Source organism: Anomaloglossus baeobatrachus, chromosome 9 (assembly GCF_048569485.1).
Source record: "Anomaloglossus baeobatrachus isolate aAnoBae1 chromosome 9, aAnoBae1.hap1, whole genome shotgun sequence".
Taxonomy (NCBI): domain Eukaryota; kingdom Metazoa; phylum Chordata; class Amphibia; order Anura; family Aromobatidae; genus Anomaloglossus; species Anomaloglossus baeobatrachus.
The window spans coordinates 168,960,628-169,032,716 of record NC_134361.1 but is presented as its reverse complement, the minus strand read 5'-3'; the positions used below and the strand labels follow the sequence as shown (position 1 = coordinate 169,032,716).

Below are 72,089 nucleotides of genomic sequence, written 5' to 3'. Positions count from 1 at the left end.
CATGGACTATGGGGGTGCATTATAAAACATTGAGGAGTATGTGGTACAGTATAATATATGGAGTACTATAGGGTGCATTATAATATATGGAGAACTATGGGGTGAATTATAATACATGGAGAACTATGGGAAATTCATTATAATAATTGGAGGGCTATAAGGGCTACTTTATATATGGAGAACTATGGGGGTGCATTATAATACATGTAGAGCTATGGGAAATGCATTATAATACATGGAGGATTATGGAGCTGCATTCTAATATATGAAGGGTTATGTGAGACCATTTATACTATATGGAACGCTATGTGGGGGCCATTATAGTATTTGGAGAACTATATACGAGGGGGGATATACGAGGGGGGACAAAGATGGGACTGGAACGTTTTGTGCTGAGGGAAAAAGGCTCTTTCCCTCAGCACCCAGCTTTCCCATGGTCTGCTATACATCTTATCTCAGCACCCAGCTTTCCCATGCTCTGATATGGGAAAGCTGGGTGCTGAGGGAAAGAGGTATAGAAGAGCATGGGGAGAGTGGGTGCCGAGGACAAGATGGATGTCAGAACATAGGAAAGCTGGGTGCTGATAGAGGGATTTCTGCTCATGGGAAACCTGGGTGCTGAGAGTAAGAGCCAAGTGTCAGCATCATTATCCCGTAACCCGAGTGTTAGGCTGGACTCACAAGAGCGTATGGCATCCGATGCGAGAGCATCGGATGCGATATGCTAATGTCCCCTGGCTCAGGCTCTGCTGCGAGCGTGAGCCGGGTGTCATGCGACTGTAACCCGATCTTGCGATCGGGTCACAGCTGTGAAGCTGAGTGCAGGCGCTGCGGAGGAGAGGGAGGGGTTAATCCTCCCATCTCCTCCACTGTCAGCCTGTGCGTAGATCGCACTGCACTGGGATAACATCCGAGTGCAGTCCGATGTATCTCTCGCATCCATTCACTTGAATGGGTGCGAGAGATACGGCTCTCGCAGACAATCGCAGCATGCTGCCGCTTTTCTCGCATCCAGAATCTGGATGCGAGAAAAGCTGACCAACAGCTCAACCTCATTGCCTAACATTGGTCAGAGTGCAATGCGAGAATTTCTCGCATTGCACTCGTCCGATTTTCACGCTCGTGTGAGCGTACCCTTAGTGTCATTATCTCGTACCCCAAGTGTCAGTGTACGTGGAGGGGGAGGCCCAGGTCCAAACTTTGCAGCGGGGCCCATCAAACTCTAGTTACGCCACTGCTCATCACTACTTATCTCTTAATTATTGATCTGTTTATTTTACCTTTAAAGACAAAGACATTTAGTAGTCAGAGCTGCTAAAGGAAGTTGAAAATATAGAAATTTGAGCTGTGCTTTTATGCACAAAGCTTCTAATATACTGCTGCGCACACAACTAAAAGATACCATTTAGCACTGCTGCATGCATCTCGAACATTGTGTGCAATGAGCTCCCACTAGTGGTCATTGTGAGCAAATGCTTTCACAGTATGAATAGAAAAGGAAGCAGTTCAAGTCTAGACATGTTTCACTGAAGACCTCATGGCAATTTCATGCTCAGTCTCAATGCTGGGTCTGCCACAGATAGTATTCAAAATAAACCTAAACATTATTTATGTTCATACTTGCACTATTTTTTTTAATTATAGATATCTGCTTCCATTCCACACTTTATTTTTGCAAATTGTCTGTTCAGAATGCTGCCTATTGTAAGTAGCAATACTAAAAGTCAACATTGGCCTCTTACTGAGCCTTGCCATATGACTTAGGAGAAAAGCCAAAACAGAATCTCAGTTTGCAGACACATGTTTTGGTATGTTGCCCCTTTTCAGTGCAAATCATGAGGTCTGATTTTGATGTATGAGAGGCTAATGACTGAGGTCTAAGGGGTAACAAATCTCCATATGGAGAGTAACATGCCTGATATGTCAGTGTAAGGAGGCTTATAAGCACTTTCACTCTCCACAAAGTACAGCATGTTGCATTTGTGATCCAGTTAATGTCTTTGCAGCAATTGTTGTAGCCACAGCCTTAAGCGGGCTTTACACGCTACGATTTCGCTACAGCGATCTCGTTGGGGTCACGGATTTTGTGACGCACATCCAGCCGTTGTAGAATCTCGTTGTGTGTGACTCCTAGGAGCAATTTTGGATCGTTGCAAAATCGTCCAAAATCGCTCCTCGTTGACATGGGGGTCCTCTCCCAATTATCGCTGCTGTCGCTTGGGCGAAGTTGATCCTCGTCCCTGCGGCAGCACACATCGCTACGTGTGATGCCGCAGGAACGAGGAACCTCTCCTTACCTGCCACATGCCAGCAATGAGGAAGGAAGAAGGTGGATGGGATGTTCGTCCCGCTCATCTCCGCCCCTCCACTTTGATTGGGCGGCCGCTTAGTGACGTCACTGTGACGCCGAGTGAACCGCCCCCTTAGAAAGGAGGCGGTTCGCCGGTCACAGCGACGTCACCAAGCAGGTAAGTATGTGTGACACTGCCGTAGCGATAATGTTCGCTACGGCAGCGATCTCCACATATCGGCATAACGATAGGGGCGGGTGCTATCACACTCACCATCGCTAGCATCGGCTAGCGATCTCGTACCGTGTAAAGCCACCCTTAGGCCGGAGTCACACTTGCAAGAGACTCACGTGAGTCTTGCATCGCATCACCCGGCACGGCTGCTCACTCTCCTGAAAGGAGCGGGTCATTGGCATGTATTTCTATGCAGTTGAGACGCTCCAGTCAGGAGAGTGTGTGGCCATGCCGGGTGATGTGATGCAAGACTCGCGCTAGTCTCTTGCAAGTGTGACTCTGGCCTTAATTCGATAGCATCCCAATGTTAAGCAAAATCAATCTTTATTGTACATCTACATTACATGTTGCCATTTATATTAAAGGAGCCAGAAAAATTGGCTGAAAAATGAAATATATGTAACTATAGACACTGCATTAAAGGCTATGTACAGATTTGCACTCACTTTTTTAATTGTCCATTTGTGACTAATTGAAAATAGTCTTCATTTATTATTTTCTATCATTCTACATTTGCAGAATGAAAGTAAGTATTTTATCTAAATCGTTTTTTGTTTTTTTTCCAAAAACTGATAATCTCTAGTAGCAAGGTAGAGTTGGGAAGTTGTACATACTGTAGATCTCCACATGGGAGAAAGCATGTACAGTCTCAGGCAGTGTAGGACAAGAGTGTCTAGGATCCACAGAAGGTAATGATTCCACAGGGCCCACCCTACTGCTACTGTACATAGACATTTTCCCTGTTCATACTCCAGTCTCATGCACATGTACAGTACATGAGGCACAATACTGTGTGACATTTCCTCTGAAGAAGAAACACGCCAGGTTTTGAAACGTAAGGATTAGTACAAGCCCTCTTGGCTTCTGTACTCTGCTTGTGTGCGTTGTAAAGCAGAAATACCATAGTTTTGGGAAATCTCCTTCTTCTTAACAGTGAATGTCTGCTGTAATCTCTGAGTAATAGTCACTGAGAGCCAGCAAAGGAATTCAGACCACACAGATAATATCTGGTATAAACCCCTCTCAGTAAGAGCAGGTGCACAAGTGACGGGCTTTATCTTTACAAGCCATTTTTATAGAACAGTAATGGGTTAATCTTTTAGTAAAATTCCAAAGTATGCCATTGGCTATATTAAAAGCATATGCAAAAAGCCTGTGACTTTTATCCATTTTTTGGGACTTCCCCTCCAGCCCCTCCTGTGTTCCAATTTAATATCTTGCAAAGACTTTGTCACATACCAGATACAGCCGGCCATTGTTATCAATATTTTCATTCTGTTTCCGTGTTCCATGATATCAGCTGCTGACCTTGGTGTAGACATGCTTACCGTCTCTTGTTACTCATATAGAATAATAAGCTTAGTTATAGAAAAAGCACATAGAAAAAATATATTGTATTCTCATAACGTCACACACCGTACTGACCACAGCGCCACTCTGCTTTACTGCTGGGATAGCCATCGGCCGGAGCATCCACAGCTGCAGCATTGCAATCCCACAGCATGAGTTAACAGGTCTGACAGCTCTTATCCTCACAGCACTCTCCAGCTACCTGGATCTTTTGGAATAAATAATCTACAGGAGTGATGTAGTATTTATCTGCACCCACCTTTTATTTTTGGACTCTATTTGGAGATTTTATTTACATGGACATTCACTCCAGCTACAGTCATTTGCAAAAGTTTGGGCACCCCTATTAATGTTAACCTTTTTTCTTTAGAACAATTTGAGTTTTTGCAACAGCTATTTCAGTTTCATATATCTAATAACTGATTGACTGAGTAATATTTCTGGATTTAAATGAGGTTTATTGCACTAACAGAAAATGTGCAATCCGCATTTAAACAAAATTTGACCGGTGCAAAAGTATGGGCACCCTTATCAATTTCTTGATTTGAACACTCCTAACTACTTTTTACTGACTTACTAAAGCACTAAATTGGTTTTGTAACCTCATTGAGCTTTGAACTTCATAGGCAGGTGTATCCAATCATGAGAAAAGGTATTTAAGGTGGCCAATTGCAAGTTGTTCTCCTATTTGAATCTACTATGAAGAGTGGCATTATGGGCTCCTCAAAAAACTCTCAAATGATCTGAAACAAAGATTATTCAACATAGTTTTTCAGGGGAAGGATACAAAAAGTTGTCTCAGAGATTTAAACTGTCAGTTTCCACTGTGAGGAACATAGTAAGGAAATGGAAGAACACAGGTACAGTTCTTGTTAAGCCCTGAAGTGGCAGAACAATAAAAATATCAGAAAGGCAGAGAAGAAGAATGGTGAGAACAGTCAAGGACAATCCACAGACCACCTCCAAAGACCTGCAGCATCATCTTGCTGCAGATGGTGTCAATGTGCATCGGTCAACAATACAGCACACGTTGCACAAGGAGAAGCTGTATGGGAGAGTGATGCGAAAGAAGCCGTTTCTGCAAGCACGCCACAAACAGAGTCGCCTGAGGTATGCAAAAGCACATTTGGACAAGCCAGTTAAATTTTGGAAGAAGGTCCTGTGGACTGTAGAAAAAAAGATTGAGTTGTTTGGTCATACAAAAAGGCGTTATGCATGGAGGCAAAAAAACACGGCATTCCAAGAAAAGCACTTGCTACCCACAATAAAATTTGGTGGCGGTTCCATCATGCTTTGGTGCTGTGTGGCCAATGCCGGCACCGGGAATCTTGTTAAAGTTGAGGGTCGCATGGATTCAACTCAGTATCAGCAGATTCTTGACAATAATGTGCAAGAATCAGTGATAAAGTTGAAGTTACGCAGGGGATGGATATATCAGCAAGACAATGATCCAAAACACCGCTCCAAATCTACTCAGGCATTCATGCAGAGGAACAATTACAATGTTCCGTAATGGCCAATGCCAGTCCCCAGACCTGAATATCATTGAACATCTGTGGGATGATTTGAAGCGTGCTGTCCATGCTCGGCGACCATCAAACTTAACTGAACTGGAATTGTTTTGTAAACAGGAATGGTCAAATATACCTTCATCCAGGATCCAGGAACTCATTAAAAGCTACAGGAAGCGACTAGAGGCTGTTATTTTTGCAAAAGGAGGATCTAAAAAATATTAATGTCACTTTTATGTTGAGGTGCCCATACTTTTGCACCGGTCAAATTTTGTTTAAATGCGGATTGCACATTTTCTGTTAGTACAATAAACCTCATTTCAATCTAGAAATATTACTTAGTTCATCAGTTATTAGATATATGAAACTGAAATAGCTGTTGCAAAAACCCAAAATGTTATAAAGAAAAAAGGTTAACATTAATAGGGGTGCCCAAACTTTTTCATATGACTGTAATTGCTTGGGAGGATCTCAGACATTCACTCCAGCTAATTGTGAGGATCTCTGTATAGACTTTTACTACAGCTAATCATTTGGGAGGGTGAGTGTTATGCTTTATTTTTAATACATACTGCATGGGTCCTTTTTATGTAACTTTTTGCAACTTTTTATACATATTTGTAACAATTTATAACACTCCTTTTTTGTAATATCATTTTGGGACCTCTGTTTGCAGACTTCTGTATAGAACTATTCATACTGCTTATATGTTTGAGGGCTAATTATCACAATGAGCTATCAATAATATTATTCTTTATAGTGTCTAGCACAGGGGGTTCTTTCTTCTATTATCTATCAATACTGTGTGTAAAATGTGTGCGTCTTAATGAATTTGGTGTATTTTTCAGCTTACGTGCGCCACCACAAGAAATGTACTACAATCAGGGATTGGCTGTAAATGCGTCCCCTTTCAAAAGCTTTGGTTTCTTTTAAAAAAGCCCCCCTCCCTCACATATAACCTATTTAACCTTGTCCCCACCTCCCCGCATATAGTATATATAGCCTATTCCCCCTCCACCACATAATACTTATATAACCTAGTCCCTCTCCTCCACATATAACATAAAAAGCCAAGTCCACACTCACCCACAAATAGCCCAATCCACCTACCCTACATATAGCCTATTTAACCTAGTCGCCCATCACCACATATAGCATACATAGCCTAGTCCACCTCCACCACATATAGCATATATAGCCAGTTCCTCTTCCCTAAATATGTGGGGGGGGGTCCAGGGCTAAGCCCACCCCTGCAGAAGTAGCCGGCACACGGCTGGTAAAGGTTAAATGCTAAACAGATATGTGTATTGTGTAAGTCGCCACTAGGTGGCAGTCTGGCTCAATTATAGCAGTCCTGGCACCTGGGTTGGTAGTGTAAGGGTTAAAAGAGGAGGAGGACGACAGGACTCTATAAATAGGACAGTGTGAGGAGAGTGGAGGACGAGAGTCCCCAGGAGAAGAAGCAGATAGAGATTGCCCCAAATACATAGACTGAATTATGGATTTTAAGGGTCACCTCTGGATCACCGACACGCGGGGTCCTGCACGTAGAGTACTGCGGAACTGCATCCCAGAAGCGGGTTTATTCAGTCGGTCAGGGAGGTGTCCGTTTCCTGGAAACAAAATACCTAAAGAATTCCTCTGCGAGACCAAAGGTCAGTTGCGCCCTCAGGTGTAGGGTATGTCTTGGTCCTGGCCTAAGCACCAAGGAGTGTTGTCATGCATGGCTTATCCGGTGCATTAGCAGTCCCTGTGGGTGGGATGGAGCAGCCTAAGAGACTTTTTGATTCTGCCCATGCGAGCGTGACGTCAGACAGAGGAAAGAGGGGCCTAGAGGTGTTCTATGGAGCCCAGGTGCCCAGGTGCCAGGAAAGCTGTCGGCAGCGAAACTGCATACTGAGAAGGAGGGTGTAAGGAACCCGTAAGGAACCCCAGTGGGACCATTGATGGTGCCCATGTAGAGAAAGTAAATACATTGGTTGTAAAAGAAGAAAATGAAGTTGTGGAAACAGATGTTGTAAATGAAAAGAAGTAAACTGATGTTGTTTAAAAAGAATGTCCTGAAGTGTGCTTTATTGTCTCCGGGTGAACGTGAAGTAAATGAACTGGCTGGAAGCCATCCTTTAAGTGGTGTGGTGACGGGGAGGCAAGGGTTTAATGAGTGGTCGTGCTGCGGCCTGATAACCCCTGACTATACGGCTACCATTGCTTGCCCCTTGCCTCCCACAACTATACCATATGAAGCCCATAAAGCCTAGTCCCCCCTTCCCCACATATAGCATACATAATCTAGTCCTCCCTCTCTCATATATAGCATATATAGCCTAATCCCCTTTCCCTACATATAGTATTTATAACCTAGTCCCCATATATAACTAACCTTGCCCCCCTTCCCTCACATACAACATACATAGCCAAATCCCCACTCTCCCGCCTACAGCCTATATAGTCTAGTACCCCCTTTCTCACATACAGCATGTATAGTCTAGTTTCTCCTCCCCCACATATATCATCTATAAATAACCTAGTCCTCACTCTCCAAACATTGATGCATATAGATCCAGTTTGCTATTACAGTAATCAGTTTCACATAAGATGGTATTTAAAATGAAAACTGATTCTCCTACCAGCAGGGCCATCACCAGGAATTTCAGGGCCCCATACTGGCAAAATTTTCAGGCCTCTTGAGACTCCGCCCAGGCTCAACACAGCCCCACCTCTGCCCAGCTCTGCCTCCACACAGCCCTGTCTCCACCCAGCTCCACCTCCTCTCCTCAAACCTTCCACAGTCCCACTGTCCACTCTGGAAAAACTCCACTACCTCACTCAAAGAGGTCTGAGTAGTTATCATATGCGATTTTCATACTTCGTCATCTGATGACGAGATGCTCTTCCTAATTCTCTCAATGTTCAATGCTAAAGAGAGAAGCAAGAAAAAAAGCTAATGTCTGCAGTCACAGAGTGACACAGAGTGACTGCAGACTCATTACAAACTTGGGATAGCCCCTTTAATGCTCCTAATATTAAAAAAAACATAGTAACCCTTCAATTTGTCAGATGGCACAATACTTTAGTAACATAGCCCACAGGAATACATCAACCAAGAGCCACCAGAGGTACAGAAATACATCATTAGAGCATCAGTACAGAAACACAGTATTAAAAACCTTATCAGTACAGAAATACATCACCAGAACCACCAAAGATACAGAAACAAAGCATCAAAATGCTCATCAGCACAGAAATACATCACCAGAACCACCAAAGGTACAGAAACAAAGCATCAAAATGCTCATCAGTACAGAAATACATAATAAGAACCATCAGCAGTACAGAAATACATCCATATAACCCTTATCAGTACAGACGCAGCATCAAAACCCTCATCAGTGCAGGAATACATCACAACAATTGGTACACGGCTCATCAATTGTAATGTCAGGTTGTAAAATAGTGAGTTTATGGAGATTGATTCATAGACTGGAGTACATGCATTCATATAATGTATGTATATTTCGCCCATCCCTTTAAGGAGAGTCTGTAAGTTGGAAAATGCTAACCAAGAGTTTGAGATGGTAAAACCAAGGCCATCTGCTAGTTGTTCATCAAAGTTGTCAGCATATTGCTATATTCTGTTTGGAATGTTGGGCTAAGAGCTGAAATAGCTATGAGAACTTCTTACTGTTACTTTAAGGTCAAAGTTCAGCGAGCCTCAAAGGGTTTATATATAAGTTGAAGTAGGTTTTGTTACAAGTCTCTAGTGCGCAAGTACACTTATTTCGCGGGTAAAACGTACCACGTGACATGATGTAATGCTCAACTAAATTAGGATAGTTACTTTTTGTGTTACCATGTAAAGAGATAAGGGCAATCAGGAGGAGGGGTTTGGGTTATAAAAGAAGCCCACACTTCAAAGGTTGAGGAGAAGGAGGGAGAAGGGAGGAGAAAGACGGACTCACCCGACCAGACCATCTACAGATCATCCCGAGACGGCTTACACACTACAGCGATGTAAGATAAATGAACTGTTATTTTCTACTATCTGTCTCCATCTATTAACTCAAGCCAAGACAGTTATTTTTCTCTAATGACTGTAACCCTCACCTCCCTAATCTGAATAAATCCATAATATGTTTTGAACCTATTCTCGCTCCAGTCATTATATACTGGCTCTGCATTTGTCGCCTAAACCCACTTTTTAACATTGGCGAGCATCAGCCTGAATGATTGATAGGCACAGCTGTTTTCTGTGCGAGGTGATTTTTTTCACGCTGCCTATTCACAGCGATTAGGACTCTTTTTTTTTTCTTTCACGTCATTCCCTGCCCTTTGTCCGAGAGGGGGGGTCAGTGAGTAAAAATCTCTGTCCAAGCTGCAGGCGAACGACGATACACTGTGTCCACATCAGAACCTAAGAGAGGTTTAACGTGACAAAGCTGCACGGAGGTCGTATGTGTCAAAGCCATTCCAGGACCATCCATCCATAAGACGGTTGGAGCCATCCGAGGACAAGCATCACATATTGGTGAGAAATGGATTTTATTCATCATTATTCTAGTAACAGTCATGTAGAGTATTTATTTGATCATACACATAGTGACGCACAGTTATGGTCAAATCTGTACCGGCAATGTGAACTTGAGAATACTAAGATAAGAAGTTTTTTACTGTGAATCGGTTACAGAAAAAGATACAGAATGTATTGGGTATGGTATACACTTACAACTCCATGGTGGGTGGGGCACAGCCATATGCACACACTATCTGCATGGTGACTGACACACCCATTACAACAGACACATCCAATACAACAGACACACACGCAGAAACAACAGATTGTCCAAATTGTTCGATATTAGCAGAACATATCGAACATCTGGAGGATCAGTTGGAAACAAGAGCAGATTTAATATCAAAACTACGGAAAGATATTAAATATGTATCTGTTAATACGAGACAGAACAAGACAGATGCTTCCCAATCACCTGGTTCAGGTTCAGACATCCCGGACAGGCTGGATACGGCCGAGGACGAGAGTCTGAATGAGGAGGAACTTCGGAAAAAGAAGTTACATGATAAGGCCGCCCGTCTTAACATTAAAATCCATGACCAATTAATGAAAATCATTAAAGACATACCCAAATATGATGATAAAATGGACGCCTTCCATAATGCGGACATTTTTGAGTCACATTCCGATAAATATAATCTGACGAATGATCAGAGAAACAAGATTTATAGGGTATGGCTTCCCTCCCACATGGCAAAAAGGTTACAAGCAACACCTAGGACTGACGAACACAATGACCTGATCCATGACACAAAGGAAGATAGGCTGAGACAGTTAATTCTCTTTACCACAGGAGAGTCTACCCCAACAGTCGAATTGTTAGAAAACCTTAAGACACACATACAGGAGGATCCATTTGTCTTCTTAGTCAAATTCGAACAGGCCTACAAAATGGTACTGGAAATCGGATCTGATCAAGAACCGCCTTCCATGATCAAGGCCTTTGTTAAAAAGTTTAAATATTTGGACCCTGCTTCATTCGAAATAGCTTCTAGAATGGAAAGTCTACAAGAGGCCACGTCATTTATTGATAGAATACGTAGCCGAATGAAGCAAAATCAGGTAAAATCAAAAATAGCCATGATAGAAGGGAACACTGACACATTAGTATCCCAGGAAAAACAGATCAAAAACAACAAAAGACCGGTGTTGAATTCTAAAAACAAGAATTCAGGGGGGGGGTAACAGGAAAAGCACAATTCACTGCTTTTTCTGCGGCCTACCCGGACACCTGAAGTGGGAATGCAAGAAATTCCTGAGGGCGGGAGCTGAGGAAAGGCTGGGTAAGGAAAATGGACTGATGCCAAACACATCCAGTGCACCTCCCCCATTTTCAGCACCTCCACCTTCATATGCACCCACTCATACTGACAACAGAAATAACCAATCACCATATACGCCCACTCATACTGACAACAGAAATAACCAATCACCATATGCACCTCTGACCAGACAGATAAGGGAAATGACCATACAGGGATTGGATGGAAGAGGCAAGACACCTGCTGCTCTTCTCCCTTCTCCATCCTCCTGACTAGCAAAGCCGGTCCCCAGGCTCCATCCACTGGAATTTGTCACTCGAGTTTCAATGGATAGCTGTGGTCGACCATTTTTAAAGGTAAATCTTGAAGGTCAGGAAGTAACATTTCTCCTTGACACAGGTGCGCAATTGAGTGTCACAAATGTTGATTTACATTTAAAGCCAGATTCCCCTGTATGCACAATTGTTGGTTTCAGTGGTAAAAATGGAACAAAGGTGACATTAGCGCAGGATGTTTCTTTGGAAATACCTGGTTTTTTGAAAACGAAAGTGGATATTTGGTGTTGTCAGGATACTGAGAATATAATTGGCACTGATTTTATGGAAAAGCATGGCTGGATTATTGATTTGGGTAACAAAACAGTTTGGAAAGACTCTAACGGTTGTAAGGCGGTAGTTATTGATCCAAATGAGTATAGTCATGTCGGGACCATTTGTTTGACCGATGTAGTGTCAGCAGATCATTTGTGGCCTGAAACTGGTGGTGATGAAGTATTGACTGAGTTAGTACAGCGGTTTCCTTCTTTATGGGCTCAGTACAGGAATGAGGTTGGAACAATGAAGGATGTTGTTGTCAAAATTGAAGGCCGAGATCCGCCTCCACATCGTCAGTATAAGTTGCCTCCGGAGTCAGTTGCTCCGATGTCTAAGATTATTCAGGAATTGTTGGCTCAAGGTGTGATACGTAAGGCAAATTCTGTTTGTAACAATCCATTGTGGTGTGTTCTGAAAAGTGATGGTAGCTATCGGATGTTGTTGGACTTAAGGATGTTCAATAAGTATACTCCCAATGTTGCACCGATTGTAGCTGATACACATGACATGATGTCAAGATTGGATGCTAAGGCAAGGTATTTCTCAGTATTGGATATCAGTAATGGTTTTTTCAGTATACCGATTGAGCAAAGTTGCCAATATAAGCTTGCATTCAACCACCTGGATCAAAAATATGTATGCTGTAGGCTTCCTCAGGGGGCAAGTATGTCGCCAAGCATTTTTCATCAGGCGCTAGCAAACGTTTTGTCGAAATTTTCTCGTCCGGAATGTTTATTGCAATATGTGGACGATATCTTGTTGAGTACGGAGGACAAGGAGATGCACGTGATCTTGCTTGCAGAATTGTTTGAGCTGCTGCATGATGCAGGTTTAAAACTGAATACCAAAAAGGTCAAGCTGATGCAGACTGAGGTCAGGTTTTTAGGAGTTCTGTTAAGTCCAGGTACACGGCGACCCCTACAGGACAGAATTGAGGCAATTGCATCTCTTCCAATTCCAACATCACACAAGGCACTAAGACATTTTTTAGGACTTGTAAATTACTCAAGGGATTTCATTGAAAATTTTGCTGACAAAGCCAGACCTTTGTATGATCTTTTAAAAGGTGACAATGATGATTATTTTGGTCCCTGGAGTGTTGAACAGGAAAAAGCCTTCACACAATTGAAACATGATCTACAACACGCACCTGCGTTAAGTATGGTGGAAAGGAACGCACCTTTTGCGCTTCAAGCACACACTTCAGAGACAAGTATCTCTGTGGTTTTGCTGCAGCTGCAAGGGGGGGAATGGAGAATCTTGGGGTACTTCTCTAAGCTTCTCTCACCTGTTGAGAGGGGGTTTGAGGTGTGCGCAAGACACCTGGTGGGAGTGTATTTTGCGATAAAAATCACTCAACACATCATCGGGTTCCAAAAGGTTATTCTCCAAACGCCACATTCCACACTGAAACTTCTCTTTGAGAAAAACATCCCAGGTGTGTCAAATCAGAGATTTGCCCATTGGTTGCTCTCATTGTCTCCAAATCAAATTGAGGTAGATTATAAGGCTAAGTATGTTCTTCCTCAATTGATGCAGTATGAAGGACAAACCCATGATTGCATAGAAACGTTCCATGAACCAAGTCCATCTCTCTTCAGACGACAGTCGGAAGATGCAGATGAACCTGTGTTTGTAGACGGTTCTAGATTTTTTCTGGAAGGACACTATCACACAGGATATGGAATTTTCTATTCCAAGCGAGGACAAGTGGTAAAACACAAGTTACCAAGTCATTTCTCAGCTCAAAGGGCAGAGATAGAAGCGGTAAGAATGGTCCTACAGCTGAATGAAGCTGATGATCAAACTCCAATGGTAATCTACAGTGATAGCTCCTATGTTGTCAGATCCCTAACCGATTACCTGCCTGTTTGGGAAAGGAGAGGCTATGTGGACTCGTCCAACAAAGCCTTGTTGCACCGCGAAACGCTAGAATCAATTTTTGAGATGGCATCTAGGGCCCCAAATAGATTTGCTATAGTGAAAGTCGCTGCACATCAAAGATCTGATGATGAGTTATCTGTAGGAAATGCAACCGCAGATGCTCTAGCCAAAGAAGCTGCCCTGACAGGAGAGGAAGTGTTTGACTCTGAACCTTCTGAGATTTCAGCGGTTCAAAGAACAGACACGTACATACCTTCATTTGCAGAAGAACAGAGAAAAGATCCTTCTCTTGTTATTTTTCTGGATGATCCAAAACCTCCTTTTATCTGTGAAAATGGGGTTTTGTGTCACAGTTCAAATGAAGAATTGCGTCCAGTTGTACCAAAACATCTACAGGTAGAATTCACTCGATACAACCATGAGAGTTTAGGTCACTTGGGACAACAGAAATTGTTAGTCATTCTCAAGGAGAAATTTTATTGGGAAAAAATGGACGAAACAGTTCAAAGTGTTGTACTATCATGTCTCATTTGTGCCCAAATAAATCCAAGACCTAAAGGACAGAAGCCACCACTTCTACGGATCGCACCTGCAGATGGTCCATGGTCTACACTGCAGATAGACTATATTGGTCCTTTACCCTCAGGTAAACATGGTCTCAGGTATGCATTGATTGTGGTAGATGTGTTCTCAAAATGGGTAGAAATATTACCTGTTAGGAAAGATGATGCTTTGTCCACAGCAAGGGAATTGGTACAACATGTCTTTTGTACTTGGGGGATCCCAAGGATGATTACCTCCGATCGAGGTAGCCACTTCACAGGTAAAATCATGCAAACTGCTTGTGCTATTCTAGGGGCGCGACAGCAATTTCATGTCCCCTATCATCCACAATCTGCGGGAATTGTGGAAAGAATGAATAGGACAATCAAGTCCAGAATTGCAAAGATGCTTTTGGACAAAGGTAACACTTGGTTTGACAAAGTTCCTTTCATACTGATGAGTATAAGAGGTTCAATCTCTTCTACAACTCAATTCACTCCGTTTGAGTTGATGACGGGAAGAAAAATGCCATTGTGGTTTCCACATGAGCCATTTTTATCCACTCCACAAAAAGATGCTATCTCAAGGTCCCAATGGTTGAGATCGCTACAGGAGAACCTGAAAGCGATTCTGCCATATGCGGCATCAAGAATGCAGAAAATGGAGCCACCCTATGAGTCCAAATTCAAGAAAGGTGCTCTTGTGATGATCAAAACCTTTCGCAAGAGTGGTCCATGGGAGTGTAATTGGGAAGGTCCTTTTGAAGTCCTTGAGACTATGGGACAAGTCATGATTCTTGTGCACCGAGTGTCAAATGTGGTAAAAAAGACCCGGAAAACACAAAAAGTGTGGGTTCACGTTGACCAGTGCAAAATATTTGTGACAAAATAATGATACTGCATTTCTTTCCAGGAAGAAATGGATTCCTATACGAACTGGAATAAAGAACCTAAAAACTTTGAAGGAAAGATGACATCAAGCCTTCTGGAGAAAGAACATCTTCCCAAGCTCAAGACAAGCTTCTACGTGATGGGATCTACGTTCCTGCTTCTTTGCTTTATTTTCGTCATTGTTTACATGTTACATCAAGGAACAATCGCCAATGATGTGAATGAACAGACTAGAGAGATTCAACATTCTCGAAGACCAAGAGGATCAGATACACGGAACTTACTGACAGAGAACATCACGGATGATTCTGTGGAGATAACAGGAAATATCTGCATGGGATATGGAACAAAATGTTGCATTGAATTACATTTCATACACGACACAGACATAATATTACATGCGATTGCAGGACCTAAAACTAGATTCACACAATTACAAGGAGAATATGTACACAATAATAAAACGGGTACATGGGAATGTTCTCCTACAGATGTACTATACTGGAACATAGAGATCAGAGGTGATGAACCTGCTGTATGGTCCGGTGATATTACAAATGACATGATTGCAAGGGGAAAGTTTGGAAGATCCAAAACAGAAATTTTGTTAAAAACTCAGGTTTTTGGGAAAATTCTGGATCCTTCTTTACTCTCCATTACAGAAGGAGATAAAGATTGGGTCAAAACATGGAATTTCCAGATAACACGGGAACCTGTGCAAGTTCAGGTATCTGTAGTGTTTACCGTTACTAACACTATAGTTCCGGAAATAAGGGTTTCACCACAGACAGTACATAACAAAGTAAATACATTACCCATAATGTTAAAATGCAATACAAGGTTGAAATTGCCTTCTGAGTCTTTGTTGACATGGACCAAAAATTCATCATTTTTGGGAAGTTTTTTAAACAGTCCAACTAATGTCATTCACAGAGGTCAGATTGGTAATATCAGGTGGATGGATGATACTTTCATTTTTTCCATAGAGAATCCATCTTCCAGGGACTCTGGAATTTACCAGTGTTGCGTTGAAACAAAGACACATTACAGACATTGTAAAGACGTTAGTGTGAATATTTGGTCAGCAGCAGATAGTGCATGCACAGACACAAGATTCATGCCATCTACTCCTTTCCAAATTAATCAATTTCAGTCCAAGTCCTTATTAAGGGATGGAGAATTTATGACAATGGTGTGGACTTTCAATATGTCTCATTGGAAGATCTCTACCAGGTTTCCTCAGTGTCAATCACATCTCATAAACATGGAGATGGGGATAGAACAATGGTTTGGGAAAAGAACAGCTCAGACTAGGAGTAAGAGAGGAGTGTTAGAAGGAATTCTGGGAGGAATTGGGACAGTGGGAAGTCTGACTAATGCCATGAATATACAGACACTTAAGTCAGATTTGGATAATATTGGTTTTATTGGAGGAAAAGGTGTAAAGGTTCAGAAGAGTCTGAATCAACTTCTTGAAAAGATGGTAATGAATACAGCTGCTGTACTAGGGTCTTCCGTGTCACATCTACAGGATGCTACATTAGCTCTCGTGGAAAGCACACACGAAACACAAGTAGCTAAAGCGTGCCTGGAGATACAGGTAGAGTATTCTTCTAATCTGAAGTTGATTGCACAAGCTTTACAGAGTGGAATTACTCCACTGGGAATACTGCGAAATTTACCTGTAGAGTATGATTTTGCATTGAATCATACGGATTTGTGGGTAAATAAGTGGTTAGGATGTGAACGAAACATTTGTGTTGGCACATCGCTAATCCCGGTGATTGGAAGAGAGGGAACTATTGTTCCTGTTACAGTTTTGGGTATACCTGTGAGTAACACACAACAAGTGTTCTATCAATTGCAGTACACAGATTTTGCATTTGATGGAGTGAACACTGAACAAGTAGACATTTCTTCATGTTTGCATTTTGTTTCTAAGGTGATGTGTTTACCTGGACAGGATAAGGTGATTTATCATTCATGTTTTCACAATCATTCTTCTTGTCATGCGAGAATAGAGACTGTACAGACACTACATGATCTGGTGACTCCAGTAAGTCCAAATAAGATTTGTTTTCAGGTCATGTCTGAGACAGAGAAGGTTTCTGTTTTCTATTCTACTTGTGTACATAAGGAAAACCTACCTATGGGTTTGTATTGTATAGAGGAAATGTGAGATCTCTTTCAAAGAAGGAAGGAAGTTTTAATATCACTTCTATAGGAAAGAGAAACTTAACGGCATTTCCCATACAATTCAATTTATCACAGATAAATGATTTTCCTTGGGATATGTGGACAAGTGAAATAAAGAAAGATAAGGGTTTGTTAGATTTATTAACGAAACAGTTAAAGGAAGCAGAAATTATATTCAGGCATGAACAAGGTGAATTAAGTGATATTGAACACGAATGGAATGGAATGTCAGGTAGAACTTGGTGGAAGAGTTTTAGTAAATCTGTACATTCCTGGTCTCAGTCATCTTTTCAGTCAGCGGTTGGTAATGTTTTATTTAATCCCATCATAATAATATTTTTATTAGTTTTGATGTGTATTATATATCAAGTTTTTGTGATGTGTAGAATTCAGAAGATATATAGGAACATAAAAATAGAAATGAAAAAGGAAGATAACATTCTTAGAGGAATGTTAAATCGCAAGATGACTTTTTGACAGAAAGTTGCAGATTGGTTTATCAAGTCAAATATTGGTCTAGCATTTCCAACAAGAATGTATGTGATACGAATGATGACACGATTGAGTTAGGGTTTCCCGGGGTTCATCAAACTTCCATATAAGGGGGGACTGTAAAATAGTGAGTTTATGGAGATTGATTCATAGACTGGATTACATGCATTCATATAATGTATGTATATTTCGCCCATCCCTTTAAGGAGAGTCTGTAAGTTGGAAAATGCTAACCAAGAGTTTGAGATGGTAAAACCAAGGCCATCTGCTAGTTGTTCATCAAAGTTGTCAGCATATTGCTATATTCTGTTTGGAATGTTGGGCTAAGAGCTGAAATAGCTATGAGAACTTCTTACTGTTACTTTAAGGTCAAAGTTCAGCGAGCCTCAAAGGGTTTATATATAAGTTGAAGTAGGTTTTGTTACAAGTCTCTAGTGCGCAAGTACACTTATTTCGCGGGTAAAACGTACCACGTAACATGATGTAATGCTCAACTAAATTAGGATAGTTACTTTTTGTGTTACCATGTAAAGATATAAGGGCAATCAGGAGGAGGGGTTTGGGTTATAAAAGAAGCCCACACTTCAAAGGTTGAGGAGAAGGAGGGAGAAGGGAGGAGAAAGACGGACTCACCCGACCAGACCATCTACAGATCATCCCGAGACGGCTTACACACTACAGCGATGTAAGCTAAATGAACTGTTATTTTTTCTATCTGTCTATCCATCTATTAACTCAAGCCAAGACAGTTATTTTTCTCTAATGACTGTAACCCTCACCTCCCTAATCTGAATAAATCCATAATATGTTTTGAACCTATTCTCGCTCCAGTCATTATATACTGGCTCTGCATTTGTCGCCTAAACCCATTATTTAACACAGGTCAGCCTTGTATATACTGTATATTTATTGCCTGAACCTAGAACTTCCAGTATGTCCTTAACAATGGTAAGAAGATACTAGGAATTTTCAGTCATTATCAGACGATGCTGGAACCACAGCACTGATGAGAATTAGTCAGTATCAGAAAGAAACCTTATAGATGATGTCGTTTATGATCTTAGTTTTTCTTTTTCTTTTCTTTATTTTGTCCAGATGCCATGATGACTTTTCTTGGCCACAGCTCATGTCTGCAGACTTCCATGCTGTACGCTTTCCTGCAGCATATCCCGACACAATGCCTGAAAAATAAGAGTGTCATTTTAATGTCACTGACTAAAAATATCTGCCCTACACTGTGTTGCTGAATAAATAATTGTCCCTCACAAAATATGATGCACACACAGTCTATCTTATGGTACATGCCCTTCACACGGCCCTCACCTTTCCATACTGGGCTGTCTCTTCATATGGTCATCTACACTGTGTCATCCTATACTGCCCAGTCTCTACGCTGCTCCCGCTCATCATACTCCCCCCTTCTCCCCCTACTGTCCCCTCCTTGCTGTGGCCTCACACTATCCCCCAATGAAGTCCTTTCTACATACCACCCACACTACTCATACTGTATATCCCGCCCCATCCCTGCCATTTTTCTCATCCCAAATGGTCTCATAACAACCTATGTAGACATCACCTCCTTGCTTCCTATACTGTGTCCACACCCATCCCCCTCCTTATACAGTGGTTGCACCCATAACCCTTCTCATACTGTGTCCATACCCGTCCCCCTCTCACTCCTCATACTGTCTCTGCACCCATCCCCCTCTCACTCCTCATACTGTATCCAAACCCATCCTCCCTTTCATACTGTGTCCGTACCCATCCCACCTCTCCTCATACTGTGTATGCACCCATCCCTCCCTCACTCCTCCTACTGTGTCCGCACCCATCTCCCCCTCACTCCTCATACTGTGTTCGCACACATCCCCCTCACTTCCAATACTGTGTCCGCACCCATCCCCCTCACTCCTCAGTGTGTCCGCATCCATCCCCCTCTCTCCCCTCATACTGTGTCTGCACCCATCCCCCTCACTCCTCATTGTGCCTGCACCCATCCCCCTCACTCCCCATAGTGTCTGCACCTATCCCCCCCACTCCTCAGTGTGTCTGCACCCATCCCCCCTCTTTTCCCATACAATGTCTGCACCCATACCCCTCTCCTCATACTGTGTCCACACCCATCCCTCCCTAATTGATCATACTGTGTCCGCACCCATCCCCCCACTCTTCATGCTGTGTCTGCACCCATCCTCCCTTCACCTCTCATACTGTGTCCGCAGCCATCCCCACTCACTTTTCATACTATGTCTGCACCCATCCTACCTAACTTTTCATACTGTGTCCACACCCATTCCTCTTCTCTTCCTTCCCATACTATGTCCACACCCATCCCCCTCACTTTGCATACCGTGTCCACACCCATCCCCCCTCACTTTTCATACTGTGTCCGCACCCATCACCCCTCACTTCCTTCTCATACTATGTCCGCATCCATCCCCCTCACTCCCCATATGGTGTCGACACCCATCTCCCCTCACTTTTCATACTGTGTTCACAAACATCCCCCTCACTAATCATACTGTGTGCGCACCCATCCCACCTCACTTTTCTTTCTGTGTTTGCACTTATCCCCCTTCACTTTTCATACTGTGTCCGAACCCACCCCCCTCACTTCCTTCTCAGACTATGACCGCATCAATCTGGTAGCAAAACACCTGGAACCCGCAGAGACTGTGTCCGCCTGTCATTCCAGCTCGACCTGTGGGGAGCAGAAACCTCTTGGCTGCTACTACAATCACCTCGGAGGACAGCGACAGCAGCGGCGGCTAATTCCCTGGCCATGTACTGCAGGTGGCATCACGAAATCAACCTCCCCCATCATCCATCACCACCCCCTCCTCTATTGTACACCTCGGGGCCACGAAGCCGGGCGAAAGGGCTACCATGTGATATCCCCAGACCCGACATAACCAGGCCCGGTGGTGAGTAATTGAACCCTTTGCCCCGTAGTTGCTACACATACAGCTGAAGCAAGGCAGGGGCAGGGGTTGGTTATCCCACCCTGCCACCCCTGGCTCTGCCCCACTGACTCTGCCTCCAGTCCAGCACATGGCTAATTTAAATGATCTTCCCCTTCGCATGAAAATTAGCTATATATAGTAGCTGAAGCGAAACTGCCGGGCCCTTCTGCTGCAGCTGTGACAGGTACACGGTGAAGAGGGGGCCCAGCCGGTCCAGGGCTTAATAAAGCTAAATAATTACCCTGGACCTGTCCGGGCACCCGTCTTCACCGGGCCTCATATACCAGTTATGGTTGTAATGCCCTGACGGCGGTCCTGCTTACCAGTATTCTGAGCTCCATTGCTGCTGGACTGACCTAGCGCCAATCGCATCACAGCCTCAGCAAGCTCCTACTCTGAGGCTCAGAGAGGAGTGTGAGTGTGCAGAGTGTGGAGTGAGTGTCTCCAGAACCTGCAGTTTCATCACGAAGGAAGAAGAGCATTGGGGACAATGCAGCTGGCTAAAGAAAGGGGAAAAGCGCATGATGAGAAATTTAGTACAAAATAGAATCTGAGCTGGCATACAAAGTCTAATGAAGACAGCAGAACCCTGGATACTGAAAGACCTCACATCCAGCTTATATTAATGAAAAAGGCACTGGAAACTTGAATAAGGCTGCAAACTTCATATAAGGGGGTCTGGAAATGAATGAGGGAAAGAAGAAATCGGGCTGAAGTGCAACTACAGTATATTAACAAATGGTAACCACAAATAAGTATTGAACACACCACCAAATTTCTAAGTAAATATATTTCTAAAAGTGCTATTGACATGAATTTCTCACCAGATGTGGGTAATAACCCATCCAATCCACACTGGCGAAGAAATCAAACCATAGATGTCAATAAATTAAATGATGTGTAATAATAAGAAAGGACACAGGGAAAAAGTATTGAACACGCTTACTGAAATTAATTTAATACTTTGTTCAAAAGCCTTTGTTGGTGATGACAACTTCAAATTGCCTTCTGTATGGAGAAACTAGTAGCATGCATTACTCAGGTGTGATTTTGGTCCATTCTTAGATACAAAACACTCTTCAAATCCTGAGTCTCCTGTGATATCCTTCTATGAATTTTGAGCTTAGTTCCCTCCAGAAATATTTGAGGGGATTCAGCTCCGGTGATTGGCTCGGCCATTCTAGCAGCTTTATTTTCTTTCCCTGAAACCAATTGAGCGTTTCCTTGGCTGTGTGTTTGGGATCTTCCTGAAATGTCCACCCTCTTTTTATCTTCATCATCCTCGTAGATCGCAGCAGATTTTTATCAAGAATGTCTCTCTACATTTGTCCATTTGTCTTCCTCCATTGATATAAACATAACTCCCAACTCTTGAAGAGAGGAAAGAGGGACAAACTCTTTGGCGTGCACAGGGTGCTGCGGCAAATTTTGACCAGGCCCTTAGCCACACCCATTTGTCAGTAAGGGTCATTGAGGAGATGCTCCGGATTGTTCATTCATACTCATAGCAGCCATAATTTCCTTATATTTATATGTGTCACTATATGACATTTTACTTATTTGTGCCAATAAAGCCGTGTTTGCATGTTGCATAAATTCTGTCTTTTTGTTTCTGCTGCTGTCTGCACCAAACTACACAATAACAATCTTCTCTGTTTTTTCCATTTTTGCTGCGTTTTTTCTGCCTCTTCTGCCTCTATTTAATGCGTTTTTGGTTCAGATGTGAATCTGCGTTTTTAAGTGTTTTTATTGGACAGAGAAGCTTTTTCCTGCGTTTTTTTAAGCTCCACATAGAAACCTGTAGAGAAAAAAAAAGCACCAAAACCGCAGAGTTCATCAGCGTATTCTCAAGGAATCACATTCACTTTGCTTGGACAACTAATCACAGCAGAATATACTGTATGTGCAAAAAAAACTGCAGAAAAAAAATGCAGCATTTACACTACATGTGAACGTGGACTAAATGTCCATGCAAAGTAGATGAGACGTCATGAAATCTCCGCCCCTTTTGCGTCTAAAGATGCCGCTGAACTCTGTACTTTTGGTGTTTTTTTTCTTTATAAGTTTCAGGATTCACATCTGCAACAAACATGTATCAAATAAGGGAGACAATGCATAAAAAATACCGCAAACATGCAATAATCAGAGAAGAATGTTATTGCGCTCGTGGTGTGGACACCTGCAGAAAAAAACGCAGCATTTACGCTATATGTTAACACGGCCTCAGTGATACATTTTTATTACATTTTTTATGGGTTTTAATAAAGAAAAATAGTAAATTGCGCCATTTTTTTACACCATTTAACGATGCCCATAAATAATGTGATCGCTGTGTTGCTCAGGTCATTAGAATCACAGGGACACCAAATATGTCCATGTTATTAGCTGATTTGTGATGTTTATTATTTTATACAAAAAAGTAAATAAATAAAAAAGTGTAATAAAATTACATTATTCTATTTTTTTATTTTTAGTAGTTTTATTAGAACAAAAAAACCTCTTTTCCTCTCCCTGTAGAACACAGAACATAGAGATGCTGCTCTGTGCAATGGAGTGCTATGTCCTGTGTAATCTGCTTAATCTGCTGTGTAATCAGAGGCTACATTGTAGGTTCATCTATATAAAATCCTCCCTCTGACATTATCATTACTAGTGGCTCAACACCTAGAAAAGCTAGGAGGGCTACTGGACACATCATCTACTGTATCTATTTATCTATCTATCTATCTATCTATCTATCTATCTATAATCTATCATGTATCTATCTGTTATCTATCATGTATCCATCTATCTATTATCTGTCACATATCTATCTATTATCTATCTACTGTATTTATCTTATTATCTATTATTTATCTCTATATCTATCTTTCTATCTATCTATCTATCTATCATGTATCTATCTATATAAAAATAAATAAAGCTTATTTGATTTTATTTATCTACCTCTCTATCTATCTATCTATCTATCTATCTATCTATCATGTATCTATCTATTATCTATCATGTATCTATTATCTATCTATTATCTATAATCTGAAATGAAAAAAAGAGAGAGAGGGTGCTCCTGTGTGGGATCTTAATGTACCGAGGTATGTACAATGTGAGGTGCACACTCACCTGATAGTGTTGTACGCCAGGTACAACACTGATAGTGGTATTGAAGGGGGATCGCAAGTTCACCGCTCCTTGTCAGCAGGGATCCAGTCCTCCTGACTCCGCAGGACTCTGCTCACACGATCGGGGTTTCCACGTGCAGTGTGCAGCCGCCGGGCTGGGATCATTCAGACAATTAGTTGATTAGGAAGGCTCTCCCCTAGATTAGATAGGTATCTTCTAGGGGAGAGCCTTCCTAATCAACTAATTGTCTGAATGATCCCACCACGATGGGGATTCAATCTGATTAAGGGAATAAGGATTCTCTTTTTTTTTTTTTTTTTCTCTTCATCCAGTTTGTGTATTTAAGATTTGATTTTCCTGCATTTTACTGCTACCTGAGGAAGGGGGAGGTTGTACCCCCGAAACGCGTAGTGGCATGTAAATAATTAATAAATCTACATCCCAAATAACCTTATCACTACCTTTCTGAGCAGCGCAGCGAAACCGTGCATTTTTTTTTTTCCTTGTATTATCTATAATCTATCATGTAACTATATATCTCTTTATCCATCATGTATCTATCTATCCCTCTATCTATCATGTATCTATCTATTTATCTATCTATCTATATTTACATGTATCTATCTATGCATCTATTTATCATGTAGCTACACTTAGGTCCAGAAATATTTGGACAGTGACACAAGTTTTGTTATTTTAGCTGTTTACAAAAACATGTTCAGAAATACAATTATATATATAATATGGGCTGAAAGTGCACACTCCCAGCTGCAATATGAGAGTTTTCACATCCAAATCGGAGAAAGGGTTTAGGAATCATAGCTTTGTAATGCATAGCCTCCTCTTTTTCAAGGGACCAAAAGTAATTGGACAAGGGACTCTAAGGGCTGCAATTAACTCTGAAGGCGTCTCCCTCGTTAACCTGTAATCAATGAAGTAGTTAAAAGGTCTGGGGTTGATTACAGGTGTGTGGTTTTGCATTTGGAAGCTGTTGCTGTGACCAGACAACATGCGGTCTAAGGAACTCTCAATTGAGGTGAAGCAGAACATCCTGAGGCTGAAAAAAAAGAAAAAATCCATCAGAGAGATAGCAGACATGCTTGGAGTAGCAAAATCAACAGTCGGGTACATTCAGGGCGGCACGGTGGCTCAGTGGATAGCACTGCAGCCTTGCAGCGCTGGGGTCCTGGGTTCAAATCCCACCAAGGACACCATCTGCAAGGAGTTTGTATGTTCTCCCCGTGTTTGCGTGGGTTTCCTCCGGGTACTCCGGTTTCCTCCCACACTCCAAAAGACATACAGATAGGGACTCTAGATTGTGAGCCCCAATGGGGACAGTGTTGCAAATGTATGTAAAGCGCTGTGGAATTAATAGCGCTATATAAATGAATAAAATTATTATTATTATTATTCTGAGAAAAAAGGAATTGACTGGTGAGCTTGGGAACTCAAAAAGGCCTGGGCGTCCACGGATGACAACAGTGGTGGATGATCGCCGCATACTTTCTTTGGTGAAGAAGAACCCGTTCACAACATCAACTGAAGTCCAGAACACTCTCAGTGAAGTAGGTGTATCTGTCTCTAAGTCAACAGTAAAGAGAAGACTCCATGAAAGTAAATACAAAGGGTTCACATCTAGATGCAAACCATTCATCAATTCCAAAAATAGACAGGCCAGAGTTAAATTTGCTGAAAAACACCTCATGAAGCCAGCTCAGTTCTGGAAAAGTATTCTATGGACAGATGAGACAAAGATCAACCTGTACCAGAATGATGGGAAGAAAAAAGTTTGGAGAAGAAAGGGAACGGCACATGATCCAAGGCACACCACATCCTCTGTAAAACATGGTGGAGGCAACGTGATGGCATGGGCATGCATGGCTTTCAATGGCACTGGGTCACTTGTGTTTATTGATGACATAACAGCAGACAAGAGTAGCCGGATGAATTCTGAAGTGTACCGGGATATACTTTCAGCCCAGATTCAGCCAAATGCCGCAAAGTTGATCGGACGGCGCTTCATAGTACAGATGGACAATGACCCCAAGCATACAGCCAAAGCTACCCAGGAGTTCATGAGTGCAAAAAAGTGGAACATTCTGCAATGGCCAAGTCAATCACCAGATCTTAACCCAATTAAGCATGCATTTCACTTGCTCAAATCCAGACTTAAGACGGAAAGACCCACAAACAAGCAAGACCTGAAGGCTGCGGCTGTAAAGGCCTGGCAAAGCATTAAGAAGGAGGAAACCCAGCGTTTGGTGATGTCCATGGGTTCCAGACTTAAGGCAGTGATTGCCTCCAAAGGATTCGCAACAAAATATTGAAAATAAAAATATTTTATTTGGGTTTGGTTTATTTGTCCAATTACTTTTGACCTCCTAAAATGTGGAGTGTTTGTAAAGAAATGTGTACAATTCCTACAATTTCTATCAGATATTTTTGTTCAAACCTTCAAATTAAACGTTACAATCTGCACTTGAATTCTGTTGTAGAGGTTTCATTTAAAATCCAATGTGGTGGCATGCAGAGCCCAACTCGCGAAAATTGTGTCACTGTCCAAATATTTCTGGACCTAACTGTATCTATCTATCTATCTATCTATCGCTCTATCTATCTATCCCTCAATCTATCTATATCTATCCTCCACTACAGCAGAGCTCCAAAAGGCCTGGTCACCTCAAGTCCCTGTGCCAACTAGAACAGTTTGTAGGATTCTGTCTCGAAATGGCCTCCATGGTCGAATCAGTGCCCAGAAGCCAGCACTAAACAAAAGGCAATTAAAAAAATGTGTGGCATTTGCCAAGTCCTACAGCCTGCTAAACAGATGGACGCTGGAAAAGTGGCAGAAGGTGGATTTCTCTGATGAATCTCCAGTTGAATTACACCACAGTCACCGCAAATACTGCAGGAGTCTTACTGGAGCGAATATGGATCCAGAAAACAGTTAAGATTGGTGGTGGAAATATCATGGTCTGGGGTTACTCTCAGTATGGGGGTGTGCGAAACATTTGCAAGGTGGAAGGCAATATCAATAGCCTAAAATATCAAGAAGTATTAGCTACCTCTTACATTCCCAATCATAAAAGGGGTCAAATTCTGCAGTAAGATGGTGCTCCATCTCATACATCCATCTCTACAACAAAGTTCCTCCTGGCAAAGAAGATCACGGTGCTCAAGGACTGGCCAGCCCAGTCATCAGACATGAACATCATTGAGCATGTTTGGAGTAGGATGAAAGAGGAAGCTTGGAAGACAAAACCAAAGAATCTAGATGAACTCTGGGAGGCATGAAAGACTGCATTCTTTGCTATTCCTGATGACTTCATCAATAAATTGTATGAATCATTGTTGAACCACATGGATGCAGTCCTTCAAGCTCATGGAAGTCACACATAAGTTTAAATATGGCTCTAATAGCACCCCAACTTCATTCACCAATGTTATGCAAGATATCTTTGTATTAGAAGTTAATTATTTGTTTTAATTTCACATTACTTTCTGTGGGCGACAAAACTTTGTCTTGTCAAAATCTGAACTTTCTGTGTTCATTAAATGATCAATATTTCAGCTTTGCAGCAACTTTATTTTCATAACCTAAACCAAATTTGGGAGGGTTTCAGCTTTCAAAAAAGTAATTTATAAAACCAATGGATGAATTTAAAGTCATATTACAAGATTTTATTTACATAACATGGATAAGCGACAGAACTTCTGTCTTGGATTGTATTATGTATATCAATAATTTGCTTCTGGTTTCTCTACTGCAATACAGAGGTCAAAATTATCAAATCTTCCTATGTCTTTCAATATAGGCAGTAGCTCAGTGGTAAAGCTGTTGCCATGGACAATTGTAGCACTCAGGGGTCAGGGGGTCCAGGTTGGGTCTTGTACTTGTTTACTCGGCACTGGGCCGGTGCAGAGGTCTGGGATGTCATGGTGGCCTGCCCGGTTTCGTGCCCCCAGGTGTACACCAAAAGAAGGGCAATAAGAGGTGGAGATTGGGAATGATTGTCGTGACGCCACCTGCAGTACGCAGCCAGGGATTAGCCGCCACTGCTGTCTCTGTCCTCTGGAGCGGATGGTGGTAGCAGCAGAGATGGTTTCGTTACCCACAGGTGAAGCGGGCCCCAGGGAGATGATGGAGGTAGTAGTGGTGCATTCGGGTGCAGGACTGAGGGCGCCGACAATAACCAGATGACACAGATTGGTAGTTTCCGTTCACCTTTATTTGGCAAGAGGTTGTAGTCCCGAGGATACTCTGGTCTGGTAAGCCTGGTTGCAGGGAGGAATGTCTCTTTACCAGGTATGTTGGATGCCTTCCTTTATGCACTTTGGATGTTGGATCCCCGTGGCTTGAAGCTACTTGGGGACCCCAGTTCTTGGTTGCTTAGTGCTATGTCCCTCTCTGACGGGCAACACGAGCCAGTTATGAGGCCCGCGTGTTCCTCCGCGGCCCTGGGCTCTATTTTGCTACTTCGCCTTAGGGCTTTGTTGGTGGGGCAAGAAACATGGAATCTCCTGCACTCCAGGTTTTACTACTGAGACTTTAGTACCCAGTAATCTAGGACTCCGTATCCTGTGCAATGCGCTCGGTCCTGGAAAGCCTGCTGATAGCTTTCTAACAGCGACCGGTCTCTTTCCTCTCCTCCAGGGTTCTGAGGTTTCACTTTCTGTTTTTCTGACTAACCCCTTCCCATCCCACAATGCACAGGAAAGGCTCGTCCCAACCACGACTTGAGCTCCCCCTTCTGGTCTGAGTCAGGAAGTGCTGTGTGCAATGGTACCTAACATTGAGATCTTCCCCGCTGCTGCCAGGCATTGCACTGTCCTCTGTCCTCCAGGTGAAGAAAACAATGCCACTGTGGCTCCCATGAGCAGTGGGGTGCCACATAATGAGTTCACGAGATCGAGTCCTGGCTGTCCTGGTAACCCAGAGCATACAAAAATTTAATTTAATTTATTCACAGCACTGAGGGGAGGAGCCAGGACAACAGCTGTGAGCCGTGGGACTGCGGGAGAGAGCCGTCAAATTGGTACAGTCCTGCAGAATCCAAGACGGTTGGGAGGTATGTATAAAGTTTGACAGTGCTGTATTCTGAGAAACAGCCCCATAGCATGATGTTCCCACCTCCAAACTCCACTGTTGTGAAAGTGCTTTGGGGGTGACTTGCCTTTTGGCCTCCAAACATGGTGTGTATCATGGCATCAAAAGAGTTCAATTTTGGTCTTATCTGACCACACTATATTCTCCCAGTATTTCACAGGCTTGTCTGAATGTTGTTGAACAAACTGTAAACACTCTTGAACATGCTATTTGTTCATCAATAGAGCTTTGTGTGGTGACTGTGTATACAGGCCATGCAGGTCGAGTGCATTACTTCATAAAAAAAAGTACATAAAAATAATCAGGTAGTTTGCATGCAAACACTTGATTATTTTGTTCTCCGGGTCTGGTAGCATCTTCCTCCCTTCTCATCATAGATAACACAGGTATGTTCAGCGAGCTGAGTGTTAATATACAGTGGGGAAAGAAAGTATTTAGTCAGCCACACATTGTGCAAGTTCTCCCATTATAAAGATGAGATTTGCCTGTAATTGACATCATAGGTGACCACAACTATGAGAGACAAAATCAGAAAACAAATCCAGAAAATTACCTTGTCTGATTTTGCAAGATTTTTTTTGGAAATTTTGGTGGAAAATAAGTATTTGGTCAAAAACAAAACTTCATCTCAATATTTTGTTCTGTATCCTTTGTTGGCAATAACAGAGGTCTAACGTTTTCTATAAGTCTTCACAAGGTTGGCACACACTGTTGGTGGTATCTTGGCGCATTCCTCCATGCAGATTTCCTCTAGAGCAGTGATGTTTTGGGCCTGTTGCTGGGCAACACAGACTTTCAACTCCTTCCAAAGATTTTCTGTGGGGTTGCGATCTGGAGACTGGCTAGGCCACTCCAGGACCTTCATATGCTTATTACGAAGCCACGCCTTTGTTGCCCTGTTTTGCTTGGGATCATTATCATGCTGAAAGACCCAGCCACGTTTCATCTTCAATGCCCTTGCTGATGGAAGGAGGTTTGCACTCAAAATCTCCCAATACATGGGCCCATTCATTCTTTCATGTACACGGATCAGTCGTCCTGGTCCCTTTCCAGAGAAACAGCCCCAAAGCATGATGTTGCCACCCCCATGCTTCACAGTAGGTATGGTGTTCTTCGGATGCATCTCAGCATTCTGTCTCCTCCAAACACGACGTGTTGTGTTTCTACCAAACAGTTCTACTTTGGTTTGATCAGACCATATAACATTCTCTCAATACTCTTCTGGATAATCCAAACGCTCTCTAGCAAACTTCATACGGGACCGGACATGTACTGGCTTAAGCAGGGGAACATGTCTGGCACTACAGGATCTGAGTCCCTGGTAGTGTAGTGTGTTACTGATGGTAGCCTTTGTCAAAGTGGTCTCAGCTCTTGCAGGTCATTCACTAGGTCCCCCCGTGTGGATCTTGGAGTTTTGCTCACTGTTCTTGTGATCATTTTGACCCCACGAGGTGAGATCTTGCATGGAGTCCCAGATCGAGGGAAATTTTCATTGGTTTTGTATATCTTCCATTTTCTTATTATTGTTCCCAGAGTTGATTTCATCACACCAAGCTGCTTGCCTATTGCAGATTCAGTCTTCTCATACCGGTGCAAAGCTACAATTTTTTTTCTGGTGTCCTTTGACAGTTCTTTGGTTTTCACCATAGTGGAGTTTGGAGTGTGACTGTTTGAGGTTGTGTTCAAAAGGATAAGGCACTTCTACCGAATTTCTAGTTACCAGGGTGCTCAGGTAGGTTTCCAAACCATAAACAGTAGTGATATATACAAGACACTCCTGAATTCAGTAAAATATGATGACTTTTTATTATTTCATACTCAGTATAGTCAAGTCAGACGTTGTGGCCCAAACATGGCCTTCATCAGTAACTAGCACCTGAGATGAATAGAGATATGTACATTATAGTTTCACTTTTTTCATTGGCAGTATTTGGAATTATAGCAGATATGTGACTGTGATCTGCAGCCTGTTATTTCTGCCATGGGCAGTTGCAGTAATGCTATTAAGAGAATTTCTGTGGTTTGCAGCCTGTCATTAGCAGTATCCACTGCTGTGTGGAGGTGCAGCAGTGGATACTGCTAATGACAGGCTGCAAACCACAGAAATTCTCTTAATATCATTACTGCAACTGCCCATGGCAGAAATAACAGGCTGCAGATCACAGTCACATATCTGCTAGCATTCCAAATACCGCCAATGAAAAGAGTGAAACTATAATCTATCTCTGTTCATTTCAGGTGCTAGTTACTGATGAAGGACATGTTTGGGCCGCAACTTCTGACTTGACTATACTGAGTATGAAATAATAAAAAGTCATCATCTTTTACTGAATTCAGGAGTGCCTTGTATATATTACTACTGTTTGAGGTTGTGGACAGGTGTCTTTTACTGATAACAAGTTCAAACAGGTGCCATTACTACAGGTAATGAGTGGAGGACAGTGGAGCCTCTGAAAGAAGAAGTTACAGGTCTGTGAGAGCCAGAAATCTTGCATGTTTTTAGGTGACCAAATACTTATTTTCCACCATAATTTGCAAAAAGAAAATCATGGAATCCAGAAAATCAAATTGTATGATTTTGAAATAAAAAAATTTGCATTTTATTGCATTAAATAAGTATTTGATCACCTACCAACCAGCAAGAATTCCTACCTGTATTAATTGCACCTGTTTTAACTCATTACCTGTATAAATGACACCTGTCCACACACTCAATCAATGACACTCCAACCTCTCCACCATGGCAAAGGCCAAAGACCTGTCTAAGGACACCAGGGACAAAATTGTAGACCTGCACAAGGCTGGGATGGGTTACAGGACAATAGGCAAGCAGCTTGGTGAGAAAGCAAAAACTATTGGCCCAGTTATTAGAAAATGATAGAAACACATGATGACTGTCAATCTTACTCGGCCTGGGGCTCCTTGCAAAATTTTGCCTCCTGGGAGAGGATGATTCTGAGAAAGGGCAAGAATCAGCCCAGAACTACGCGGGAGGACCTGGTCAATGACCTTAAGATAGCTGGGATCTCAGTCTCAGAGATTACCGTTAATAAAGGGGCTTTACACACTGCGACATCACTAGCGATGTTGCTAGCGTTTGCACCTGCCCCATCGTTTGTGCATCACGGGCAAATCGCTGCCCATGGCGGACAAAATCGCTAGTACCCGTCACACATGCTTACCTTTCTAACAACGTCGCTGTGGCCGGCGAACAGCCTCTTTTCTAAGAGGGAAGTTTGTGTGGCGACGTCACACGGCAGGCGTCCAATAGAAGCGGAGGGACGGAGAGCAGTCGCTTGAAAGTCACGCCCACCTCGTTGCCGGAGGACACAGGTACGGTGTTGTTCGTCGTTCCTGGGGTGTCACACGTAGTCAAGTGTGCTGCCTCAGAAACGATGAACAACCTGCGTCCAAAATCAGCAACGATATTTGGGAAATGGAAGACCTGTCAACATTCAACGATTTGGTGAGTATTTTGCATTGTTAGCGGTCACTCGTACATGTCACATGCAACGACGGCGCTAACAACGCCGGATGTGCGTCACGCATTCCGTGACCCCAACGACATCTCGTTAGCGATGTCATTGCGTGTAAAGCCCCCTTAACACACTATGCTATCTGTAAGGTTCCCCTGCTCATGCCAGAACAAGTACAGGCCTGTTTGAAGTTCGCCAGTGACCATCGGGATGATCCAGAGGAGGCATGGGAGAAGGTCATGTGGTCAGATAACATAAAAGTAGAACTATTTGGTATCAGCTCCACTTGCCATGTTTCGTAAAACAAGAAAGATGAGTACAAACCAAGAACATTATCCCAACTGTGTTGTATGGAGGTGTAACCATCTTACTTTGGGGGTGAGTTTCTGCATAGAGGACAGAACGACTGCTTCGTATTGAAGAGAGGCTGGATGGGGTCATGTATCATGAGATTTTGACCAACAACCTCCTTCTCTCAGTAATAGCATTGACGATGGTCATGGCTGGGTCTTCCAGCATGACAATGACTTGAAACCCACAGCCAGGGCAACTAAAGAATAGCTCCGTAAGAAGCATTTCAAGATTCTGGAGTGGCCTAACCAGTCTCCAATATATGGAGGGAGCTGAAACTCAATGTTGCCCAACTGAAACTCAAGTCCCTCCTGCAGTGTGTGCAAACCTGGTCAAGAAATGCAGGAAACGTCTGACCTCTGTAATGACAAACAGGTTTCTGTACTAAATATTAAGTTGTGTTTTTCTATTGTATCAATACTTATTTCATGCAACAAAATTCAAATTAATTATTTAAAAATCATACAAAGTGATTTTCTGGATTATTATTTATTCTATCTGTCACAGTTGAAGTTTACCCATGATAAAAATTACAGACCTCTCCATTCTTTGCAGGTGGGAAAACTTGCAAAATTGACAATGTATGAAATACTTATTTTACCCACTCTCTAAGGTTGTAGTAATCCACTCCTGCACAGTGGCCTACTTGGGGATTCCCCCGTGGGCAGTGGGAGACTGCGGGTGAGCACCTTCTGACTGTAGATGTCTATTTTCTGATTTTGTTGAGGTAGTTTCTGATTTGGGGTGTATTAACAGATTCAGCTATAAATATAACCATAATAAACGTATCAGTCTGTGCCTACTACACTATATAATAAATCTGTATTATTCATCCAGTGACAAAGCCGGGAGGTAATTAGTGATATTAATAGAATGGGAATGACATCACAGCTACAGTATCTCTGAACTGGTCACCTTGTCATAATGATTAGGTGAGAGATCATCAGAGTCAAAGAATGGGGAAATTCCTTGGTTACAATATCCTTAAGTTACATTTCTTTGCAGCAGGAAACAAAAATTACTTTGGAAATTCTACAGGTTGGTGAGAAATGTCTCCGCCCCGGGAGGTGATAGAGTATAAAATGTGCTGCTCACCGGCAGTGATGACAAGATCTGGAATCTTTAGGAGAGGGCACAAGACAGCGGCTGTCGGGCAGGTAGGTCTCCGCTCTCTCATAGTTCATGTATGTTTACAAATATTCTCCATATTGTGCTTATAATGCTTCAGTCTGTATCATCTAATACTGTAGAGCAGCAAAAGAAGTATAAAGTGCATGAAAGTAAGTAGGTAGTCACAGAGGTCCTACCGGAGAGCTGCTCAAAGTAGATACGTCTGACAAAGAGTTTCTCATCTTGGTCTAATTAATAACACTTTATTGTAGCTGGTTATAGGTCACTAAAGATACTCTGTGTTTGCAACAGTAACATTTAGGGTAGCCCTTATTTTTGTGTTATTGGAGAGTGCAGAGTGTGAGATCACGGGTTTCATTTCTTTGCTTTATTTATTTGGTTTTTTTTTAGATTGATTGTTATGTGTATATATCGATGATAGATATGTATACAGATGGTTTATAGGTAGATTGATATGTAGATTAATAAATGGACGGGTGGATAGATAGATAGATAGATAGATGAATAATAATAATAATACTAATAATAATAATAATAATAATAAAAATCGTTATTTCTATAGCACCAACATATTCCGCAGCGCTTTACAATTCAGGAGGTTCATATAAAAACTAGTAACAGTTATAGAAAACACAATATTTAGATAGATAGATAGATAGATAGAATATAGATAAATAGAGACAGATAGATAATAAATATATAGAGGGATAGATAGATAGATAGAGGGATGATAGATAGATAGATAGATGATACATAGATAGATAGATAGATAGATAGAATATAGATAAATAGAGACAGATAGATAATAAATATATAGAGGGATAGATAGATAGATAGAGGGATGATAGATAGATAGATAGATGATACATAGATAGATAGATAGATAGATAGAATATAGATAAATAGAGACAGATAGATAATAAATATATAGAGGGATAGATAGATAGATAGATAGATAGAGGGATGATAGATAGATAATAGATAGATAGATGGATAGAGGAATAGATAGACAGACAGATAGGTAGACAGACACAGACAGACAGACAGACAGACAGATAGATAGATAGATGCATGGATAGATAGATAGATAGAGGGATAGATAGATGGATAGATAGATAGACAGACAGATGGATAGATAGATAGATAGATAAATAGATGGATAGATAGATAGACAGACAGACAGATGGATAAATAGATAGATAAATAGATGGACAGACAGATAGATGATAGATAGATAGAGGGATAGATAGATTGATGATGGATAGATAGATAGATGGATAGACAGATAGATAGAGGGATAGATAGATTGATGATAGATGGATAGATAGATGGACAGATAGATAGATAGATGGATAGATGGATTGAGGAATAGATAGATAGATAGATAGATGGATAGATAGATAGATAGATGGATAGATGGATTGAGGAATAGATAGACAGACAGATAGATGGATAGAGGGATAGATAGATAAATAGATGGATAGACAGATAGAGGGATAGATAGATAAATAGATGGATAGACAGAGAGAGGGATAGATAGACAGATGATAGTTAGACGGATAGATAATTAGAGGGATAGACAGATAGATAGATAGATAGATAGATAGGCAATAAAAAAATGCAGCCACACACTGAAATGCCAAAATTTTCAACTTTCAAAAGAAAGCTGATAAAAAAAATTTGAGGTGTTTAGCATATTAAAAATGGCCATTTTACATACCTGCCCAGTAGCCACGTCCTAGTCTTCCTTTCTACCTCTGACTGGATTTTTAAAAATCCTACATGTTTGGGCAAAGATAGACCCACTAATAAATACTAAAAGCATCTGTGGCTAATGGGGGAGGGAGGATCGGGTGCATATTCAGTCTAATGGACATGGTTCCATATGATATACAAGAGAAATATAGGACTGTCAGCACTCCATGTGAACAGGTGCATATCTGTATGACATAGAAAAGCCAAAAAAATACTGCACACTGAAATGCCAAAATTTTCAACTTTCAAAAGCGATCTAATACATTTTTTTTTAGATGTTTATCATATGAAAAATGGCCATTTTACATACCTGCCCAGTAGCCACGTCATGGCAATCTCATTATACTGGCTCCTAGTCTTATGTATATGTCTTATGTCATTTTTTTTTTTAGATCTCTTTTGAAAGTTGAAAATGCTGGCATTTCAGTGTGTGGCTGTATTTTTTATGCTTTTCGATGTCATGAACAGATACGCACCTGTTCACATGGAGTGCTGTCAGTTCTGTTTTTCTTATAGATAGATAGATAGATAGAAACTCATTGTTGGGGATGAATACGTTTCATACACGCCTACCCAGGTCATAGTCTCCTGTATTTTTTATATCTTGTTTTAACCATGATGGAATAAACATTAACTCTTATGGGATTATCTCGGCATCGCTGCATTTTTGTAAGTTTGGCACTGAAAAGTCTTATTCCAGGCATTCTGTGAGTCCTTAACACCTTAGCAGTGAGCTTATATTTGATTCATTCTCCCAAACATAAGATGTTGATCCTTAAAGTGGTTAGTTATTTTTTAAAACATTTTTTTTTACTTATCATTATTTGGAGCTAAAGATCATTTTTGCAGTTGGGTCTGTCTATAAAATTTGCACATTTGACTTTTACAGGCTCTTTCTTTTCCAGCACATTCTACTTTAAAGGGGGATGTACACTACTTTAGCATTAATGTCCTATCCTTAGGATAGGTCATCAATGTCTATTTGTTTGGGGTCCAACAACCAGAATCCCCACCAATTAGGAGGCCTAAAGGGTGCTTTACATACTGTGACATCGCTACCGATATATCGTTGGGGTCACGTCGTTAGTGACACACATCCGGCGCTGGTAGCGACATCGCAGCGTGTGACACCAAGGAGCGACGATCAATGATCGCAAAATCGTTCAAAAACGGTGATCGTTGACACGTCGCTCCTTTCCTTAATATCGCTGCTGCTACAGGTACGATGCTGTTCGTCGTTCCTGCGGCAGCACACATCGCTATGTGTGACACCGCAGGAACGAGGAACATCTCCTTATCTGCGTCCACCGGCAATGCGGAAGGAAGCAGGTGGGCGGGATGTTACGTCCCGCTCATCTCCGCCCCTATTGGCCGGCCGCTTAGTGGCGCAGCAGTAACGTTGCTATGACGCCGAACGCATCTCCCCCTTGAGGGAGGGATTGTTCGGCGGTCACAGCGACGTCGCTGACAAGGTATGTTCGTGTGACGCTGCCGTAGCGATAATGTTCGCTACGGCAGCGAGCACCAAATGTCACACGAACGACGGGGGCGGGTGCTATAGCGCTCGACATTGCTAGCAATCGCTAGCAATGTCGCAGCGTGTAAAGCACCCTTTAGTGACGGCGGCAGCAGCAAGCAGCCGAAAAATGCTCAGTTCCAGACTTGCTCAGTCTTTTGATAGAGGCCACAGCCGGGTACTGCACATCCACCTCCAATTAATTTGAATGTGGATGTGCAGTACCAGGCCACGGTCACTATCAGAAGACAGAGCAGCTCTGGAACTGCGCATTTCTGGCCGCCTGCTGCCGGCACTTGGAACAGCTGTTTGCTGGGGGTGCCGGGTGCTGGACCCTAGCCAATCAGACATTAATGACCTGTCCTAATGTAGTTTGTGGCCATAAATCAGCCCTCAGGAGTTCAGAAAAATGCAGACAAAGAGTTACAACTTTCCTGTTAGACTGCCAGAACGAGCTTACTGATGGATTCTCGGGTAAAGAGGTCACTGCTGTCCCTTATTAATGCAGGTTTCGTCACACACTGACCATCACCTGTCAATATAATGTCTACTTGTGGGGTAGCAATGACCATACCTGTCCATCAGCCTCCTCCCATAATAAAACAGCCTTTGTCTTTGAGGTGATTTACCTTTGGAGGAGGTTGATGGACTGGTCGGGTTACTGCTCCTCCACCAGCAGCCATTGTATGGACAGACTTGATGGTCAGTGTGTAAGGAAAGCTGCACTAACAAGAGAAGGTAACCTATCTTCAGAGAACCAGCAAGCTCAGTCTGTCAGATATAAAAGACTTACTAGCTTTCCTGTTAGACTGTCTTTTTCTGAGGCCCTGCAGGCTGATTTATGACCACAGACCACGTTCAAGTTCAATAAGCACAGAAATAGTCTGTAAAAACAAAATGTTGCAAAATTTGTAATGAAACACAATTGAAAACACTTTTTAGCCCAAAATACATGTATGAAAGTAAAAAAAAACAAATGCCCCCAAAAAATAGGAAATCCCTTTAAATCCTTTAAGTGAATTTCAGATGTAAGACTATTTGTGCTGAATTAATTGTTCAGCGGTTGTGTAATGTGCAACCGTATTGCTGACCAGAAGCTCTTTCAGATCCTATGACATGTGCACAACTTTTTGTAGACGTCTTCCAGCTACAGCTTGTCAGCACAGAATGACTGTTCAGAACAAGTACAGGTGCTCAGTGTATCATGGCAGGGCCAAATATTTCAGTCCACCTTTACACCTCCTTGTATTCCCATCTCCTCACTTCTCTGGCTCTGTGAACCCAGAGCTGTCATCAAAAGAGAGCGGGTGGACATAGTGGTAAAACAAGTAGGTGTGAAGGGGCACCTAAATGTGTGGCCCCATCATGTTGCTCCGAGTGCCTCTACTTGGCTTGCCTTGAGCACACTATTTGATTCCTTCTAAAATCAGCCAGTTAGTTTTTCTTCCTCCTATCCTGCCTTACTTACTGACATCATACAATCTGCGCACGGTTATAGACCGATACCATATTTTTGGATCGCTATTGTAAGTTTCATTGGGAGCACTGAGTACCTTCTCCCTATAAGGATCTGGGCTCACCCATGCATTGGAAGTATCATATATCTACTATTCTTCATAACAATGTATGATGCAGAGGAATAATTAATGTATATTTTTCTTTAGGAATCCTCATTTGAATATTTGTGATTTTATTGGAAGAATAGAAATCTTGGACTGAATAGAAGAGTTTTCATCAATAAAGATCACCTGAAATGGAGGGGTTTCCAGCGGTGTTTTACAGTGAGCCCGCCGTGCTCGGGCTCCTTGCCAATGCTGTTAGCGCATTCCTTGTGTGTATGCAAAACTTCTCCTTATTTAATACGTCTATTACTGCTGGAGGAGCAGAAAACATCCTTGCAGGTAAGAAGTCCGCTCTGTATTCATAGCATGCTGAAGTGCCTAACCATTAGTAACTGCCTATGTTTAGTATAAGTTATGGTCCCCCCTTCACTATTGATTATAGCTGGGAACCAACAGATTGGATTTACTAATAGTTTGGGTGATTTCCAATCAAATATTTATTGATGCCAGAATTAGTCAGAAACACAACAATTAAACCAGTCATTAAAGTATTACATCACCCTGGCCATCGGTGGCATATGCCACCAAAATGTGATTGGCTGGTATTCAACAGTTGTGTGACCGCTGCCAAACACTAGAACAAGCAGTGGAATTAGTAAGGTGCAATGTCACTTAGTGTAATGTTCTCTTAGCTTGGCTATATTCAGGAGGTGGCATATAAAGGCATTGACTGCCATGGTCACCCAAACCTCAATGAACCTCTACTGATTGATTCCAATGCCTGAGGTGTTGTTCAGTATATGCCGGGCAAATGGTAAACTAAAACTCAGCAAACATCTGCCAATTCCAATGCCTGAGGTGTTGAACAGTGTATGCCGAGCAAAAGGTAACCCAAAACTCGACGAACCTCTACCGATTTCAATGCCTGAGGGGTTGAACAGTATGTGCTGGGCAAATGGTCAACCAAAACTCAGCGAACCACTACCAATTCCAATGCCTGTGTTGTTGTACAGTATATACCGGCCAAATGGTAACCCAAAACTCAGCAAATTTCTACCAATTCCAATGCCTGAGGTGTTGAACAGTATATACCGAGCCAATGGTCAACCAAGACTTGGCGAACCTCTACTGATTCCAATGCCTGTGGTGTTGTACAGGAAATACTGGGCAAATGGTCAACCAACACTCAGCAGACTACCGATTCCAGTGCCTCTGGTGTTGTATAGTATATACCGGGCAAATGGTCACCCAACACTCAGCGGACCTCTACCGATTCTAATGCCTCTGGTTTTGTACACTATATTCCAGGCAAATGGTCACCCAAAACTCAGCGAACCTCTACCAATTCCAATGCCTGAGGTGTTGTACAGTATGTCAGTCAAATATTCTTTATACACTTCCACTGGTTTTCTCCTTAAAGGGAAACTGTTACAGGTTTTTGCTACCACATCGCAAAGTAACATGGTGTAGGGGCAGAAAATCCCATACCAGTGGTGTCTCACTGACCATTTGCTGCAGTTGTCGTAAAATCCTTATTTTATCTGTGGCAGATTTAGCAGTTCTCTTAATGCTGAGCTCTTTATAACCCTGCCCACGCCACTGGTAGCTTTCCTTGTACAGTGTGCATAGGTAGAAACCTGCTAATCAGTGGTGCTGAATCCAGTTGGATAAAACATGTTCGGTGGCTGCACTGCTGGTGTAAATCATTTTTTCCAAAAGGATCATAAAGAGGTCTACATTTTGTTCCCAATCAGTGGTGCTGATAGGGTCAAACAGACTAGTAGTACTATATGCCACCAGATTATCCATCCTCTACTGATAATATGCTGCTGATAAAACGCTGATTTTATTGAAACAACACACATCTCAGTAAGTGACACATCACCGGAATCAGGATCTCTGCCCCTCCATCATTCAGGTCTCAGACTAAATAGCAAAAACAAGCTGACAGATTCTCTTTAAATGCCAGCAGCAAGAAGAATATCTTAAATTTCTCTCTCTATTCTAAGAAGGCTTATTTGTGTATTTATGTTTTATGGTTTTGAGTTGCTGGTATACTTCCATATTATATTCAAATTTTCTCCTAGTTTTCATCACCTTCTTCTCTGTTCGCATGCTTAATGTGCAGAGGCTCAAATGTTTCAGATAAAATGTAATTTTTCTCCCTTTTACATTGCAGGTGTTCATCTGATTCTCATTGGTGGCATTAGTCAACTCATTGCCGGATTCCTGTCCTTCCGGAAGTATGACCATCTAAGCGGCACTGCCTTCCTTGCCTTCTCCGCCTTGTGGAGTAGTTATGGAGCCACACGAATCGTTGTGGGTTCAGAAACAAATCTCCACAACAGTTCCTCTGTAGATACTCTCACCCAAATTCCAGTCAATGAAGGGGCAGTGGCTGGACTGGTGGCTTATATTTTTATTGCCTTCATCTTGGCATTCTGCTCTGCGACAGTCAACTATATCATGCCTTTTGTGTTTGGGGCTTTAACCCTAACACTAATATTTGAGGCGGTGGGATTATTTGGCCGATGGGCCTTAGTGGTATCCGGGGTCTTGGAGTTAATAATAGTGTTATGTGGACTTTATGGAGCAGGAGTTTTACTTCTGAAAGGCCTTACCCAAAGATATGTTCTTCCAGGATTTGGAAACTCTCTTTTCAATGTTCTACTTCTTGGTTCTGCCAATCGTAACTCTTCTAAAACTGCTGAAGAAGAAAAGAAGAAGAATACAAAGTATGCAGAGCCCATGGCGCTAGGTTTCCTCTGTGATACCATCTCACCTTTCATCATGGCGTTCTACTGCTTTGGGTACATTAAGAACTTCTATGTAGGTTGCATCTGGATCAGCATCAATGTGGTTTCCCAACTATGTTCCAGTTATTACAGCTATCTACGAGAAGATGTTTACCACGCTACTAAATTTGCTTTTCATGGGACTTTTTGGTTGGTCAAGTCTTGGGAAGAGTTTACCATTTCAGTAGTCCTCTCACCTGAGAATATCTCCAAGAGCAGAGAGTCATTGGTCGGTGACTGGTTCTTTGTGGCTGTTTCATGTATTTTTTGCTTTTTGTCATTAAATAAGGACTTACTAGAAGTTATTCATAATGCAGCATTTGCTCTGGTGACAGTATCTACCATCCAGCAGATTCCAAGCACAGGTGGATACATATTTTTTGGAGTGACTTGCAGCATATTTACCGCAATTTCTCTCTACACAACTTTCGCCAGTCTAGTTAACTCTATTGCAGAAAAAGTGTTAATACCCATTGGAAACGTAGTCATACCCAAGGCAAAGTTTCAAAATGTTCTTGTTTGGAGCAGAAAATGTCTGAAGAGACAAGGAGAAGAATTGGTCATCAAGGAGAACCTCAGCTCTCGGCCTTCAGACCCATTATTCTATATCTGCAATGGATTGGCTGCCCTGGCTGCTATTCAGAGCTCATTAAACTATACAATCCAGACACATGTATCTATTCCTTGGGTGCTTATACCTGGTTCTATTATCCAGCTATATGTCAGTAGAATTGATGTTCAAGCGGGAAGAAGATTTGGCTCAGTTCTGCCATTTTGCTTTTCTGCCATCTGGGCTACCTGGGTCTGGCTACGATTTGCAGGTATGTGATTTGGATGTACATAATGCATGATATCATACACAGTAACATAATTTAACATAAAGTTAATGTAATTATTGGTGGTAGATATAAAAGTCGGCGCATAAATTGTAGGTTTATTAAACCAAAAAGAGGCATTAGTTTGATAAGCACCCAACAAAAAGAGGTCACCTTGCTGCTGGCTGTTGGGCTCACATAAAATCTGGCCATTTTTGAGTGCTAAGTATCTCAATTTTTACATGTTTTTCATAGCAGTAATGCGTGTCTATATTCCCATATTCATTGTTACACATATCTTAAGCACTACACAGTGCAACTGTCGCCTTTTTGTAGCATTTAAGGCCAGTCTTTTTGTTTAAAAATGATCTAATTATTAAAAATATAAATATTAATTTTTTTATTCAAAGAATGTACAACCTAATCTTCTGAATATCAACGTCTTTTGGTGATCTGTAAATCTAAAAAATAGTATGTCTCTTTAGGTTCTTTGCTGGGAATCACTGCGGATAATGATGGAGGTTTCACAGCCGGTGCAATTGCTTTTATGGTAATTGACCTCTTTCTTATAATGTTTGGTAAGTATAATTTGTAGTTGTTACTTACCGGCAAACTGAGAAATTGTTTAGAGATTAGCAGAAGGAAGGATGAAATAGGATAGGATTTGAAGCTTAGTGGGAGCTGTACGCCAATTTTGTATATTAAAGGCAAAGGAAAGTCATCACACAGCTTATTTAGACTCATACTGGGATTTGGGTATGTTTTAGAACATGGCTTAAAGAGGTCGTCCCATACTTTGACATTGATGGTCTCTCAGGATAGGTCATCAATGTCTGATCGGCCTGGGGCCGACACTCCGCACCCCCCCCGATCAGCTGTTCTCGGTCCTGGCGGGGCAGCAGGCAGCCAGAAATGCTCAGCTCTGGAGCTGCTCCGGCTTCTGATAATGGCCATGGCTGGGTTCTGCACATCCACCTATTATTGATTAGACTGGGTGGCGGATATGCAGTACCCAGCCTTGCCCACTATCACAAGATGTAGCAGCTCCGGAATTGAGTATTTCTATCTGCCTGCTGACGCCGCCAGGACCAAGAACAGCTGATTGGAGGGGGCGCGGAGTGTCGGACCCCGTCCGATCAGACATTGATCAGAAATCCAAAAAGACATGGTCTTATCCCAATATAGAAAACGGGCATTAATGCAATAAGGCTCACCTTATCAGGTTGTGAGAAGTCTCACAACCACTGTAGTGCACGTGTAAAATCGGCTGCCACAGCCCGACAAGGAGGGCACAATGTAGTTATGGAGAAGAAGTGGTTAATGCAGCGCTGCTATAATATGTCCAGACGGCAATATAGGAACGTGATGGTTTATTAGTCTAATAGTTTCTGAGACCAAGTCCACTTCATCACGACAAAATATCACAATGTGATCTGATGAAGGAGACCCTCTGAAACGTGTAGACTAATAAACCGTCACATTCCTACATTCCCATCTAGACTTACTGTGTCAGCGTGGCATTAACCCCTTCTTCTCCTTAACTACGTAGCAACTAGATATATCACCTTAAAAGGTGGCAACTAAAGCCCTTCATACACAAGACTAATGTCAGCCATTCACGCTTGTTACTAGAGATGAGCAAACCTAATGTTCAGTGTTCGTTTTCCAAACCGAACACCGCTTTAAAAAAAAAAAAACAGTTTGGAGTTCGGGTGCTTTACATATGATGACCACTCATGCGAGCATCGCTGTGCTCGGGTACACTCGTTGCTCAGCCCAGTGCGAGCTGCTTGCAGTGCTTGAATGGCGCACACTAGTTAACAAGAGCATGATCAGATGTAGTGTGCAACCCGCCAAAAAAAATGGAAAAACCCTGCCCACCTGCCCCCGAAAGTGTTCTGTTTATGACTGCCTGTATGTGGGTGAAAACTCAAACTGAAAATCAGTGACTTCCACTGGGGTTCAGGACAAGTACGAACCAGTCAAGGTTCGGTGCCACTACAGCCGTTGAACCGAACGTCGTCTATGTGTTCGCTCATCTCTACTTGTAACGTCGGGTTCAACCAACTATAAAGTGTATGTGGGCACCCAATTGATTCATAGGGCAGATGTTGATTGGGCATGTCTGTTTTCGGGGTTACTTTGGTCTCCTAAAGATAAGCCGGGTGCATGGTTATCTGTTGGTGGCTTTCCCTTAGAGAACATATGACCCCTCAGCCGAACAATGTATATGGCAGAGATCGACGAAATGGTATCATTTTATGGCAACTAATGTAAAAAAATGAGTCTAAGATCACTAGAAATCGTTCTGGTGTCGAGAAAAGGCTATTCAAAGATCACAACACAGCACAACTGCAGAATAAATATTTTTTTTGTAACATTTTTGGTAGGTGGTTTACGTAAAAAATAATGGTATCACTTTTACTTTACACCCTTATACCATTTATTGTATTTTTTTCCAGCTACTCATGCAAACGCCGTTCTTCTGCTTCTTACGGTTATGATGGAGGCTGTGATTGTCAGTTACCTCCTCTTCACACTGGAAAAGCTTCCACTGCAATATGAAAGTAAGTGTCTTATTAACTCTAAGTAGCGCTGATGTTTTAGGTCGATTATTGGCAATGTGAATATTATATATTGCACATTATATATAAATATCTGTACATTACGTGAAAGGTAGAGGCGTCTATACATTTTATATTTCATCTAAGATAATATTCTTCAATATGTCTTATTTAGACTGTCTTATGAGGATATGTGCCTGTGACGTCTTTTTTAGAGTTGATTCTGCTCCAAAAAGTCTAAAAATGAGCTAACTAAACACTCAAAAGAATTACTCACTTTTTATGTTTAGTCTTTTGAGTGTCTTTTAGCCACTTCAGGTTTCCTAAGAAGCCAAGCAGTTGAAAGGAGCAACCTCACCCTTCTTCAGGCTGATTTCGCTTTAAAATTAAAGTCAATGGATAGCCTTAAAAGACGCCAGGCCATCTTTTTTTTCTCAAATGTTTTTCAATCAAAAACTGTTTCTTCATTGTTGAATGGAGTTTAAAAAACATCCGCAAAACGCCAGTAAAAAAAAAGCAACAAAAAAATGGAAAAAAAGTGCCAGTGCTCAAAAAGTGATAACAAAAATGCTAAAAAATACATGTCAGGGAAAAAAAGACAGGCATTTTCAGTTGAAATGCTGCTGTTAAAGGGAATCTGTCAGCAGGTTTTTGCCATGGAATCTGTTGTAGGAACAAAAACCCTGATTCCAGTGATCTGTTACTTACTGAACTGCTTGTTTCAGTTTTGATAGAATCCCTTTTTTCGCTGTTATAGATGTAGTAGAGCTCTGAATGCTGAGCTGTGTATAACCCCACCCACACCACCAATTGGCAGCTTTCTGTGTACACTGTCAGCAAGCTGCCAATCAGTGATGGGGCGAGGTCACACAGATTAGCCTGACTGTCCTGCTTGTGAAACTTAGGGTACCGTCTCACTAAATGACGTACCAGCGATTTCGACCACGATACGACCTGGTCAGGATCGCTGGTACATCGCTACAGGGTCGCTAGTGAGCTGTCAAACAGTCAGGTCTTCCCAATGACCAGCGACCAGCCACCAGCCACCAGACACTCGTGTAACGATGCTGCGCTTGGTAACCAGGTAAATATCGGGTAACTAAGCAAAGCGCTTTGCTTGGTTACCCAATATTTACCCTGGTTACCAGCGTACACCGCTTACAGGCTGCCAGCTCTGGCTCCCTGTATATGTAGCTAGGGTACACATCGGGTTACTAAGCAAAGCGCTTTGCTTAGTTACCCAATATTTACGCTGGTTACCAGCGTACACTGCTTACACAGAGTCGGTGCTCGTTGGTCTCCCACCGTCAAACACGCCGATGTGCGTTGCACAGCGGGAGACCAATAAGCAAAATATGAACCAGAACAGTGTGTAACGATCAGCGATTTCACAGCAGGGGCAAGGTCGCTGCTTAGCGTCACACACAGCGAGATCGCTGATGAGGTCACTGGTACGTCACAAAACCTGTGACTCAGCAGCGATTTTGATAGCGATCTCGCTATGTGAGAAGTACCCCTTAGTCTGGCAGTGATAATCTTCTGCTGATAAAACATTAATTATATTGAAACTATAGCCAACTGTTGAGCAAGTGAAATATGCTTGGAATCAGACTCTCTGAGCCTACTTAATTCTGCTGTCAGATTAAATAGCAAACCTCCACCAAAGTGTTTTAAGTTGTTCTCTATTTGTGTCTGCCTGTTTCTTCAACTGTTCCGTCTCCTCTCTGTAGACTGATAAGTGCACAAAGAGAGTCTTTTTTCTTACGATATATTATAAAGCTTCTTGCCTTCATGTGTCCTATCGATATATAAAACTATTTTGAAACAACTGTCACTTTTTAATACTTTATCTGGCATTATATCTAATTTAATGTTTGTCTTCTTCAATCTCTTCTTCTCCAGTAACCGTGCTGTCCATCTTTAGCATCATTTGTCTTTATGGCTTTTTGGCTTCTATGATAAACTGCATGTTCAACAAAGAACTGATCCCAATGGGGCCTGCATTGTTCAAGGTAAAGACTACCTAGTCATGGAATAGATGGTCTAGGTTAAAAATTCTTAGTCTTTATTGGCAATGGTTTATAACATATCAAATACATTTATAAAGGGACGTGCTGATACAAGGTAACATTTCCATTTGATCCTTTTTGGAACTCCATATGTCAGTAATTTACCTATATCTTCTTTCTACTTTTTTCGCTAAACATCTCACTTGTGCGATTGCATAAAAACATTTGTAAGTGAAATACTCTCCTTCTATGCCATTGGAACTCCAAAATAGTAAGATTTGTTTTACGAGCGCTCGTGAAATCATTGCAGCACATACGCTTTGTGGTGTACTGAAATCTTCTGCTTTATTATATCATGTGACCAGTTTATATAGTACCCTAAACAAAGAAATACCTCCTCAGAACTATGTACCAATAAGAGCCTCATGGGTGTGTAAAGAAATGTGAAACTTCCCCACCCATCAGTGTAAGCTGAGCCCTATAACATCATTCAGTTATAAGACAAGATGGTTTCTATAGAATACAAAATGAATTATATTCTCTCACACATTATGTAGTAGACTCCAGTGGCACACTTTTTATCTGAGCTATTGTGGCTTTACAGATGTACCAGAGCTCAACCTGAACTATAAAGTTATCGTTGTGCCTCTAGGCCATTTTCACCGTGAGGCTGCTAATTCACATTGCATTATAGCAGGCATGTATCAAAAATTGCATAATGAACCACAGCATTGAACATGCTCATTTGGTGCCTACATCTGTATGCATCACTCAAATGTACACAGACTGTACCATACAAGCTTTTCACAAGATAGCCAGAAACTGTTATCACAGGTATTGATAATGACTAGACAGCTGTAGTTATAAAGAAGATGGCAATTTTGTCTCCATGTATATATACTTAGCCTATGAGAATATAGGAGCGAGGATAATTACACTATCCCCTCACTGGGGACACATTGTACTAACGTCATCTCACCATGTGATGCTGTACTGAGGCATCATGTGATTAATAGCATAACAGACAAGTGAATTTAGAGTGAAATCTTTCATTTAAGATGGCATGAGATCTGAAACAGAGAAGAAGTTGGACGTTATGGGAGTACAATACACACGAAAAAAAGTCCACCATGTGATAGACCATCAGGTTGGGTTGCTGTAATGAAAAGTTGTGTTTTCAAGTCATCTTTAAAGGGGTTGTCCACGACTTTTGCATTGATGGCCTATCCTTGAGATAGGCCATCAATGTCTGATCAGCCGAGGTCCAACTCCTGGCACCCCCACGAGCAGTGCTTCTTTTTGCCGGCGGCAGCAGAAGACAGCTAGAAATGTTCATTTCCGGAGCTGCCCAATCAACTGATAGCGGCTGTGGCCAGGTACTGCACATCAAATCAATAGGAGGCAAATGTGCAGTACCCAACTGCGACCACTCTGAGAAGATGAAGCAGCTCCAGTCCTGAGCATTTCCGGCCGCCTGGTACCGAGAACAGCTGATCAGGAGAGGTGCCAGTGCCAGGTGTCGGACCCTAGACATTGGTGACCTATCCTAAGAATAGGCCATCAGTGTAAATCTAGTGGAAAACCCTTTAAGTGATTAAATAGCCACTGGGTTAAATACACAGATTAACAGTTCAGGACAGCAATATTGCGCATTAGGGTCACCATATGCGAGAAAAAAATTTAAAATTTAACTTTTAATTAAATTATTCATAAAAATGAGGATAATCCTCACTGACAAACAAACAAACAATACAAGAATAGGTTTGGCTCCTCCTACTTTTCAAGAGTTCAATGCAAACCACAAGTAGACTAGTACCGCTAATATAAAGTGGAACTTTTTACCCATAAATCAGGTGCCAGTTTCATAAAGTCCACTGATAAATAAAGAAATGGAATTATCTCACCAAATTCTGATATATCACATATTAAATTCGAATGGGTTCAGGCATCCTCCTGGCGGAACCTCATGATTATGAAATTGTACCTCCCAACGCGTTTCGTTAGAAAAGCAAACTCATCAGGGGAGCTTATAATTGTGGCAATTACATCTCAGATCTCATAAAAAATGAGTCCAAAAAACCCTTTAAGCTCAACTCTTTCTAGTGTCATTTGCATGTTTTCTCAAGACGAGTGGTGGAAAGTAATTAATTAATTTGTGAATATTTATCATTTAAAAAAGTTTACATTTTTAAAGAGGTTATTGCAGCCACATAATTAATTTGCCCATTGATAGAATAGGAATAATTTGAGAAAGGAGAGCACAGCCACCTTTATTTTCCATAGGAGTACACACTGAGGCCTCATTTTTCAGAGAGGTGCAGCTGCATGTAATACACATCATTGGCGTAACTGGAAATGCATTGGCCCCAATGCAATAGCTCCACTTATTCAAAGTTTTTAATAGCACTGGTCTTTTCATGTAGGACAAAAGGAACTTTGGAGCCCTTGGACTCCAGGGCCAAGATGCGATTGTACCCCCTGCACCTATTGTAGTTACACTCCTATTGAACTTATTGCTTATCTTATTGACATGCCATAAATTTGCCAGATGGGACAACTGCTGAACTGCCAAGCATAGAGTGAACAAAAGCCTCATATAAATAACTCATAGACCAGCGTCGCGCCCCGTGAAAATGGCACTTTGGTTATGTGACACTGTCACCTAACTGCTGCAGCCAATTAGCAGCTGCTGATCGGCTGCAGCGGTCATCTGACATAACAATGTCATGAAACATCACAAAAGCGATGTTAATCTGTGAGCTAAGTCACTTAAGCAGTTAATAAGGAATAAGCAGTTGAGGGCTTAATATGGGAATAATCATTAACCGTGTAACTTAATGTTGTCACAGAAGCAAGTGCCAGAGAAGAAGGAAGACGTTCCTAGTTCATGCGTTCTGCCTCAGTCTCGTCGTACAAGTGGCCTGAGAAGTATATTAAAGATACTGGAAAGTGGAGGAGTATGTGGCATCCCAACAGATACCGTCTATGCGTTGGCTGCTTCATGCAAACATCCAGATGCCATCAAGAGAATTTATACCATAAAGGTGAGACTAACAAATCCCAACAGTTTTATGGAGCAATCAAATGGAATAAACAAAATAAAGGTTTTCAGAGGCGGGTGTACTTTCTTTGCAATCAATGTCAGAATGGCTTTGTAAGTACAACAGCTTCATTGTATCCAAGAGAGCTATGTAATAATATATGTAGTTGGTATTATGAGACAAAGATCACTTTTAACGTCTTAATCCATGAGGTGTGCTAGGCCACAAAATTATCTTCTGTCCTCTAGGGTGAGACTCCATGCTGGCCAATGGGGCAGGCTGGCAGGAGTGCACGGATAGCTTTGTCAGAATTTACACGGCAGTCAATGTACAAAGTCAGAAGGCAAAGAAATAATCCAGAAATGGGCTATGTTCAGACAACTGGAATATCAACAAGCTAAGCAGGAAATATAAATCCAGGACTGAACCAGAGTAGATAAACTCTTAACTGGCAGTGGGAGTCAGAGGTTCAGGAGTTTAAACAGAAGACAGAAAGGAGCTAGATAACCTCTTAACTGGCTGCCATACAGCCTTTTAGATATAGCTCTGTGGGATTCTTTAATTTTATATATGAGCTTACTGCAGGCTGAATATTCATAGTCTCTGCTCTGATAGCTTAGCCATTAAAGGAACCTTTCACCTTAGAAAATTCTATTTACCTGCAGATATAGGCGCAATCAGTTGATAAATTGCATTAACATGCTGTCCAGGCACTTTGCTGAAAGTACAGCTACTGGTAGAAAATGAACTTACTGCCTCCAGGGAGCCGCTGGCTTTCAGTCACAGGGCCGTTCACTCACAGCACCTCTTATTATACTGTTAGAGAGCTCTAAGTGCAGCGCATCTATATAGAGCTGGCTATCAATCAAATTGCATGGGCGTGCTCACAACATATTGAGTGGTTAAGTGAGTTGTGATGGTATCCGAATCATGCACGGCCCCATGACTGAAAGCCGGCGGCTCAAGTACATTCAGTAAGGAGGCGAGGCAGCGTTGTAACTCTATTTACCTGCAGATTAACCCTATATCTGTAGGTAAATAGCATTTTCCTGGATGACAGGGTTAAAAATATATTCTGTAAATGTTTCAGGTTACAAGCAGTTTAATATGCAGTTGTTACGTAGGAGGGTGGTTCCTGAAAAGCTAAATCTAGGTATGGAAACAATATGATGAGCCATATTTTACATGGTTAACAAGTAGATACAAGTAAGTATCTGTAGTAATAGCAGTACAGTAGTATAACTCCAGGAGAGGGTGGAGTACAAGCTGCACATGGGGGAGAGCATTTCTTGCGAGGAGGAGATTGGATTCAATGGTGATTGAGAAATCAGGCTCTTCTAAAATCTACGTAAAATCCTGATTTAACCAACTACTGATGATCTAAACTAGTCCAATGGCTTCTCATGGATTTTGTAAATTTGTGTAATATTCAAGTATGATAAAATTTGGTTCCTGAATGCTGGACTTACTACTTGTGATATTAAGGGGGGGCATTGCTAGTTTAGATTGGCCTCATTTATAAGGGCTTTGCCCTCTACAGATATTCTATGAGTCATCCATAGAGCAATAGCTGCATATATTGTGTTATTATCGTCCATTTATTTTCCAAAAGTGACAACACTTTGAGCTACAGATAAAAGAGTATATTGATATTGTCACATATATTGCATCTTTCTATAACATATGTTGTTTACTGCAGGAACGACCTTCAGAGAAGCCCATCTGTATCTGTATTTCTAACCTGCAGCAGTTGAGGGTAATAAATCCTCCATTCAGTCCACTATTGTGGAGATTCATGGATTTAGTCTATCCTGGAGGGATAAGCTGCATTGTAAAGAAAGGCGAATGGCTAAAACGACTTGGTAAGTGATTTATTTAATACTTGTATGCAAAAAAAACAATACCGAGTATATAGATGGATATTTTCTTTTTGTTGCTTACAGGAGGAGCAGTTGAGTTTGATATTGATATTTGTGGGAAAAGTTTCAGAAAAACTTGCATTTTATTCATTCAAATACCTGGTGTGTCTGTACATATGAGTCCAGTGCGCGGTCCTATTCAATGACTGACAATCTTCCCTGTATAATTCATATGGGAGAGAAAAGGGTTAATACTCCGCGCTGCCGTAAAGATAGAAGATCCAAATAAAGAAGAGTGATTCATTTGTCAACGTGTTTCAAAGCCTGAAGGCTTCTTCCTCAGGACAAGTCTTCCCTGTATAACTGAATTATGAGATAGTCGTCTGGCAGCTCAAAAAATGGCTATCACGGGCAGACTTAGAGCAAGTCACTGCTTTTACCAGATTCCATGGGTTGCCCTGGCCTTCACACTTAAACGCCTGTACAGGGACCTGGACTGGACTGACCCCTGGGTTCGTGCCATGGGGCAAGCTGCTAGCCAATGGGGCAGGCTGGTAGGAGTGCACAGGTAGGTTTGTCAGAAGCTGGAGACCTGTCATGGTACAAAATTAGAAGACAAAGGAATAATCCTTAAATGGGCCATGTTCAGACACCTGGAATATCAACCAGCTAAGCAGGAGATAATGTCCAGGACTGAACCAAAGTAGATACATTTTTAACTGGCAGTGGGAGTCAGAGGTTCAGGCGTTTAAATAGAAGACACAAAGGAGCAATGTAATCAGCAATGGATTAACCCCATAGCTCCCTAACTGATAGCACCAAAATAATCACACTGGATTGTTGTAATATTGTCCTGCACCATCCACCAATGAGTGAAGTGGAATCAAAAGGTTTAGTTATTGACCTGGATGTTACAGATAGCTGTCAATCTCTGGTAAGACCACCCACTGGACTCAAGCTCAAGCACATGGGATTTAATTTAATAAAATACAACTTATTCTGAATCTAATCCCCTAAAAATTTATATATTTTTACGCTCAGCTTCTCCTTCTCTAAGCTCTGTGGTCCTCAGACTGGACCGTGTGTACAATGCGACAGGTTCCCTTTAATAGTCTGTAAACTCTTTTTCTTATTTCTGATATTTTACACTGAGAAATTCTTGAACCCTGTCAATAAAAATGTTTCCTTGGCTTTTTATGTATTCTAGGTGTGGGCCCGGCTTATGAATATGTAGGGACCAATGACTCCATAATGATCAGAGTCCCAGATCATTCAGTTACAGCCCATCTCACCGACATGACCGGACCATTAGCGATTACCTCTGCCAACCCCAGTGGAGAAAGTGACAGCACTCACCATGATCATGTCATAAGGTAAGTTGCTTATAACAGAATATAAGCGAGAAATTCAGTATATTTGTATATAATTCTTTAATAACTTGTGTTGGTTATAGGGTGGTAATAGCCCAAGGTCAAACTCCTTTATGTCCACCATTGAATGACATTGGGGGAATATCCATCATACCCAAAAAACAGACATATAGTATTTTTAAACATATGTGTGTATGTAAGGAAACAACAATTTGCTAATATACAGTATAATATAGTGTCATTATCGAAACTACTCCCATTAGGAGTTTCCATAATAAAAGTGCAGAGCTGTAGGCAATAAGGTAAACTCCCTTTCCCACCTCTCCCATTATCAAAGCACAGGCAGATTACACATGGCCTGTTCTGAATTCAGAGAGAGAAAAGCAGACAACATCCTATCGGGGCTGGTTCAGCTAGATCGGGCAGGTTCAGCAGGTATAGAACTGGTTCAGTTGCCTATAGACTGTTGTTTTGTTTGGGGTTTTTTTGCATTACTAGGTCACAACTGATGAGGAGTGCCCATAGTCAGACTCAGACTGTGCAAATTAGGGAGAAGCCTCTTAACTATGTATGTAAATGACACCTTAAAGTCAAGATGTCAAAACGTAAAGGAGTTGTCCCTAACTTTTATATTGATGGCCTATTACTGATTGGTGGAGGTGCGCACCCGATACCTCCACCGATCAGCCGTTCCTGGTGCCAGTGGATGCTTGTGCTGTGTTGCAGAGCTCTACACTTCCGTCAATCGGCATAGTGGCCATAGTTAGGTACTGCTCATCCTATCCGAATCAATAGGGAGAAGAAGATGTGCAGCACCTGGTTGTCGCTACCTTTCCATTGATGAAGCTGTGTTATGTAGTTCCGCAACTCACCACATCTGGCCACGACACAGTAGATCGGTGGGGTTGCTGGGTATTGCATCCCTACCGATCAGATATTGATGACCTATCCTAAGGTGAGGCTAGCAATATAAAAGTCCTGGTCAAGCCTTATGAATACCCTTCAACTTTTCTGTTCTGTTTTCCGTATACTCTAGTTGTTAATGAGTGTGTCCACTATTTAAACATTGATGACCTATCCTTAGCATAGGCCATCAATATCTGTTCAGCCGGGGTCTGATACACAGTACCTTTGCCGAACAGCTGTCCTCTGTGCCGGCGGCGACAGCAGGGGACCGGAAATGCTCAGCATCGGAGTTGCTCAATCTTCTGGAAACGGCCGGGTACTGCCCCTGCCACTCAAATCAATAGGAAGTGGATGCGCAGTACATGGCTACGGCCACTCAGAAGACGGGGCAGCTCTGGAACTGAGCGTTTCCATCCAGCTGCAACCGCCAGCATTGAGGACTGCTGATTGGTGGGGGTGTTGGACCTCGGCCGATAAGACATTGATGACCTATCCTATGGTATTAGGGTTCGATATATTATTTTAATGTAAATATTTTCTTGTCTTTCAGTTATGCTGTGTATTTGTAATATATCACATTACAATGAATACGTAAAGATCTGTCTTGTGTCTGGTCATGTCTTGATGACGTACAATGACATGTATTATGTGATTTCTCCATAGCCGTCTGAGCCACAAATTGGATGCTGTTCTGTGTGATGGTTACTCCAACGAGATTGTAGGATCAACAGTCGTAATCTGCACCAAAATAGATGAAGGTATCCAGATTATTATATCTACACATGCAAAGCCACTTGTAGAAACAAACTGTAGAAAGGTTTTGCCCCTGACCCGACCAGCACTCAAATTTTTCACCATGGGGTTGTTACTCATTATTAGGGAAGATATTGTTAAAAAATATACATTTCAAGTACCTTTCCTCTAAGAGCTGGTCAGATATATATGGCAACATTTGGAAATCTTGATTGTCTTGTGAGGAGACCTACAATAAGTGCTTCATGCTTATACGTGAAGACGGTTGGGATGCAAACAATTTATGCTCCTAGATTGAACAAGCCTCATGATACATTTTTGATTAGACAGGATGGCACGCTTACTTAGCAATATTAAAGGGGTAGAACTTTATGGACAACCTTTGTCTATTGTCAGGTGGTCTCCTTAAGGTGGCTTTACACACTGCAACATCGCAAACGACATCGCTGTAACGTCACCGGTTTTGTGACATTGCAGTGTGTGAAACACATCAGCGACCTGGCCCCTGCTGTGAAGTTGCTGATCGCTACAAATCGTTCAGGACCATTCTTTGGTCCTTTGTTTCCCGCTGTGCAGCATGATCGCTAGAAAGTTTCAGTGTGTAAAGGGGACTTTACAGCGACTTTGTTAGCGACTTCCCTTTCAAAAAGCTGCTTTACAACGTCCCCAATGACTAGCTAGGTCGTTCTGCAGGTCCGGATCGCTGTTGCGTCGTTGGCCAGGTTTGCCTGTTTGGCAGCTCACCAGCGACTCACCAGAGACATTGTAGCGATCCCGGCCAGGTTGGGATCGCTGGTGGGATCGCTGAAAGTCTCAGTGTGTAAAGGGGCCTTTACAGTGAGCTGATAGGGGATCAACTGATAAAAACATTAGCTAAAACAATAGAATTCCAGATGAAAATCAATGCTCTCTCCACAAAGTGAGTGTCGCTTTTAGTAGCTGCTCTCCTCTACTATTCATATGGGATTTTGACATGATTTATGTTGCCTAATCACATGGATTTCAGAGGGATTAACTGTCAATATCATATCTATGGCATCTGCTCCCATATCAGAACACAGTAGGAGTGGACAGGCTGTATTTGAACATGCTTGATCCCTTGATTTTTTGGGGAAGGAAAGCATTGAGCCACGTTATCTCTAGTTTATGGGCTTAAAAGATAGAGGTCCTGTCAAATCTTCTTTACAGCTTGCCCCGGTAATGTCTGCTTCTGTCACCAGGCACGTCCGTATTTATTTTGAGGCCAACACTGGTGATTACGGAGACATCGGAACCAGACACTAAAGGCCCAGTCACACTAAACAACTTACCAGCAATCCCAACAACGATACAACCTGATAGGGATTGCTGGTAAGTTGCTAGGAGGTCGCTGGTGAGATGTCACACTAAGCGACGCTCCAGCGATCCCACCAGCAACCTGACCTGGCAGGGATCGCTGGAGCGTCGTGAAAGCATGCTGCGCTTGGTAACTAAGGTAAATATCGGGTAACCAACCCGATATTTACCTTGGTTACCAGCGCACACCGCTTAGCGCTGGCTCCCTGAACACCTAGCCACAGTACACATCGGGTTAATTACCCGATGTGTACTGCAGCTACATGTGCAGAGAGCAGGGAGCCGCGCACACTGCTTAGCGCTGGCTCCCTGCTCTCCTAGCTACAGTACACATGGGGTTAATTACCCGATGTGTACTGCAGCTACATGTGCACAGAGCAGGAGCCGGTACTGACAGTGTGAGAGCGGCGGAGGCTGGTAACGAAGGTAAATATCGGGTAACCAAGGTAAGGGCTTCTTGGTTACCCGCTGTTTACCGTGGTTACCAGCGTCTGCAGAAGCCGGCTCCTGCTGCCTGCACATTTAGTTGTTGCTCTGTCGCTGTCACACACAGCGATGTGTGCTTCACAGCGGGAGAGCAACAACTAAAAAATGGCCCAGGACATTCAGCAACAACCAGCGACTTCACAGCAGGGGCCAGGTTGTTGCTGGATGTCACACTAACCAACATCGCTAGCAAGTTGTGCATCAGCAGCGATATTGCTAGCGATGTTGCTTAGTGTGACGGTACCTTTAAACTAGAATGGATTGGATTTGTGGTACCATCCAGTCTGGCAGTATGGGGATGTGTGCTGTCCAGCTGAAGTATTCTGCTCCCTGCTTTGGCCTATGGGGCAGAACCACAAACTGTTGATACTCCTAGTAGTTTATCTACTCTAGTTCAGGTGTGACCTTTCAGCTCCAGCTTTACATGTATTGCTGTTATCTGACCGCAGCCTGTTAACTGAATATTCTTTTTGCCTTCCAATTTTGTACCTTATTCCCCTCCTGTTTCTGACCCAACTGCCTGACCACTTTTGCCAGGTTTCACCATCGGCCAACAGCTGACTCCATGGCCCCAGTTCAAGGGCCCCTTTGTAAATCAGAGATCATTGTACAGTGTTAAAGAATAAAGGCCAAGGCCGTGGAAGCTATTTTAGAGCTTCTAGTTCAGTGTTCCCCAACTCCAGTCCTGGAGGCCCACCAACACTGCATGTTTTTGGCATATCCTTAGCATTGAGGTGATGGAATCATCACCTGTTCAAGTGATTAAATTATCACCAGTGTAATGATAAGGAAATCCTGAAAACATGCGCTGTTTGTGGGCCTCCAGGACTGGAGTTGGGGAACACTGTTCTAGTTGACCATAGATAGACCAACATCACTGGTTGGGATATTTCTCACTATTTACTTGATATGATCAAATAGGGAATGTGGAAAGGGATAATCCAAGATGGCAAACTCTTTACGCCATAGAAACATAAATGATATTTTTCTGCAGGTTTGTTTTTTTAACATTATTACTTACCATTTGACATCACTTTTTTCCCAGGATCCATTACAATATTACGTGAAGGCTGTGTTCCAGCTACCAAAATAATGGCATTATTTGAGCAAGCGAAGAACATGGAGCAAGACGTGTTGTAAGATCAAGATGACATGTTCAGCTTCCTGTGGATGGAAAGTAGTCCTGCTGGTGGGACTAAAATTATGAATGCAAGTGTGAATATAGTGTATTCATAGATTTTGTATGTTTGTTGTATTTATAGTTCTGAGACTGTGAAAGAACCATAATTATTTTTTTTATAATTTATTGCTAAATTTGATTAAATAAAAAAATTGTACAAAAATCAAGTCCATGTTAATTATTACAACTATTTCAATAACCCTAGGATCCTATAACAAAACTTCGAATAAAGCTTTATCCAACCACTTGCTGCAAAAAAGTGAGTTTAGGATATATGTTTACTTGTTTCTTAGTTTCCCAGAAAGTGTATGTTCGATTTTCTATTGTCCCTTCTTTCTATCATCGACAGTCATCATAAAAGTCACCTCTGAAGTGTTGATAGGCCCCAACAGCTGATTTTCTTGTTGCGTGAGGTTTCTATAATTCCTATAGACCGCAATGGTAACATCCATACATTAGAGTGGTCAGATATCAGCTTGTCTTATTAAAATACTTGGGCAACATGGATCATGTGATAGGTTCCCTTTAAAAAAGCACTCCCATCAAAATTTTTATCCCCTTAATATATTGCAGTTATCATATTATATAGATCTATTTACTACAATTGGTTATTTTGCCCTTCTACCTAGTCAGGGGCATAGCTAGGGGTTCAGCTTTGGTGGGTGCGAAACATCTGAGTGGGCCCATTAACAACTACGGCGGCCCAGCCTAATCATGGCAGATGACCATGCTGTCACTGAAAATCACAATATATACATTGACACAGATACCGGAATACGGAGACTGTATAGTGGTAGATACCAGCCTTGGAGAACATATAAGAGATCACAGTACAGTTATCAGTGGTGACTTACAGCTGACGTTCTTTCTGATGGAGTTGTTCAGTTCGCCCATCTTTTAAATCTGGGCCAGACCGACATAACTTCTTCCAGTCACAACTTGTCTGCAGAGATTACAATAAAGGCAGATTTTGGCTTCTTCCATTTCCTGCACCTTCCCCATCTATTTCCAACCTGCACAAACTCCTTATCCTACTGATACCACAATACTAAGCAGCTGTTGCTGTATGTGACCGTATTACTGATCCTCTTAGTACCCCACATACAGTAATGCTGTAAGAAGAGTATCGGCAGGGCACAGGAAGAAGATCGGGCGGTGAGTGAGTCCTCTCCCTCTGTCTGTCTGCGCGCCCGCTGCTCCCCCGCACCGAAGCCCTGAGCCTGTGGTTCAGATCGGGCCCAGCCACGTGCAGCCGGCGTCCTGCGCCCACCTACACAGATTGCCCTCGCGGCTCAGTGTCAGGACACGCCGCTGAGGGTTGCTGATAAGGGAACTTAGAGTCCAGAGACTAGTGCTGAGGACGAGACGCCGGGAAGCATTCCCCTGTGCTGGGGGTCAGCTGAGTGGAGGGAGAGGATAGAGGAAGGGACCCAGCTGAAGGGGACCTCTTTTCTAACCTGCAAGTAGGCACCAGGAGACATAGGGGGTTACTTTGCACCCCAACCCTCCCCCTCCTCCACACACTGCAGGGAACCCTGTCGGCCCAGATCTGGACTTCCATTGAGTGGCGGGCTAGCTGGAGGCAGGGAAATCTCTCAAATACCGGCCCCATACACCTGCACGGGCACTGAGGCTACAGGAGCGGCCTCTGGAGGAAGATGATATAGAGAGAGGCTACATAGTCGTACCGCCAACATAAAGACTCTCTCCTCTCGCCTCTTTCCACCTCTTTGAGGGAATATAATGTTCTAAAACCTGTGCCATCTGGAGGGAGCGGAGTGGCCTAACCCATACTATACATTCTCTCAAGCATAAAACCACTTATGTCTGACTTTAACATGGTCAAAATCGGCAACGCACGGGCCAGCTCTTTGCCCAGACCAGTCAAATCTACTACCCAGGCTGATGTCGATAAATTTCTTAAAAAACACCTTCATCCAGCTGACGCTAAAACAGGCAGCCCTCAAAGTACGTCTACTAATGACATACAGGATATGGAAGATGATGAAAGTGACACTGAAGGTGCGGATAATAGCAAGAGTCTCCCCATCTCAAGATCTTTTATAAAACGGATCCTTAAAAATGCGTTGGAGCCGGTGGCAAAGGAGCTTTCAGATATCAAACAAGAAATTGGCCAAATTGGACACAGGGTGGAATCCCTCGAAGCGGCCCAAGCCACAATAACCTCCACCTCCAACTCTGTCATCTCCTGTCTTCGCCAACAGGAGGATAATATCAATCAAATACATGCCATTCTGGAAGACCATGAAAATAGAGAAAGGCGAAACAACCTCAGATTAAAGGGTCTTCCAGAATCGGTAGCAAATGAGGCTTTGATCCCGACCCTACAGGGCATCTTTTCTGATTTGATAGATTCTGACCCTGCTCCAACACTGGAACTGATAAGAGCCCATAGATCGCTGAGACCCCGACCTAAACAAGGGGAACCACCAAGGGATGTTATATGCCACTTCCTGGATTATCGAGTTAAAGAACTTATTCTTAAAAAAGCCAGAGAAGCGGATTCTATAAGTCATGAAGGCTCTAATATTATGATTTTTCAGGACCTCGCTTTCACCACCCTGACCAAAAGAAGGCTATTACAACCCTTCACAACGGTGTTACGCCAACGCCAGTTTCCGTACCGCTGGTTATATCCGTTCGGCATCGCTATAACTGCCAATGGAAAACACTACCAAGCCAAAACCTCGGCGGAGATAAGAAGGATTTGTGAAGATTTGGGGATCACATTGGATAAATATCCGGAGCTGGAAATTCATCGTTCGGCGGCTACACTGCAAATGCTTCCAGATCCGGCTCCATGGCATAGCCTTACCCCAAAGACCCACAGATCCCGGCGCAAAGCGGCGAAGAAACTGCAGATGAACTCTGAAGGCGAGCCCCCCTGAAGGGGTTTCCTGATTGGGTCTTCTGATATATTTAACTGATTATGCTAGCCTAAAATATGAAGTTATTACAGGGGTTTTGCACTTTTTGCTCCCTCTTAAGGCACACTCTCTTTTGTTTGAGTTTCAAATAGTTGAAAATGTTGATACTAATACCTTGTTCTTCTTTAAACCTTTCTCTACTCCCCAGTCTCTCTGTCTTCTTCACTCTCTCATTGGTCATAGGTCCGGTCCATTCATCCCGATGGAAAAGAACAGATTGTCCTTCCGTTTGCACCAACATGGCATCACATCATAAGGTATTTACGGTAATAAGCCTTAATGCACATGGCCTGAACTCCCCTGTACAAAGGTCACAGACCTTGCATAGCCTAAAAAAGAGGCATGCCGATATGATATTCTTCCAAGAAACGCATTTTCGTGAAAGCAAAATCCCAAGCTTTACCAAAGCACATTATAACACTTGGTTCCACGCCCCTTCCACACGCAAAGGCTCTAGAGGAGTTTCCATAGCACTCGCTAAGGATATACCCTTTTTAGCTCAAGATATCGCTACTGACCCTGAGGGTTGATATATTTTCATCAAAGGTATGTTAGCGGGCTCTATGGTAACCCTAGGGAATGTATATGCCCCAAATGTCAAACAGATTCGATGGTTGTTGTCCACGCTCAAAAAATTCCGCAATTTTTCAGAAGGTACTCCAATATTGTGCGGTGACTTTAATGTGGCTATGGAGCCCAAACTAGACTCTACTGCAAGAAAATGTCACCTCTCTTTAAAGGACCTATCTCGGATTAAATGGTCTCTCCAATCCCTCTCTCTAATAGACATCTGGCGCTATCAACACCCCACAGCAAAAGATTTCACATTCTTCTCGAATCCTCATAAATCATACCACAGACTAGACTACATTTTTCTACCTAGACACCTATTACCCAATCTCAACGATTCAGAGATCCAATCAACACCCTACTCTGACCATGCTTATGTTGCAGCTAGTTTCTCACTCCTGAGGCCGTATTGGCTACATCGTACGTGGAGATTGAATGAGTCAATTCTCTCCTCGGAAGAAAATAAGAAATGCATATCTGAATGTCTCCGTAATTACTTTGCAGAGAACAAGGCACCAGATATTGCGGCCCCGTTGTTGTGGGAAGCGCATAAGACGGTCATTAGGGGAGAACTGATTTCCATCTCCTCACATCTCAACAAGCAGAGGAATTTGTTCTTGCAGACTCTGTATGCTGAGATAGCTACGTTGGAGGCCCAGCATAAGAAGTCCCTTTCCCAACAGACATTAGAACAATTGACTGCGAAGCGCATTGAACTGAGAGATATACTCAATAAACAGTCGGCTAAGTTCTATCTCAGTTGGAGGAATCGTATGTTTCTACATGGGGACAAGGCTTCTAAACTTATGATGTCCATGTTAAAAAAAAGACAGGCTCGTACGTTCATACATGCAATTAAAACCTCACAGGGTCACCGTACGCAAGACTATTCTCAAATATCGGAAGAATTCCTTCGCTTTTATAAAAATTTATACCAAATTCGACCGGAATGGAGAGAGATAAGAGGAAATGTGATATACAAAACTACTTAACTAAATTAAATCTCCCGAAACTCTCTAAAACACAACAGGCGTCCTTAGAAAAACCGTTCTCCCGGGCGGAGGTTCAGTCCATCCTGTCCAGGAGCCCCGTGGGGAAGGCTCCAGGTCCAGATGGCCTTCCCATTATCTATTATAAGAAATTCTTTGATATTTTGGGGGATCATCTCTTAGCTTCATGCAACGCTCTTCTACTTGGCGACCCTATACCCAAACAAGCACTAGAGGCACATATATCATTAATACATAAAGATGGGAAAGACCCAGAGTGCTGTGGAAACTATAGGCCCATCTCACTTTTGAATGTGGACCTAAAGATATATGCTAGTTTAATTGCCAACCGTGTGGCAGATATTCTCCCGGATCTCATCTCCCCAGAACAATCGGGTGTTGTCAGAGGAAGAGAGGGGAAGGATAACGCACTAAGAGTACTAAACTTAATGCAATACGCCAGGATCCATAAGCTGCCTCTAGTGCTGCTGGGAACGGATGCCGAGAAGGCGTTTGACAGGGTGGACTGGACCTTCTTGCGGGGGACGTTGGAGGCCTTCCATTTTCCCCCAGATACCATACGCGCAATACTTCAGATGTACACATCACCCACGGCCAGGATTAAAATAAATAATACCCTCACCGACCCTCTTGACATTAAAAATGGTACAAGGCAGGGTTTCCCCTTATCCCCCCTACTCTTTGTCCTGGTCATGGAGCCATTGCTAGCCTCCATTCAACAGGACCGGGACATTGAGGGGTTCAATTTACAGGGAGTTCACCACAAGTCCGCCGCCTTTGCTGACGATTTGTTGGTGGTAATGTCCAAGCCGGAGAGGGGTTTCCCTGCCTTTATGAAAATATTAGAGGAGTATGGCCGATGGTCTAACTTCAAAATTAACCTATCAAAATCAGAAGCATTAAGTATTAATATCGCCAGCAAAGTTACTAAATCTCTCCAAAAAACGTTCCCCTTTAGGTGGCCAAATAGTCACATAACATATTTAGGCATTAAGTTAGGGAAAACCTTCAAATCCTTATTTGATCTCAATTACAAGCCCCTTCTTCCTACACTTTCTGCACATATAGCCTCATGGAAGGCTCCCTTCCTCTCGTGGATAGGTCGGAAAAATTTAATTAAAAGCATTATACTTCCAAAGTTTATTTACCTTTTTCAAATGCTACCCATACCAATTCCCACATCTTTTCTTTCTAAGTGTAACTCTTTAATATCCAACTATATCTGGCACAAAGATAAACCGAGAATCAACTTTCAAACACTGAGTCTCCCAAGGGACAGGGGGGGCATAGGATTACCCAATATAACATTATATTATCATGCCGCCGTCCTCTCTAGAACGATAGACTGGATCAGACGCCCTCCGACTAAATTGTGGATATCTATAGAAGAATACCTAGCCCCCACACCTCTGCGAGCTATGCTACTTTCCCCTGCTAACCAGAGGGATAAAAGATCCTTCACAAATGAGCTTACGAGAACTCTCTTGCACAAATGGAAGGAAAACAGAGAGATATTGGCCCCGCCACTCTCCCCTTTAACCCAAGTTTCCGACATCTTAGATGCCGATGTAAACCAAGCCGCGTCCACGAAATCCTCATTCCTGACCAATGTGAATGCTCCGTTAGCTGATCTTCTGGTGGACGGCTCTCTGATATCTGAACAGGAGATGGGAATGAACCCAGGCCTCTCTAAGCTCACGTTTCTTCATCATACAAAGTTAAAACATGTGATTCAGCCATTATTACCTCATACTCATCTCGACAGACCTTTAACTGCATTCGAATCTTATTGCATGCAAACCCGGGCTCCCAGGAAAATTCTTTCTAACCTATATCATACCCTGCTTACAAAAAAACTGGTGGTAAAGAGAGCATATATACTAAGATGGGAAAGGGACCTGAGTTCTACATTTACTGATTTACAAACAAACCAAATTTACAATGCCTCACACGGTCCGTCATGTTGTGTGAGAGTTCAAGAGAATTCATTTAAAGTGATTACGAGGTGGTACATTGTCCCCACCTCGTCTAGTACAGGGAGCTCCTCCAACTCAGATCAATGCTGGCGCTGCGAGAGGGACAGGGGTACTTATTTACATATGTGGTGGACTTGTCCGATTATCCAGACCTTCTGGAGGATGGCATCACAGTTAATATTCGAACTCACAGGCAAACAGGGGGTCCTGGAACCTGGACAAATGCTTCTGAACTTCCCAATGTGGCCTAAAGATAAAGCTTCTTCAAAACTGGCGTCATTTGTAGGCTCAGCTTGTAAGCTTCTCATAGCCCAACTGTGGCGCACAACGAAAATCCCCACTCTCACGCAGCTCTTGCTGAAGATCGATCAATTATATCACGTCGAAGAACTCTCAGCCCTCTCACGTCAAAATATGCTCTCTTTCCTCCAGGTCTGGGAGGCCTGGCAGGTCTATAAGTCTAAACCTCAATTTTCAGTAGTGACTTCGCAGACGGCAGCATAGGGGTCTGTGAGCCACCCCTCCCCCCCTCCATTGAGATGAGTGACAGCTGTCTAATCATTCTTGTCACGGACTGATCGGATCTAGGACCAAAATCCTCTCCTTTCTTCTCTCCTTTCTTTCTCTCTCCCCTTTCCTATTGTCTCTTAAACCCTCTAACTCTAATTATGGAACTGAATTTCATGCGATAAAATTCGTTCACCTAGATTCTAGCTCCCCCCCTACTTCTTGTTCCTTTGAACTTGTTGTTAAAAATTGTTGCATCTTAATACAGAAACCAGGCTACTAAATTAATTCGGGCTTTCCCAGTACCCGATGGTTCAATCTATTCTTTGGAAAGCTCAGAGAGTTAAAATGGGAAGCAGCTGATGCAAATGTTATTGTATTAGTTAAGACTGTGATTTCTGATGTATGTGAATTATTATCTTCTTTTGCTTCAATAAACAAAACATTAAAACAAACAAACAGTAATGCTGTAAGAGAGCAGTCCCTGAGTAGTAAGACTACACCGTGTGCAGAATTATTAGGCAAGTTGTATTTTAGAGGATTTTTTTTTTATTGTTGATCAACAACTATGTTCTCAATCAACCCAAAAGACTCGTAAATATCAAAGCTTAATATTTTTGGAAGTTGGAGTGGTTTTTTTTTAGATTTGGCTATCATAGGAGGATATCTGTTTTTGCAGGTAACTATTACTGTGCATAATTATTAGGCAACTTAATAAAAAACAAATATATTCCCATCTCACTTGTTTATTTTCACCAGGTAAACCAATATAACTGCACAAAATTTAGAAATAAACATTTCTGACATGCAAAAACAAAACCAAAAAAAATTAGTGACCAATGTAGCCACCTTTCTTTATGATGACACTCAACAGCCTACCATCCATAGATTCTGTCAGTTGCTTGATCTGTTTATGATCAACATTGCGTGCAGCAGCCACCACAGCCTACAGACACTGTTCCGAGAGGTGTACTGTTTTCCCTCCCTGTAGATCTTACATTTTATGAGCGACCACAGGTTCTCTATGGGGTTTAGATCAGGTGAACAAGGGGGCCATGTCATTATTTTTTCATCTTTTAGACCTTTACTAGCCAGCCATGCTGTGGAGTAGTTTGATGCAAGTAATAGAGCATTGTTCTGCATGAAAATCATGTTTTTCTTGAACGATACCGACTTTTTCGAAGAAGTTGTCTTCCAGAAACTGGCAGTAGGTCTGTGAGTTGAGCTTCACTCTATCCTCAACCCTTAAAGGTGCCACAAGTTCATCTTTGATGATACCAGCCCATACCAGTACCCCACCTCTACTTTGTAGCATCTGAGTCAGAGTAGAGCTCTCTGCCCTTTACTGATCCAGCCTCTGGCCCATCCATCTGGCCCATCAAGAGTCACTCTCATTTCATCAGTCCATAAAACCTTTGAAAAATCAGTCTTAAGATATTTCTTGGCCCAGTCTTGACGTTTTATCTTATGTTTCTTGTTCAAAGGTGGTCGTTTTTCAGCCTTCCTTACCTTGGCCATGTCCCTGAGTATGGCACACCTTGTGCTTTTTGACGTTTTTAGTAACGTTGCAGCTCTGAAATATGGCCAAACTGGTGGCAAATGGCATCTTGGCAGCTTCATGCTTGATTTTTCTCAATTCATGGGCAGTTATTTTGCGCCTTTTTTGCCCAACATGCTTCTTGCGACCCTGTTGGCTATTTGCCATGAAACGCTTGATTGTTCGGTTTTCACGCTTCAAACGTTTGGCAATTTCAAGACTGCTGCATCCCTCTGCAAGACATCTCACAATTTTGGACTTTTCAGAGCCCGTCAAATCTCTCTTCTGACCCATTTTGCCAAAGGAAAGGAAGTTGCCTAATAATTAAGCACACCTTATATAGGGTGTTGATGTGATTACACCACACCCCTCCTCATTACAGAGATGCACATCACCTGATTTACTTAATTGGTATTTGGCTCTCAAGCCTACACAGCTTGGAGTAGGACAACATGTATAAAAATTATCATGTGATCAAAATACTCATTTGCCTAATAATTCTACACACAGTGTATATGTAAGCTGTCAGCTGTCCCTGGGTAGTAGGGCTATGCTACAGCATGGGTATTGTGGGTATACGACAGCTGTTCTTAGGTACAAGGACTAGGGTAGTATGGCTATCCAAGAGCTGTCCCTGGGTAGTAGGGCTATATGACAGCTGTCCTTGAGTAGTAGGGCTATAAGAGAGCTTTCCCTGGATAGTAGGGCTAATAGCACTTCTCTTAGGTAGTAAGCTATGACAGCTGGTTTTGACTGTTAGGGGTAATAGAGCTGTCCTTCCAGTAGTAGGGCTAATTGAGCTGTCCTGGAGCAAAAGGGCTAAGAGTGCTATCCCTGCTTAGCAGGGCTAAAAGGACTATCCCTGCTTATTAGGGCTAAGAGCGCTGTACCTACTTAGCAGGGCTAAAAGGACTATCCCTGCCTATTAGGGCTAAGAGCGCTGTACCTGCTTAGTAGGGCAAAGAGCACTATCCCTGCTTAGTAGGGGGGCTAAAAGCGCTGTCCCTGCTTAGTAGGGCTAAGAGCACTGTCACTTCTTAGAAATGCTAAGGGTGCTGTCTCTGAGTTGTAGTGCTAAGGACACTGTCTCTCAGTTGTAGGGTTGAGGGTGCTTTCCCTAGGTTGTACGGCTAAGGGTGCTGTCCCTGTGTTGTAGGGCTAAAGGCGATGTCCATGGGTGGTAGGGATAAGGGCACTGTCCCTGGGTTTGGGGGCTAAGAGGGCATTCCTGGGTTGCTGGGCCAAGGTTGCTGTTTCGTACTTCAAAATCCAAGATAGACTGCTCCTTATGTTAAGTATTGGCAGCATCTGCTCTAACTCAAAGATGGAAACTGCTCCTTTTGCTTTTGCCGACCATATGCTAAGCACTGGCTGCCTCTGTGCTGATTTAAACATTAAAAAGTGGAACCTACTACCTTTGCTTATGAAACCCACTTTATTAAGTGCCTGCTGACTGCATGACCTTGATTTCAAAGATGGCACTTGTTTCTTCTGTGGGTGCTGCCACCTGTACTAAGCGTCTGCTCAGATTCCAAGATTGCACTAGCTTCCTTTTGCTGGCTACGGAAAAAGTTGTGTCGCCCAGGGAAAGGGGTACTCGGCGGTTTACTACTGGGGAATGTCACTTTGGTGACCGTTGCCTGGTCCCGTGCCCTGGGTGCTTTTTAATGGGGAGTATTTACAGGGGAGATTAAAGTCATTTGTGTGACGCCACCTGCGGGTTGCGGTTAAGATGGTGAAACCGCCGCTGCTGAGTTGATTATCTCTAGAGCTGGTGGTAATGGCAGCTGTGGTGGTAGGCCCTCTGCAGTTAGGGCTGAGCCTGGGAGATGTACAATGGAGTAATAAGGGAGGCCACACCATGGGTTGCAATTAACAGTCTCTACTCAGTCTTGACCCTCGGACGGCTGGTTCAGGTCCCTGTAGTTCCAGTGTCAGTTGATGACTTGGTTGCTCTGTCCCCGGCACTCTCAATGTGGTTTGGTCCCTGTAGCATGGAACATTTGGGGCCTGACTGTCCCTTTTTGTGGCAGTCTCCTTTTCCATATGGCGGGCAGTGTGGACCCTGAAGGGCTGGTCTGTATCCCAAGCCCTGATCCTTGCTTTACTGCTGATGCCCCCGGATCTGTGGGTCAGTGAGGTCCATGAAGGTCTTCTCACTGTGCAGGTATTTGCCAGACCGTATGAAACTGGTATCTGACCTAGGGCCCTGTGTCCAGTCTGTGCTTTGGTCCCAGCGGTTCACGGATGTACCTGCCCTGGCGACCACTCTCCTGTGCCCCGGGGTCACCGTTACAAGACCCAGCTCTCAGACACATCTCCTCTCTACTCCTTTACTGCACTGACTAACTGCTGTCCCCTCCCACCAGGTTGTCTAGTCCCTCTGGTCTGGCTCCGCCCTCTAGGTAGCCATCCCCTTGTGTCCGACTAGCCAATTACCCCTGGTAGGGAGTGGAAACTGGGATTTTGGTGTGTGTGGGTGTTGCTGGCACTGGTGTTCCAGGTCCCTGGGGGTAGGCCCTGCATCCTGGTGAGGATGCAGTACCTACGGTAGTAGTGCCCTGAGTGGCTCGGGGTGCTACAACTATCTCCCTTTTGCTGGCTACGTCACTCTGCTAAGCACTGGCTGTGACAACTTAAAATTTAGCTAGTACATAGTAGAGGAGGTAGTGCCAGCACAGGAGGCAGGTAACATCTTGGATTTTGAGTTTCAGCACACACCTCCATAGTATTTTTTAAAGAAACTCACAGGCAGTCGACAGAGAAGGACCGGCTATCCATACAGGGACCTGGGCCCCCCTCCCTGCATGTTGGTCAGATGTATGGGTCCTTGTAGCATTCTAAATCCTATAAAGACACACAAGTTGCCTTCCGTCCCCCTTCGTTATGTAGAAATATCCCCCATCCTGTAGTAATGTCCCCCATCCTGGGACCCTTCCTGGTAAATATGAACAGAAGAGTGACCTCCAGGCCAAGGGTCCTCCACACCCCTGTTCCATTAAAGCTATGTTTCTGTGACCTGCTTCGGCCGAGGGGTGTAGCACTTACTTCTGCCTTCAGAGTCACCTCCATCATCTCGCAGCCGATCCCCCTCGGAGATGTAGCAAGGTCACACAAGACACAGTTTTTCTTAGAAAATAATCAAAAGGAATGGCTTTATTCTTCGTACTAGTTCATCAGGACAGACATTGCCTTTAACGTTCTGCTGCCTCTGTTTCCTGGGGTAACTCTTGCTTCAAGCCCTCGCTCTGAGTATTACCCCTCCATCAGCTGAGACTACTCTATTCTTCCCCGTTTCTTATCTTTGCAGCAACCGTGTCCCAAACACGATCCCGGATGGCTCTCTAGCTCCTGACCAGTACAAGGATTCGCCGGCGGTGCTCTACCCTGATGTCCTATCAATCCTGGGACGCTCTCTAGCCCGATCCTCGAGGCGAGCTTTAGCCTCTGGACACAAGGTAAGATTCCTCCCAATTCCTGGACAGGCCTAAGATACAAGGCCCTGGCCGTAATCCTGGAACCACTCTGCAGAACTCCACTCACTTTCTGGCATGTCTGCCTAACTAATCCTCTGCTCCTGCCTCTCTCTCTCTCTAAATCTCCTAAATCTCCTAGGTTACCAACTGTATCAAACTCTAGACTTGCCAGCTCCTGTCTACTGCTGTACTAACAACTATCTACCTACCACTTACATCCCCTCCTGCACTCTTGGTCCCTACGTTACACTAAATATTAAAAGGAACCTGTCACCAGATTTGGCGACTATAAGCTGCTGAAACCACCAGTGGGCTTTTATATACAGCATTCTAACATGCTGTATATAAGATCCCAGGCTACTGTGTAGAACATAAAAATCACTTTATAATACTCACCTATGGGGCGGTGAGGTGCAGACTTTTCAAATGGGTGTCTCTGTTCTCCGGTACCGGCACCTCCTCTTTCGGACATCTTTGTCCTCCTTCTTCTGAAGCCTGGGTGCATGATGCATCCTATGTCATCCACACTAGCCAGCATTGAGGTCCTGCGCAGGTGCACTACAATATTTGATCTGCCCTGCTCAGATCAAATGTACCAAGATGGGGCCATATATACCAGAATGTGGCCATATATACCAGGATGTGCCATGATGAGGGCTATTTGTACCAGTATGGTGCCATATATACCAGGATTGGCCAATAATGAGGTCCATATGTACAAGAATGGGGCCATATATACCAGGATCAGGAGGCCATATATACTAAGATGGGCCCAGGATAAGGGCCATGTGTATCAGGATGAGGCCATACATACCAGTATGGGGCCATATATACCAGGATGGGGCCATATATATCAGGATGAGGCTATATATACACCAGGGTGAGGCTATATATACAGTGCCTACAAGTAGTATTCAACCCCCTGCAGATTTAGCAGGTTTGATAAGATGCAAATAAGTTAGAGCCTGCAAACTTCAAACAAGAGCAGGATTTATTAACAGATGCATAAATCTTACAAACCAACAAGTTATGTTGCTCAGTTAAATTTTAATAAATTTTCAACATAAAAGTGTGGGTCAATTATTATTCAACCCCTAGGTTTAATATTTTGTGGAATAACCCTTGTTTGCAATTACAGCTAATAATCGTCTTTTATAAGACCTGATCAGGCCGGCACAGGTCTCTGGAGTTATATTGGCCCACTACTCCATGCAGATCTTCTCCAAGTTATCTAGGTTCTTTGGGTGTCTCATGTGGACTTTAATCTTGAGCTCCTTCCACAAGTTTTCAATTGGGTTAAGGTCAGGAGACTGACTAGGCCACTGCAACACCTTGATTTTTTCCCTCTTGAACCAGGCCTTGGTTTTCTTGACTTTGTGCTTTGGGTCGTTGTCTTGTTGGAAGATGAAATAACGACCCATCTTAAGATCCTTGATGGAGGAGCGGAGGTTCTTGGCCAAAATCTCCAGATAGGCCGTGCTATCCATCTTCCCATGGATGCGGACCAGATGGCCAGGCCCCTTGGCTGAGAAACAGCCCCACAGCATGATGCTGCCACCACCATGCTTGACTGTAGGGATGGTATTCTTGGGGTCGTATGCAGTGCCATCCAGTCTCCAAACGTCACGTGTGTGGTTGGCACCAAAGATCTCGATCTTGGTCTCATCAGACCAGAGAACCTTGAACCAGTCTGTCTCAGAGTCCTCCAAGTGATCATGAGCAAACTGTAGACAAGCCTTGACAGCCTTGGCTTTGAAAGTAAAGGTACCTTACGGGCTCGTCTGGAACGGAGACCATTGCGGTGGAGTACGTTACTTATGGTATTGACTGAAATCAATGTCCCCACTGCCATGAGATCTTCCTGGAGCTTCTTCCTTGTTGTCCTTGGGTTAGCCTTGACTCTTCGGACAAGCCTGGCCTGGGCACGTGTGGAAACTTTCAAAGGCTGTCCAGGCCGTGGAAGGCTAACAGTAGTTCCATAAGCCTTCCACTTCCGGATGATGCTCCCAACAGTGGAGACAGGTAGGCCCAACTCCTTGGAAAGGGTTTTGTACCCCTTGCCAGCCTTGTGACCCTCCACGATCTTGTCTCTGATGGCTTTGGAATGCTCCTTTGTCTTTCCCATGTTGACCAAGTATGAGTGCTGTTCACAAGT

General features: G+C 42.7%; 1 protein-coding gene across 1 annotated transcript; it reads left to right on the top strand.

The window, feature by feature from the left end:
* The first annotated feature begins 33,926 nt into the window (after window positions 1-33,926).
* LOC142250609 (uncharacterized) lies at window positions 33,927-58,106 on the top strand. The gene is made up of 11 exons (XM_075322793.1): window positions 33,927-33,990; window positions 38,900-39,136; window positions 40,977-42,413; window positions 42,893-42,985; window positions 44,870-44,974; window positions 46,874-46,983; window positions 49,830-50,024; window positions 51,721-51,883; window positions 53,088-53,253; window positions 54,820-54,914; window positions 57,776-58,106. The coding sequence occupies exons 2-11, from the start codon at window positions 38,989-38,991 to the stop codon at window positions 57,868-57,870; spliced, it is 2,607 nt and encodes an 868-aa protein (XP_075178908.1). The 5' UTR covers window positions 33,927-33,990; window positions 38,900-38,988; the 3' UTR covers window positions 57,871-58,106.
* The last annotated feature ends 13,983 nt before the right edge of the window (window positions 58,107-72,089 follow it).

Bases quoted from the DNA above. Each gene is read 5' to 3' on its own strand.
- LOC142250609 (XM_075322793.1), top strand. From the start codon at position 38,989: ATGGAGGGGTTTCCAGCGGTGTTTTACAGTGAGCCCGCCGTGCTCGGG. The intron at 44,975-46,873 runs GTAAGTGTCTTA...CTTCTTCTCCAG, and splicing joins GCTTCCACTGCAATATGAAA to TAACCGTGCTGTCCATCTTT. The intron at 50,025-51,720 runs GTGAGACTAACA...TGTTTACTGCAG, and splicing joins AGAGAATTTATACCATAAAG to GAACGACCTTCAGAGAAGCC.